At 33.3% G+C, this 72,089-nt stretch overlaps 2 protein-coding genes across 3 annotated transcripts; one reads left to right on the top strand and one right to left on the bottom strand.

Annotated features, from left to right (window-relative positions):
* Nucleotides 1-5,470: 5,470 nt before the first annotated feature.
* LOC143242527 (anoctamin-2-like) lies at nt 5,471-18,812 on the bottom strand. Of its 2 annotated transcripts, none has more exons than XM_076485956.1 (4): nt 18,592-18,812; nt 18,153-18,287; nt 17,582-17,710; nt 5,471-7,072 (listed from the first exon to the last, which is right to left on the bottom strand). In XM_076485956.1, the coding sequence occupies exons 2-4, from the start codon at nt 18,227-18,229 to the stop codon at nt 7,063-7,065; spliced, it is 216 nt and encodes a 71-aa protein (XP_076342071.1). In that variant the 5' UTR covers nt 18,230-18,287; nt 18,592-18,812; the 3' UTR covers nt 5,471-7,062. The 2 variants fall into 2 exon arrangements, with proteins under 2 accessions (XP_076342071.1, XP_076342070.1); XM_076485955.1 differs by lacking the exon at nt 5,471-7,072 and adding an exon at nt 16,085-16,364.
* A 22,708-nt stretch (nt 18,813-41,520) lies between these two features.
* LOC143243310 (uncharacterized) lies at nt 41,521-43,485 on the top strand. The gene is made up of 3 exons (XM_076487160.1): nt 41,521-41,630; nt 42,074-42,342; nt 43,222-43,485. Exons 1-3 carry the CDS (start codon nt 41,585-41,587, stop codon nt 43,483-43,485), a joined length of 579 nt encoding a protein of 192 aa, XP_076343275.1. The 5' UTR covers nt 41,521-41,584.
* The last annotated feature ends 28,604 nt before the right edge of the window (nt 43,486-72,089 follow it).

A 72,089-nucleotide genomic window follows, 5' to 3' on the forward strand; every position in this document is an offset into this window, starting at 1 on the left:
AAGTTTTTTGCACACCAAAGATATTTTTAATGGAGTATTTTTTACTAAAAATGTATCTATGAATACTTACATATGTATAGATAAATAAAGAGAATTTCTCTTTGCTAGTCTGAATGTTGATTTCCATGTTTAGCTTAAAAATACTTTTCTTAGTCTCAAAAATTCCAAACCTTTTTCTGTAATATCTAAACCTAAATCCTTGTTGCTGGTGTAACCCCTGAAGCAGTGAAGAATGACTGTCTGGAATGACTTTAAATTGTGATATTAAACTACTTATATTTATACTAAATAGTTTTATGATCATAATAGTATGTGAATGTACATACATTGTTAAATTTTATTGTTTTAGTGCCTTTGTAACCCCTGACTAATTACTATTCATGCCTTAATAAGTGGTAAATCATGTGACAAATATGTAGCTCTTGTTATGCTTTTGAATTCCATTATGCATGAGCTACTCATGAACATTTTTAAAAATATTATTAATAGTTTTTGTTTGTTTGTGTGTTTTTGGTATTTTTTAAAATTTTGTTTACAGTATTATTTCAGTTCTTTGCATCACAATACTACCTTTTTTATGTTTATTTTTGTTTAGAATTTCATGCAAAGCTATACAAGGGCTATCTGCACTAGCTGTTCCTAATTTAGCAGAGCAAGACAAGAGGGAAGGCAGCTAGTCATCATCATCCACTGCCAGCTCTTGGACTACTTTTTTACAAACGAATAGTGGGATTGACCGTCACATTATAACGTCCCAACAGTTGAAAGGGCGAGCATGTTTGGTGTGACAGGGATTCAAACTCGCAACCCTCAGATTACGAGTCGAACGCTTTAACCCACCTGGCCATGCCAGGCCTATTATTAGTAGTAGTAACAGTGTTAATTATTTTACTTAATCCAACCTAACTAAACTAAAGAGATTCCTATTTTACACATTGCATTTCCCATGGCAATTAAGGTTGAATTGAAAGTAAAATATGGAATTATATTTACAGGAAATATTGCAATACGATAAATCACTTAACAGATGAAAACCATGGCTTTCTATTGGTTTTTAAGTAACACCGTATTGAGTGGCTCAAACACTTTTTGGTAATTTCTAATAAAGAGGACGTCACAGGTGGGTGTGGCAAGATGGATTTGATTTCATGTCTCTGGAACCAAGTAATATTAAACGCTATGAAAAATTATAGTATGCCTAAGCGAAATTATATCATAATAAGTGATTTACATTAAATTTTATTTTTTACTTCTAGGAGAGGTGGTAAATAAATTAAAGAAGAAAAGGCTGTGAGAGAAAATGTTGAAATTCTTACACAAGAAAATTCTAGTTTTTCTATTTTAAATATTGCTTTCTGAAAGTAAAATCTTTAAACTTGCATACTATTAAAATATGGATTATGAGCTATGTATATTTATTAATATATCTTAAAATTAAAATAGTTTAATCAACTTTTATATGTAACTCACTAAAACCTTGAGTTAGATGCACAGAAAAATATGTCTATGGAGAAAGGGTTAATAATGCTATTTTTTCCAAGAGGAAGTGTACTTTGAATAAAAATCAAGATTTCATGTTTTGTTACCATGACTACAGGTCCCAAATACCAGTGTAAATAGAGGACTTCTTATAGTTATTTGGTTGATTACTATTATGTTATTGAACAAAACATTGTCTAACCAGGTTTCAGATTGAACATATACATATTGATAAAGTAGGTTATTGTTGTCTGTGTTAAGTAGATTACCTCAAACAGTGCAGGTCATGTGGGAGCTTATGTACATGTATTAAAATGTAGCTTATTAGAACAAGTAATTTAGGTAGGTTACTTTCTAATCTAATCTACATTTGTGTGTGTATAAATAATAATTACTGACCTTGGATCTTATTTAAGCCCAGATCTCTACTACTGTTAGTAGCAATAAAACAATGCAGGTGTCCTAATAATACTCAGACCTAAACACAGGTCGTAGCAACACTGTTTGAGATGTGCAAATTGGAGATAGTTTTACAATGCTTTATGTTTAGTGTCATTTCTACAACATAGTGACAATGTTGGATATTTATAATTTCCTGGGAGAAAATTTCAAAAGCCAAAAATTCTTATGAATACGTCTAAGAGACAACTCAAAAAAAAGAACATTGGAAAAGAAAATCACTAAAGTCCTTAATTATAGAACATATTTAGTTTTATAAATACAGTATAAAATCAAATTTTAAACTAAGAACAAACAACACAATTATTAGTAAAATATTCCCTTCAATGATTCAGTTACTTTTTAACTTATTATTTAAATTCTGAAATCATAATATCCTTATGTATTTAGAAGTTAATTAAGTTGATGGCCATTTTGGCCAACTGACACCATTTTGCATACAATCTTCACATGACTATATCAACTTCAAAGACATTTTACAACATTCATGTTTCAATATTACCAGGAGATATAAATGAAAATGACAAGTTGTCTTAATTATTTTAGAAGTGCAAAAGTAAATAAAAAACTAGGATTTTATAAGTAATAAAACTACAAATAAAGTAAACAGCAACATGTTATTTATTATGACATAAAGAACAGAAAAGTGGTAATTACATTCCAGATTTAGTTTCTTACAAATTACAAGATTACTGAAAAATTAGAAGTCTCTAAAATCCTTATTTTGTAAAGTTATCTGAAGTTAACATTTTTCTTATAATGAAAATGGTTTCCAATAATACTTACGATCCACCAACACTATAGCTAGAATCTCACATTGATAAAAGTGTAGGCATGATCCATACAGAAAGCACTTGTACTGAACAGGAATGTACCAAGAGAAAAAATGGTACAAGAGTGCGGAAACTACACCCCACCTCCCAAACACATATGCTCTTCACTAGGAGCTTAGTTCCTATATCAAAGGCAGAACAGAATATGAGTAATCATCAGGTAGGCTATCTCTGACCAGACAGCCAAGATTCTATGACTCAGGTTGGAATTAAGGGGTTGTAGTACCTATATCCTATGTTGCTGGCTATGGCTATAAGACCACAATATTATATATATACTGTAACCACAAAATGTTGAATTTGGCACCATCAGAATAACAACAAGAAAGTAAGCAACACTTAAGTGGACAGATTCTCTTCTCCACCTGAACGAGTCCAAAAGGTAACACCTGAGGCTTGGAATGATGGGATCCCATATGCCATACTCAACAAAGGAACAGAATTCATCTGGTTTGGAATTATGAACATTCATTCTCAGTCCCTAACCATGTAGGTAAGGTGTATTCTACTTAACCCTGGAATTATATGGAACCTACACTCCACCAAGGACTTAGGATGGAACTGCTTTGGTTTTAGAATTACGATATAGTGAACCAACTTCCATGAATGATAACTGAAACTGGTACTGATCAAATAGAAGGGTTTTGCACTCCCCAACTAGATAACTGTATGCAAAATATGAACCAAAATTATGAGTAGGCTCCCAGGAAGGCTGGAGCCACTCTTACTGAAATATAAAAAAAAACATCCAGGAACCCAAAAAGGAGGACCCCTGACTATGCCCTCTTCTCAAAGAATGATTGAACACACTCAAAAACTTTGGTTGAAAAGCCTCTTGTCTGCCACAGATTCTCAAGCTTCACTAATACAGCCTGGTGTGCTAAAATGCACTGGGGAGACCTGAAAAACAGAGCTCTGGAAACTGTGCAATAGGGGAATCAAGTTCCCTACATTTTTTTCAAAGCAAATCAATCACAATTTATTCAATTTGAAGATTAGCAAGATCCTTTTTAGCTGTATTCATGAATGTCCATGAGTGGCAATCCACAATAAGATAATATCATCTGGTAGGTGCCTAAATGATCTTACAGGGCACCTCATTTTGACAGAACCTGTTGCATACTGGTGGTAGTAATTATAGTGAAAGTAGTTGCTAGTATGAAGTCAAAAAGAGAAAACATACTTGCCTCAGAAGCACTCACCCCAGAATGAGATACCATGAAAATAAAGGGACCCTGAAAAAATAAAAGAGTATATGATTGAGGAAAATACTCATTTCTGGTAAAAGCCTAGCAGATGTGGTAAACAAATCTACAGGAAGTACTGGGACACCATCAGAAGAGAAATTGGCCAGATCATGTAACCAACAAGATAGGAGAGTAACAGAAGTATTCCACATACTGACACAATGTCTTCAAAGAACCACTGAACCGGGCAGCTAATGACACTGGAGATTGAGAAATAGCTACAGTGTCAACAGATGTTAAGTATGTTTTGGAATTATTCTACAGTACTATGAATAAACTGTGTACAAAAAAAAAAAACATTTTAAAGAACATTTTAACAGCTGAACTTTTATATAACAAAAAAACTGACAATGTTATACATACTTCCTCTTGTTGATATCCAAACAATGAATTGTAATGTCCTGGATACCCAACAAACCTGTTGCATCAAAAGATAAATTTTAACATAAACAGCTGTCTTCACATATAACTTAAAAATAAAAGAGTCAATTCTGTATTGATGAACTATTGACAATTACTTGATTGTCCTTTTTCATTTTTATATCTCTCAAAATTTCAAAAGTAAAATCACGAGTTTGTGGGAAATTAAGCCCAAAGCTACACATTGGGTTATCTGTGCTCTGCCCACCACCAGTATCAAAATACACAATGGGTTATCTGTGCTCTGCCCACCACCAGTATCAAAATACACAATGGGCTATCTGTGCTCTGCCCACCACCAGTATCAAAATACATAATGGGTTATCTGTGTTCTGCCCACCACCAGTATCAAAATACACAATGGGGTATCTGTGCTCTGCCCACCACCAGTATCAAAACCTAGTTTCTAGCAATGTAAGTTTGCAGGCATACTGCTGTGTCATTGGGGGAAGAAGTACAAGTTTAGGACATTTTGAAAAAATAAAGAATTCTATGGCATTTCAATAAGTTATTATTAAATTTTCCATGACCATTTAATTCACTGTGAACACAATCAATAGAAAAAAACATTTTAGCTTTGTCAAAATAGCATGTAAGTTTGTTTTCTCACCTAGATATTACGTGCTAACCAATACATTGTTTAGAGGTTAAGGGATCATCTGAAAATTCATTTCCAGCATTTTCTGTTATGCTGCACTAGACCTTAAGTGTCAATCAGCACAGTTCACCAAGTACGTATGTGCCATTAAGGAAAATGTTTCATCTAAACAACTGATTACCATCTAAGGGCTGGGACTAACTTTGGCCAAAACTGTAAAGTGGCTGGTTAATTATAATTTGTGAAATAAGCATTGTTACACAATATGTCAACTATATAAAAGTAACATGTTTTAATCAGCTCATTGAATAACTTGGAAAACAACACAAAATCATTTCACATTCTATTTTACAATCACAATTAAAAGAATAACAACAACTAAACATCTATAAGAAACTAATTTCCACACTACCACAGTCTGAACTACCCACTGCTACATAACTACAAAACACTGAGTGTTAAGAATAACATTCAGACTTCAGGAAATATCACATGATCTTATGCTATAATTATACAACATGCACTTTCTGAAAGAAGCTTGTCCTCCATTTGAAATTCATGAAAATTGTCTGATTTTTCAAGTTCTATAAAACATTTTTTCTTGACTCTCCACAAATTTCATGACACATACAGAACATGTACAAACTTTATTTTTTATTTAAAATGAAAACTTGTTATATTTAGACTGGTACATCAATAAATTATATTATTCAGCTAAAACATTAATTTTATCTGCAATATTTATAAATAAAGGGCCCTCATAATGCTAAGTTTATTTTTAATGAACAAAAAATAATGTGCTTCAATATTTGATTAGTTACCTATAATCTGAATTTGAAAGGGAATACCCTTTATTATGGTGTTACAAGTTTGTTTTTATTGCTTAAAACATTTTTCTTACATATGAATTGTAATAATATCTTTGTATTAAAAACTAAAAACCAACAAAAGTAGAAAAAAATGAACACATAAAGGTAAATACAACAGTTTAGCTTCAACAACTTAATCTACTTCAACCTACACATGCAGACATTAAAATGTTTCAAAAATCATGTTACATGTGATTTTTAAACACTTCTATGAACAGTAATAAGTTAGTCTACAAAACAACTTGAAAGATTAGTTTTTATAACTATGTATTATCAGCTGTCTTTTAGTACCATTTATTTTGAGTTCACTGTTTCTTTTTTGTAAACAACTTCATTTCATATTTTAACACAAATTACTCACCTTCCTTTAAAAAATGCAATGTAAAAAACTGATGAATAGTAGTTGACAAACTTTAACATGTACATCTTCAAAGTCAAACTATTTTCATAATCACTTTGAGTGCGATGTATTTCTATATACAATATTTCAGAACAGTATTTACTATTTTACAAAAAGAATATTAACATACAGAAAAAGGTTGACATAAATAAAAAATGTTTGATAAACTACCTTAACACTAATGACAACCAACTGATAATACTATTAAACTCATCATTTCATGTCAGAGGTTTTTAGAACTCTTAGGTGAAACATTAAGTTCTATTCTTCAAATCAAATCTTTAGAGTATAAATATCTTTCTGTCTGAAAGTGAATTATTTCTTATTTACAAAATTCATTATTTTCCATAGTTATAAATATCATTCTACGTCTGGTTCAGGTCCAGCTTTTAGGTGACTCTGCTGCTGTCACACGGAGCAAAGATATTTCTGCAACGTAGTTTTGAGTAATTAGAAATACTACGGTCAAATATTTTTGTACTGAGGGAGAGGAAGTCATAATAAAATTCAAATCATAGGAACTGAAGACGAATTTTCCATATTCTTCTTAATTTGTCCATGATCTAAATAAATGTTAAGCCTTATCTTAGCTTCCACCATTTTTTTGTTGTTGTTGTCAGAAGTAGGATACCAATGACTGTTGATCAAGACAGTTGTGGTCTAGATACACTAGTTTCCATGAATTAGCAAACACGAACTACTTCTCAAGCCAAATCATTAGGAAACACAAGTTAATTTTAAATCAAAATGATTGACTTCATTCCATACTGTAACAGAAAAAAAGAGCTTTACATTCTAGTTTTACAGTGGAAATATCTTTTTATGGTAGTTTTTATACACATTTTTAGTAATCTTTGACAATTTTAAAATATATAACGTGCAGTACTGAAGCAAATTTATGTAATATCTCTACATAAATTGACTGCATTAACAAGAGATGTTTTACTATTAATTGTAACATGATTTTATCTCAAAATAAAATTCCATATTTTAAAATTTATTTTATTAGTAGCCTTCATACACAAGTTTATAAAAAATTATGTTGAAACACACATATATCCTTAATATAAAATGCATGGGGTCGGTTTATTGGACGAATGTCATATTACAGATGGAATGTTCACTATATTTCTGAATTTATTGTGCATATTGACACAAGATGTTGCAAGCTGTTAGTAAAATGTACAAGTCTGTTGTATGCTAAATATCAAATACACTGCAGAAGTATTTCTAATCAAGAAAGGATGGTAAAAATGAAGATGACAATATGAGTTACATATTAACATGTTAATGTTTATGAAAAGACTTAAAATACTATATCCATGGCACTGTTTGCATATTGTGCTTGCATTGCCTTTAGAGCCTCTGAAATGTATATTTACAAGTTTTCCTTTTCAGTATCCCTGTACACTGTATATGATATTTTATCCCTGTACACTGTATGTGATATTTTATCCCTGCACACTGTATATGATATTTTATCCCTGCACACTGTATATGATATTTTATCCCTGCACACTGTATATGATATTTTATCCCTGTACACTGTATATGATATTTTATCCCTGTACACTGTATATGATATTTTATCCCTGTACACTGTATATGATATTTTATCCCTGTACACTGTATATGATATTTACTCTTCTTCACCATGAACTGTCACTAAATCAAATACATAAACCAAATTAAAAGTTACAAATAACCATCTAAATATCATAAGTATACTTAAATTTTGAACAATTTTCATGTATTTCTGTATATATTTGTTAGCAATGTGAACAGTTTCACTACTTTGATCACAAGACTATATGGTATTACAACTAAATATACTTTACAGTGTTTCACACTGATCCACAAGTTTATTTAACAAAACACTCAGATTTGAACAATAATAAAACTAAGACCGGTAAAGTGATAAAGTGTGCTGTTAGTGATGTTCAATATACTTTTACATAATTACTTTCTAATGTTATTTTAATACATTCTGTACAAACAGAAAAGTTAATTAAAAATTCAGATAACATGCATAATGTGGCATAAATTAATTTTTTAAAGAAATAAGTTCTATTTTGAAAAGTGTGCATAATTTGGATTTATTCACCAATAAAATGTATATGTTTTTTCAAGATGTATAAATTATTCTGATAAACTTTGTGTGACTGTAACAGTATTTATCTGGCACTAAAATAAATAGGGATAAAAACTTTTGCAGTCAGATTCTGGTTAAAGTTTGTTATTCTAAATGATGAACAAAATAACCTATGTCCATTTTGGAAATGCCAAAATTAGAAACAGGTAAAACTTACACAATTCAGTAAGGAAGGTGGCTATTCTTCTATAAATCTAGAGAAGGTTAACAGTAAGTCAGTTGTTTCTACAATTTTATTCAACAATGTAGAAAAGAACAACTAACCCCTAATTTTGTAAAGGTAAAACTTTCAAAAAAATTTAATAAATACACAAACATTATTCAAAATTTAATACAGAAAAAACAATTTAAAGCCATGTTGAAAACAAAATACAAAGAACTACATGACTTACAAAAACAAAAAAGGAACCCAGACCATCAGCTGGCATGCTGCATTAAACCAGAGATTTACGGACTTATACAACAAAACATAAACCAAATCAATACTAAGAATGGCAGAGACAAAAAGATCTGCCACAACAAAAAACTAGAAAACTAAGATGCAAACAACAGAAAAGACACCAAAACAACAAACTGTCGACTAACCTCATAATTAATAGATCTGACTGACAATTAAACACAGACGAGATACATCTACTTAACAAAGGACTCAACTTTGCAATAGCACCTAGGAACATTCCAACCATAGAAATCAAAACGTGTTTAGAAATTCTATGCAGGAGACTTGTGATAATTTCTACAGAGAACAAAAACAAGGAAACAACCAACAAAAAGAAGATAACTTAGATAATTTTATTGACATCCAACAGTCAAACTTCCCAGGTAAAATTAAAAATTTATATTTTCCAGAAACACCTAAAAACAACATCTTAAACGATTTTTTCAAAGAATTCTTCACAAAACCATCAACATAATTTCACAAAACAGAAAACTAAAAAACAACCTTACAAAAAGAGACATTAATTCCATTAAAAACCTAAAACAAGACAAAACCATAAAAATTCTAAAAGCAGATAAAGGTAACGCTATAGTCATAATGAACACGAATGAATACATCCAAAAAATGAATAACATCCTATCAGACACGAACAAATTTAAACAAATAAACACAAATCCAACAAAGACACACGAGACACAACTGAACAAATTACTACTACAAATGAAAAAAGCCAACACAATTTCACAAACACTTTATTCCTATCTACGTAAAACCGACTCATGCACACCGCAAATATACAGCATCCCCAAACCTCATAAACCAGATTGTCCATTACGACCAATAATGTCCACATATGAATCGTTTAATTACAATCTTGGTAAATACATAGCATGGGCATTCTCCAAATATGTAACATCAGCCAGCTCATTCATCAAAGATTCTTTTAATTTCAAGTCTAATCTAAATCAACTTAATCATAAAGCCTTAATGGCCAGTTTCGATGTTATATCCCTCTTTACAGAAGTTCCAACCACTGAAGCCTGCAAGATAGCCTTAGAACTCTATATCCGAGACCCTAACCCAACTATAGAAATTCCCAGTAACCAGTTAGCAACCCTCATAGAATTCACCACGATAAAGACAAACTTCATGTTCAACAACCAAAACTATATACAAACAAATGGCCTAAGCATGGGCAACCCAGTATCACCAGTCCTAGCCAATATTTTTATGACACAAGTTGAAACACAAGCAATTAACACAGCATTACATCCACCACTATACTGGTACAGATATGTAGATGACACGGTTGCGGGATTCAAATCTACAGAACACATACTTAATTTTTTCAATCACATTAACTTTATACATCCCAACATTAACTTCACATGTGAACAGGAAGAAAGCAATCAAATATCATTTCTTAACCTCAAAATTACAAGAACTGACACACAATTCAAAACAGAAATCCACCGAAAAATCACCCATACTGGACTATACATTCCTTGGGACTCAGCACATGAAACAAAACAAAAACTCAACATACTAAGAAACCAAATAAACACAGCCATAAAACTATGCTCACCAGATAAAATTAACGATGAATTAGACAAAATAAAACAATACTTCATCAACATCACTAAGTTTCCTCCACAAACCGTAGAAAACATTATAAGCACACACCTACACAGAAAGCAAAATCAACCAACTAAAGTAAATACAGCTCACGAATAAAAAAAACCACGAAACCATATACTGCTGTATACCATATATTCCTGACATCAGCAGACAAATAACCAACATTTGGCAGAAACTAGTAACAAAATATGACATTCCAGTTAATACCAAAAGTATTCAAAAACCAGGAACAAAACTGAAGTCTATTCTATGTAAAAACTACTCTGACAAACACCACACCAACATTATTTATAAAATACAATGTGATAACTGCCACGACTTCTATATTGGAGAAACAAGTAGAAAAATGGAAACCAGATTCAAAGAACATAAAAATCATCTACACACGTTTTCGAACACTGCAAGTCAAATAAACACAAAACAACCATAGAAAACACTCAAATACTAAATAAAGAAACAAACATAAATAAATGCAAAATTAAATAAGCCTTACTTATACAACAACTTAAACACAAAATAAACCAATATAAAGAAACGCCTTAATACCTATATTAATATAATAAAATAAATAAATTATATTGGATCAAAGTATGACCCTACCAAGTTTCAAGATAATCTACCAAGATATGTAGGTATGGTAGTCGATTGAAAAGGGTTTGGAAGAAGATGAAACAACAGAAAAACTGTATCTCTCTTATGATGATGAGGAACCCAAGTGAAGTAAAAATGTATCTCAAGATGGCTGCTATGGGTATTAAAACTCTTTTTGTTATCCTGAAGGCCTAAGAGACCTAAGAAGGTTGAAACATTGTTCTCTAATTTATTGTAATAAAAGTTTTAATACCCATACCAGTCATCTTAAAATACAGTACACCTCTCTGTGGAGACATAATTATGAGAAATAACTGTCTCGAATGCTATACTACAGAAAATTGGAAACTGGATTCACTGAAAATAATAAAAAATCCTCCCAAGTTTACAAAGTGCATCTTTTAAAAACAATTTTACTTTAAACATAGGACCAAAAATCAATGACCATGAAGTTATAAAAATCATCTTAATTTTAAAATGCAGCCTTACTCTAAAACAGTACCATCTGTGGTACTAGGATATCTCTATTAAGCCTTTTTGTGATCTCTAATCATTTGGGTAAAAAAACCTTTAAAAGTAGACTTATTCTTGAAACACCACTGAAAACCTTTCTTGTAAATAGATTGGACCACCAAAAGATTGATAATAAGCAAAATACATAATTTCATGATTGTTGAGACAAAATTAAAATTTGCCTACTTAATCATATTATTTTTTATTCATGTTATTGTTACACAAAACTACAACAAAATCGACTGAGCATTTTGAACCACAACATTGACAGATATGCTATATGGAATACTGTGAATGTCCATGACTTACTTAAAAATTAATTATTTTTCAGTAAAAGATGCGTTATGTGGTTATAAGTACATAACAGATGCAAAATTGTTCTGAGTGGACTTACGTTAAACAACTTTACACAAAACCTTGATAAATAATTACTTCAAAAAACACAACTCGTTATTTAAGGAGATGTTTTAAACACTTGTTTTATTTGAAAGAGCTGTTTTTCTACTGGAATAATTTTATACGTGCCTAGTGGGGGTCATGTCTCACTCTAAACACATATTTTCTCATTGCTGTGCATTAAAAAAGTCAACATAGGAGATAATTAAAAACTACATATTTAAAATCCACAAATAGAGAAAATAAAAAAATGTAAGCAAATAAAACTGTAGATCTATTGCTGACAGTTTACACAAGCAACAACTCACTATTTTGATTCCACTATAAAATTATTTCAAATGATATTTATTGTGTTACAGGACTCCACTGAGATTTCTGCAAGAAACTGACAGTACTTTTGAACTTACTTCCTCATCCTTAATTATGTCATGCTGTGAAATTTTCTGAGTCCTTCATTTTTAGCCATCAAAAAATCCAGTGTTTTACTAGTATGTGCATTAGTTGGAAACTACAGCTTGTGCATTTTCTAGTGTTTTTATTGGAAACAGATACAACAAAATTAGGCGATTCTGATGATGGATATTGTTATTCAAGCCACTGTTGTTCATCATTACTCAAATTTATTTCCCTGGCAACATTTCAACAGCTGTTTGACACTGGATGATTACCATAACAGATGCTACTATTCAATATCACATCGGTAATTCTTTCTACTGTTTTATGTACTGAGCAAAAGTCACAAGTTCATATTCAGTATTTATTACCACTGCATATATTACTCTTTCATATAGCTATTGCAATTTTAAACAGGTAGTGGTAGTAAAAGTTATTGATAATTAGCAATTTAGCAAAGTGTGCCACTGAGAGAATTATTTGTGTTGCCTTATTCTAACAAACACTTGTACACAGCAGGCTGTTGAAGAACAAACATATTGTTATGTATCAAAGTAAGCATGTGACTGTGTATGTTTATGTTGTACTAAACTTTGTTGTATTTTTTTAAAAGAAACATTATTCCATTCTGATGAGATTCCTTTGTTACTGTTCATCTTTTGTTATATAATAGTACAAGCTGATGGAAGCTACTCATTAAATTTGTGATCATACAATCTTTGCCTTCACAATGGTCCTTTGAGAACAATTTTACAGTTTGTATGTTACAGGTGTATACCAGTAAATATGTTTATTTTATCTTGAACATTTGTTATTTATTTTTAATATGTGGTGGATGAGTGGAACATAAAGCAGAAGTAACAGTAAACTGTTAAGAAATATGTAACATTCAACTGAATTCACATACACTTGTGTAGTTTAGAATGTATTCTGTATAAATGAATATAAAAATCAACTTAAGTAACAATATAATTAAAACTCATTCTAGACTGTCAGAAAAATAAAGAAACAACATGAATCAAAATACAGAGACTGTATTGTCAAGCCTGTAGCTAAAGTCTCTAAAAAAATAAATAATTACAGCTGGAAGTAATGTCTGTATTATTTTCTTAAGCTATAAACCCCTCTTTTAGCTCCATGCTTACAGTACTTATCAAAATAGTTTGTTTATTTTTTTAAGAGTCCCAAGTTGTCAGCTTGAAAATACAATTTTTATATTTTGATTCAAATTTTCCGACGATCCCTACATCGCTTCCTGAATTAATAATTTTTGATAATAATGTACACATACACATACATACATACATATTACTGTATACAGATAAGTTTCTCATTCCCACTGAAGACCAAACACTGTTACTGTGTTAAATAAAGTCTTCATTACCTGTTGAACCTGTTTCTAAACTTCATTGTTCTCATAATTGGTTCTTCTTTAAATTTGAAATCTTAAATGTTTACATAACTTTAGTGTACACACCTACATACTCAAATTAACTCATAAATAAATACTCTCAAGTAGTAACATCACAGACCAGGAAAATATGGTGTGTGGTACTCATCTCTTTCAAAAGGAAATACATGGTTCATTTACATGTTACAGTGTACATCACAGAAGCATTTAGAAAAACACATCAGTAAAAAACTAAGTAATAAATTTTCATAACTTGTAAGAAATAAAGTTCAAATATGTGGCCTTAGAAAAAGAACCAGAACTGATAAAAAACTGCTGTAATATTCCTTCTGAAGTTCAATTTACATTATTTTTGAAGGAGATAATAAAACCACAACTTAGGTATTGGAACATCTAACCTGTTTTTTGTTTTGTTTAAAAAAAGGGATAAAATTTAATGAGCTTTAAATGATTTGCTTTGTTTTGAATTTCACACAAAACCACACGAGGGCTATCTGTGCTAGTTGTCCCTAATTTAGCAGTATAAGACAAAAGGGAAGGCAACTAGTCATCACCACCCACTGCCAACTCTTGGGACACTCTTTTACAAACAAATAATGGGATTGACCATCACATAATAATTACGAGTCAAGTGCCTCAACCACCTGGCAGCCAGGCCAGGAACTTTAAATAAGAACATTTCAAACAAGCACAAAAGTTCACATTTTAAACTTTCAATCTCAAACAATGTTCTATCAAGATCTTTTAAACTTTTATTATTAACATTAATTTTTTATACTTTGTTATCTTTTAAACTATATGTGGTGCATTTATACTAAATTACTTTAAAAAAAGTGTTTTATCACCTTCTTTAAATTATACCTTTGAAGACCATTTACCCAAAATAACTGTATTTTCAAGAAGAATAAGGCATTTTTTTAAATTTAATAATTTTCAATACTTTTAAGAAAAAATTCATACAAAAGATACACAGCTTGTTAATTTTGTTTGATAGAGTATATTTAGTTACAGTTTTGTTGTAAAACCAACACCAAACACTTCTACTGTCATCATAAAAGTTAAAGGTCCTGAACACCCAATCAAGGCAGGAAAACAAGGTCATTTACCCATCAGGAACGTCAAACTGCATATGTCACAACCTTTTACAGAGTTAAATTCAAAATGTAATTAAGCTAGTTTATTATCGATGTATACAAGTAAACTTTACATCACAATGTAATTACTGAATCAAATTTTAATTGTATTTAAGTTCTTAGATTCTCCCTTCTTCTATAATTTACTTATTGAATGATTTTATGTAAATTACAGTGAAATCCTTCTAAAGCAGCCACTTTCGGAACTGAGACAAACTGGCTTGATCAGAGGGGTTCCACTGTACATAATTAAGGATTATGTAAACAAAAATGGACTGTGATTGAATGACCACTTTCAAGGGATGACCAAACCTGGTGGATGGCCACTTAGAAGGGTTCCACTGTAGTTATTACTCAGACAAGGCAAAAATGTTACAGCTTTCTATTTTATTTATTTATGATGTCATACACTAGGAAATTAGAGTCATTTGGCATGCACACCTATCACAGCTTCTCTTTTACAAGCTGCCAATAGTTCTCTCAGATGTTGTATATCCATAGACTTACTGCTGTACTAACAGGGGGCATATAGTGTGGTAGTGCCATGAGTAAAGAACAAAAAAAGATGCTGGTAAACAGTACATTTTATGTTTTTCATGAATATTCTTTATTTATTACTATAAAAGTAACTAAAATGAAAAAACAAGAAAGTTGTTAGGTTAGATTAGCTAAAATAATGAATAGTAATAAGAAATATTCTTCATATTGTTTAATGTAATTCAATAGGGTAACATGAGCTGAATGTTCACCAAGTGATTTAAAACTTGTGATGAAGTATTAATAGTTACATGTGGTTCAAAAGTCGATAAAACTATGAGATTAAGAATAAACAGATGTCACAAGTTTTTAGTTATTTAGGATAAACTATCACAGTTTAGGGTCACAATTTGCTGTCATTCTAGCACAATAAAAATGTAATTTACAATTATTTCATAATTTTTATGATGGTTATGAGGGTGTTTAAATTGACTGATCATTTAGAGTTATAGTTTGTAAAATAACAGATAAAATAAACTTTTTACTGACAGCAAACATCTGATATTTATTAAGGAGGTTTAAAGAACTACATAAGTGAAATTTGAAAATTTTTAAATGAAGTATTTTTAATTTTAACATAAAAAATCACTTTGTAATCAGAACAGTCAACACTATGACAACATATAATTAAAATATTTTTATGATTACTGTCAAAGTTTGTGATGACACAACTAGTACCTTCAGAATCACAGTAGGTATACTGCCATGGTTAAAAGTTCATCTTAAATACACAAGCCCATTGTGATAAAGTTAGTTACTAAGGTACACATTACCTCTAAAGTATCAAAACTAGTCATATCCCAGTGGTGGGTAATTATTTCCAAATACTTTTTCCACAATTCAAGAAATATTACAGCTGAAAGTAAATAAAAACAAAGTGAAAGGTTTATCATCAGTAAAGACAGAAATTGTAACAGAATATAAATCACTCTTTAAACTGATGTGACTTGTGACAATTAATTCAACTATTTTTGTTCACCAAAGTGTTAGTAATTAAAAACTTTGTAAAGTGTTTTCTTTTTTCCTTGAAAAGTTCCAAATTACAGATAAAGAAATCTCAAAGTAATAACATGTTTTTGGAAATATTTTGAAGTCTTTGATGGGAGATTTTAGTTATAGAAGTTTGAAGTCTTGGATGTGAAGCAAATTTGATGTGCTTTATGTTGGTTTGAAATTAAGACCATTTCAAGTATTGCAGGTATACAATGTTGGACGTTTTTATGTTGAAGTAACCCTTTTGCTATGGGTGTCCATTACTACACATCTCATGAGGATTTTCTTAGTGAGTTACTTTCCCAAAATTCAGGTCCTTTGTAAAGGTCAGTTTTATATTACTGTACATAGTAATATGAGCACACATGCACCATGTCATTGTAACTTCTACACTGTTATCCAGACACAGTTGAAAGATCAATATAATAAATTTATATATGTACATGGTGTGGACAAGAAAAGTGGCCCCCCTTAAAAATGCTGTTAATTTGTTATATATTTTATTAGATAGTAGAAAAATGTGTAAAATGCACTTCATGAGATCTGTTCAAAAATGATATCAAATAAATTAACAACATTTTTCAAGAGAGGGGCACTTTTCTGTCCTCCCCTTGTACATAAATGTTTAATGTTATCAAATTTAAGCTATTTTATATGAATTATAATTTGTAGTTATTTCAGAATGAAAAAAAAAGCATTCTTTATATTAATTTCGTAATTGTTTATAGTGGTCAAATCTATCAAGCCCATATAGAGTTTCATTAGTAAAAATAACAGACAAAATATTAAGTTTTTTTCTGTACAAAAATGTTTGATAATTATCTGGAGGTTATAAAAATTGTGTATGTGAAATTTGAACATTTTCTGATGCATACAAGTATTTTTAATCATAAAATCAAAATTACTATGCATGTTGGATAGTCAACATGCAAAAAAAAATAGTCACAAGAAAAGCATTACTTAAAAAAAGTATTAAAACTAAATAACAATTTGATATTTTGTGTATGAAAGTTCTAACAGAGTCTGAAGTAGAGAATAATATTTATTCAACTTTAACATGTAAATCTATATAATACTTACCCCAGAGTGACATAAAAACAGCAAAAAATACAGCAGCACCAATGTCGAAAAGATGAGTTATATCTGTCCTGATATTCCATATCTACATCACATAAAATGGTGTTCTTGTAGTCTTCACAAATGTCCTTACTGTAAAAAAATGCAATTTTGTTTCAAGTTTATATAATAAACACAGTACAGCTGTACATTTATATCAATCATAATATACAACTATCAATTTCAATGATAATGACACATAAAATAACTGACTAATTGAAATTATGTTTAAATCAATTTATCACAAATATTATTTAAAATATTTTAGTGGTTCAAAACACATCAACCAATAAAAATTAATGGTTCCAATTATTATTCTTTACAATTATTCCAGCTACAAATAGCTTGTGTGAAAATAATTAATTAGCTAAACAGTGATTAATTACATCCAGTGATTAATCACTTACCACATTCCATCAATCACATAGCTCTAAGTAACTGATTTATCTGAGGTATAATTTAGAAAATGATCAAACATGAGTTATAAAAATAATAAACTGTTTGGTAACTCTTTTTTTCTCCCCCTTATTCAAACCTGTGAGCATCACCCATCAAGGTGAAGCACCCATACAGAAAACACAACACTCCTCCTTCTGAAGCTGGAATCAGCATACAGATGTAATATCCAAGCCAAACAAAGTACAGGCTTATCTTAATTCCAAAATACTCCCTGAAAAAATTGAAAGGAACAAACACTGAAGTGATTCTTATCAAACAAAATATAGTGCATACAATAACTAATGAGAAACTCAAAAATATCCATAATAATTTTTTTTTTATAAAGAGTTGTCTCAATTGTAAACTTTGACTGGTATAAGAGCAAGGTGATTTTCATGCTAAAATTAATACAATTTATATATTTTTAATATTACAGTTTCCAAATTTCATTTGCAAAGCTTCTACAATCTTCTAATTGAATATCAACTTATTTTTTGGTAAAAATGTATGTTATGTATTATTTTCTCTACACTTACACTACATGAGGTTAGGCCATTTGTTTAACCTTGTAACAAAAAAAAAATGTGAAATAATATTTTCCCTTTCTAAAATCCCTGCAGATTACAATAAAAGCTTATCATTATTTATCCCGACTATCATCAGGCTTGCATCAGTTAAATATGACAACTTCCTTTATACTAAGCCTATGTAACAAGTTAGGAATAACCTTATGTACACTTAGTTCAAATTACAGCATAAAATTATGTAATACACACGATCTTCGCAAAAAAATTAATCTATTTCTTCATTTATATTTTCGTATGTTACCTAATAAGTATTTTTTTCATTTATAACAAACCAAATTTGTACATAAAAATAACAAAAATCTAGTACTTAATTGTGAATGCTGTAATTCTTTTTGTTGTCAAAGGTTTAAAGTGTTGTGAGATGCTAACCCAAATTTTCAATGGTGATGTTTTTTATTTTTTTCCAAAATTATTTATTAATTTCAAACACAATTTAGAGCACAATCAATAATAAACACAAAGCATACAATGTCCTATAATTATTACAATTTAACTGTTTTTCTAACCAAACATTGTGGATCAAAACAATTTCCTTAAGCTAGTTAAAGTAAACTGAGTGACAGCCGATTTAAATCTATGTTCCGAAAAACTTCAAAGCCATCCTGCGAACGAGATGGCATTATACATAAAACAGAAGATTAAATGTTTATTTTCTGATGGTTATCAATAATGTAATATCAAATGTCAAAGACAGAAAGATATTTTGTTTCTTGTGGCGAAATATTATCATGAAATGTATGTGTATAAAGAAGGGGACACAAAGAAATTAAGTCAGCCTTCAAAAACATAGTTGTAAAGTGTCGTCTAAAGAAAATACAGAAATATCCAAATTATCTTTGTTAACCTGAAGATGACATAAGAAGTTTGAAGCCTTTTTGTCTACTTTATTTTAATAAAAGTTTTAATACCCACACTGGCCGTATTGAAATACATTGTTACATCAAGTAGGTTTCTCGTGATCACGAAGTACATTCTGTTGAAGACTCCAAAAAAAGAAAAAAAAAAAACCCTTAACTTTATATGACAGTCTGATGGCAGAATTAGTAGCTTTCCCTATGAGGTTTGTAGCGATTAGAGGAGCTGGATATCTAACAACCAAATTATCATTCTGAATGATGCTTCTTTCTTCAAACAGATAAAGTAAAACATAACATAAGTTATGTAGACGTCACTCTACGAACCTAGAACACGTTTCAAAGACGAAGTTCTATGATGATATTTATTAAACATTTATAGAAATATAAAAGAACATTTCAAAAACTGAAATGTCACAGTAACAAAAAATAATAGATTAACGAAAGCTTACATTACTTATATTACTAGTTTGTTAAATGTTTTATGCTTAAGTTTTGGATGCTTTTGTTCTCGGTTTATTGGTAGTTTAATTGAGAAATGGACATTTTAAGATGCTGGGTGCAAAAGTACCTTAACAGCAAATAAAGAGATAGACATGCGTAAAATGGGAACATGTAGTCGGTTTAGGTTCGAATTTCCGTCACACCAAACGTGCTAGCCGTTTCAGAGATGGTGGAGTTATAATGTGACGTGCAATATCACTATTCGTTAGCAAGTTGGCACTGGGAGGTGAGAACTAACTACCCTCCCTCCACTCTTATACTACTGAAGAAGGGACGGCTATCGCAGGTAGCCCTTCTGTAACTTTACGAAAAACTGAAAACAAAACAAACATATCACGATATACTTACCCAGTGTAAAAGTACTTTTTTATATAATTGTTTAATTATGCTGATGGTATGAGATGCTAAAGTCTTGGATATTTTTTTTATTGCGTATGACCGGACAAAAAGAATTAAGAAACTATAATAACTACACGATATTTTAAACAGATCTGGATTTTTGTAATAAGTATTTACAAACTTGAATAACTCTGGTAATCAATTAATTTTTAACAATTATTTTTATTTTGTAGTGCAGATTTCTGAATTAAGTACAATTCTATAGTGGGCTAACTGCGCTTTGCCGTCTGCGAGAGTACAGTTGAGAAAAGATCTTTCGGTAATGAAATCCAGCTATTATTACATAGTCTACAGAGTACGTCTAGAACGTATTGACAATAAGTAGTATTAGTAAAATTAGAACACTAGTGTGATTAACAGCAATAAGAACTTTTTTATGTTAACGAATCGCATCAACTGCTATATACCAATAATAATGAGAGACAAAATATTTCTGAAAACGCCATTTGTATGTCCAGTCTGATACTATATGTAGTTTACGCGATTTTTATCAAAACGACAAAGTAAGTTGCTTCAGACTAATTAAGACAACAATACTTTTTTCAGGTCCGGCATGGCCAGATAGTTAAAACGTTCGAATCGTAATCACAGGGTTATGGGATCGAATTTTTGTCCCTCTAAACATGCTCGCCTTTTCGCCCTTGGGAGCGTTATAATGATACGGTCAATCCCACTATTCTTTAGTAATGGTATAGCCCAACAGTGGGCGGTGGGTGGTGATGACTAGCTGCCTTCCCTCTACTCTTACACTGCTACATTAGGGATGGCTAGCATGGATACTTCTCGTATAGCTTTGCATTAAATTAATGAAATCAACAAACAATATTTATGTCACTATTGTCAATCAAGCTATTCACTAAACAATACTACATCACATCAGTTCATGACGTCACTCAAACAAGAACATTTTATGCGCATAGCAACAGCGATATTTCACTTAGAAACAGAAAAGAATGTTAAATATAAGGCCTTACAGTGAAAATAAGAATAATTATATCTATGGCTATTTTAAGTGAATTAATGTACATTTACGTTAGTTTACTGCTTGCTTCAGGGTCTACAGTAGACCACGAAATTATACATGGTTCTACTGTTACAATAATCTGTTCAAAAGATGTTCATAATAAAGAAGGAAAACTGATAAATTGGTACACACCTCTGAATGAAGTAGTGATTAGTAGGGAGAGAATACAAAGGAAAGATGGCGGCGAATTATTGTTGACTGATGTGGAATTTGAAAACGCGGGAATTTACACATGTGGAAATGGTGAAGGTGATTACAAACATAATGTCATAGGTAAATAAAATTATTTTATTTTATTTTAGGTCTTATTTTCGTTTATTAAACCTTATTAATTTAACACAAATAACATTTAAATCGAAATCACCCTTCTCGATATTGAATGTACTTCAGCCGTTACCTATGAATTTAATGTCACCCACAATGTGTATTGATTAAAAATGGATTCCCTCTATATTTACTGTCAGGAAAGCATTTGAATTAACTGACAATATTGATTATTAATGTAACCATATGTTTGCGATATTTTTGTTTAAGCTCATTTGAATGCGTTGGTCAGTTATACAAAATGTGATTCTTCTGTTTTAGCAGTTAACAATGTTAAAAGTAAATATGATGCTCTTCGTAAAATCAACCTCACGAATACAATGTTTTCTTTAAACTTTCTAAACCTAAAAATGTAAGGTATCTCACTTATACAGACCACGCTCGATCTGTCTTTAGATTGTATAATATGGTTCCAGATTAATACAATTGCCGTACGACTCTTATTTTCTGAATTAGCTCTACACTTATATTTACATATACAAATTAGATATTTTTAACACAAATGTTTGTTATTTTAATACTATAAAGAATTGATGGAGAGTTAGAAGTCAATGAAACCAAATATTTATTCTTAAAATCAGATATGTTTGCAGATATTTATCCCACATTTTACTTAATTTGTTCATTACGGATTTTAAATTAGTATGCAAAAATCGAATTTTACATCTAACATATTCTTTAATCTTAGAACCCATTTGTAGGGTTTGACAATAGTAACGGAATTATTTTTATTCATTATAAAATATGTCTAGCATGGGTATTAAATACTTAGGTTTGTGAAGCAAAGAAGATATTCCGATAATAAAAGAGTTGAACAACCACTTCAAGCGAAAATATCCTTTGGGCTTATTCCTTTCTAAATGATTTTACACTTCTTATGATTTAGTGATTCTTATGATTTTAACCAGTAGTTAAAAGGGATTTAAATTGAAACTTTTAATTTTAATCTCATTTGTTAAAACAACACATTACCGACCATATTATTACTGACGAGGCCTATTGTTATCACTAGAGATCGTGAAGACAGCAATATTCGTAATGTTGTTTATGAACACAAACGACAGTAAGGAGTGTAGCTTAGTGGTAAAGCGTTCGCTCTACACGTGAAAGGTTCTGGATACGATCCCCGACACATCTACGGGTACATTTTTAAGGCCCGGCATGGCCAGGTTGATTAAGGCGTGCGTAATCTGAGGGTCGCGGGTTCACATCCCCGTCGCGCTAAACAAGCTCACCCTTTCAGCCGTGGGGACTTTACAATGTGACGGCCAATCCCACTATTCGTTGGTAAAAGAGTAGCCCAAGAGTTGGCGGTGGGTGGTGAGGACTAGCTGCCTGACCTCTAGTCTTACACTGCAAAATTAGGGACGGCTAGCGCAGATAACCGTCGAGTAGCTTTGCGCGAAATTCAAAAACAAAAACAAATAATAGTACATAAAGCTACGTCAGAGAAACAGGGAAAAAAGCACCCACATAAACGAGCACAATCATCAACCTTGCGTAATTGAATATAAATACGACTCTGGTCATAACATCCCCTTTCATTTATTTTACATTACATTTACAAGACGTAAAATTCCTCTATAAACAAATAAGCTGGTTCTTTACTACATCTCTTCATGAATGGTATTTCAACTCATTTATTATTGGCACGCTTAAACTTTTATATATCAAATGCAGCTCTCAAACCCTAACTCGTACATTGTAAATAATAATTTTTGTTTTTTCTCTATTTTTTTTCCGTACAAATCCTTCAAAACGTTCTTAAAAGTTTAATTTGCTTTGGTTCAGACTGGAGAATATTGTGTACATTTAACTACCACAAACACCACAGGAATTAAATAATAATCTTATTAACATTTCTTTTTCTACAAGTTTTTCAGGTAACCTAAATATCACTTAATAGAATATTCAATAACAAGTGAAAGATACATTTATGTTAAAGCGATTCATTGATAACTGTTGTTTATGGTAAATCATGTTATTTTTGCTGGTATTATTAAGACAAGGCTGATTTGGTAAGAATTAGCATAATTCGTTATAATCCAAAGAAAGACTTCGAATCCCCATCACATAAATATGTTTGCCCATTCAGTAGCCGGGGCGTTGTAAAGTGACAGATAACCCCAGTATTCATTGGTAAAAGAATAGCTAAAGAGTTGGCGGTGGGTGGTGATGACTAGCTGCCTTTCTTCCAATCTTACACTGCTAAATTAATTAGAGCCTACGCAGATAGCCCTCGTGTAACTTTTCGCGAAATTCAACAGACAAATGTACGTAATATAAGTTAAATGTTTTTCAATAAGTACAAAGTATATAAATTCATCTCAAAATATAAAAATTTGAAGACTTCCAATTTTGGATCAAAAGTGTTGAAGTAATATACTTTATTAGGAATTTACAGACAGTATAAAGTATTTCACCAATAGTTTCTTTCATCTCACAGAAATTAAAAACGTCATTCTAAAGAAAAAGAAAACAGTTTTTATGGCTTGAACGGTAATATCGATACATATCAGGAAACGATACGTTTTGTTTCATATCATGTAATTCTAATAAGATATGAACTATCACATTTTGATATGATAGAGTTTAACAACTTTAATAAAATTTCTTATCACTACTATTTGTCTATTTCTTAGTACTTAAATTCTCTGATTCGTTAAGGTTATTACTCCATCACTTTTATCTGGTTTCAGAATCTTTCACTGGTCTGTTTTATTAAATGATTAGGCCTGGCATGGCCAAGCGCGTAAGGCGTACGACTCGTAATCCGAGGGTCGCGGGTTCGCGCCCGCGTCGCGCCAAACATGCTCGCCCTCGCAGCCGTGGGGGCGTTATAATGTGATGGTTAATCCCACTATTCGTTAATTAAAGAGTAGCCCAAGAGTTGGCGGTGGGTGGTGATGGCTAGCTGCCTTCCCTCTTGTCTTACACTGCTAAATTAGGGACGGCTAGCACAGATAGCCCTCGAGTAGCTTTGTGCGAAATTCCAAAACAATTCATTGCGTTGAAATGTGTTCTATCGTTGGGCAGATTTTGCGTAATACAGGAAGTTTTCAGATTCTATAGTAGCCAAAACGTTCATGACATTTCTAGAATTCACCTATCACTGTTCATGTATAAAGAAGAAAAAACAACCTTTTATGGACAAAAATTAAAATATTAAAAAATAAAGTTATAATTCACAGTAATTGATTAGTTGTCATCGTACTTTTAGTTTTCATAAATTTTGGTGGTAAAGTAAGGAAACAAGTGTCAAAAGTCACTTGTTGCTTTGTTGTTCTAGTACAAGTAACCACCTGTTCCTGTATTATTCTAATCACTCTTGGACTTCAGTAAAGAGAGGGTTCAGTAAGAAAAACACTTGGTGTTCTTTAACTTACCGTGAGAGTGGGAGAGGTCGAAATATCTAGTTTTATTTTTCGATCTCAGTTCAGGCTTAGTTGTTGGACCTGTTTTAACGTTCACTACTGTCTTGGCTTTTCTCCAGTCACAATCATGTCAGTGCAGATTTATTAGCTAATCTTACTGGTTTGGGGATCCTTATTATATTTATTTGTTCTTTGAACGTGTTTTAAACCAACCAATTGAAATTTCCAGAGGATCAAATTGTTCTATAAAACTTTTCCTTGTGATTGAAAGATTAGTCAATGTATTTAAACTTTTGATACTTTTAAATGCAAGTGAGCTTACAATAAAAAGTAAAGGAGCTGCGTAACGTTGGTAAAATGGGAGTCGGTGTGAAGGTCTTACATCCATATATGTACAAAACATATCTTTGTGATGTCTCTGGTACAACCAAACAGCACCATTTTAACCATTCTGAAGAAACATGTCTCTGCTAGTGCTGTATTGCTTTGGCATTTCTTTCCTTTTCTGGTGCTCTAGTTTTCGAAATAAGGAATAATACATTTTATTTATAACTTCTCCATTATCGGTTCCAAATCCAGTTGGGTAAAGATGGTGTTTGTCATCAAAACTGGCAACTTGGACACAAAAACACTATAAAACAAATATGGATAAGAATCACGTGGTATGTCAGAGAGTTAGGATATCCCCCTCTAGTCGACGCTGCCCCCTATTCCCCAGGCGGGTTTTTAAAATAAACGGATACCGCTGAACCGAAAGTGGTTAAAGAAGAGATCTGGAAACTAAAAATAGTAGCATTGAATGTCGACAGAATGACTGATAGAAGCAAAGAACCAACAGATGTACTAGAAAGAAGAAAGGTAAAGATTACGTCTATTAAAGACACGAAGTGGAAAGGAGAGAGTACAAAAAACATAAGTGAAAGCTAAGAGCTGTTACACTCGGGATGATCAAAAGGTAAGAGCAATTTTGGAATTGAACTAGATAGTAATTTAAGATGGAAGTGGTCGAGTTGAGAAAACGTCGGATTGATTCATGCGCGTGAAGGTGGCAACTGAGAATTGGTTGAAGAACTTAGTGTCTGGTTATGGTCTGCAGATAGAATGCTCCGTCGATAAGTTGAAGAAAAACTACAGGATATAATTGTAGGGATGCCAGAAAGTGGAATGTTGATGGTGGGAGCATACCTGGATAAGATAACAAGTGGAACACACGAGAAGAGAATATATGGAATAAAAAACGTGTAAGGAGAGATATGACTAAAAATGACAGGAAATGAAATGTATTCCTGACAAATACCGGATTCCGAATGAGAGTGATACCTTATCACTTACAGAAGGTACCAGTACCAGACTCAGATTGGTTACATCATAGTCCGAATGGAGGACAGAAAAAAAACGTTGAATGTTAATTGATACCAGGAGTAACAGTATCCTACCAACATTGAATGTACATAATGAAGAATAAGAATTAGGAAAAGAGGAAAGAAGTCGAGAATATTAAGGTGAGTAATGAAGAGATACACAGAAAGAGCTGAAAAAACTGAACCAAACAGCTTGATGTATGGTGGTGGAACTAAAATGAACAGCAAACTATCAAGTAGAAAAAAAGCCTTCAAGGAACACAAGATGACGAATGATGGCTATTCAAGAATGGCGTACAAAAGGTAAAATGGAGGGAAGAGGCCGGTGGTAATGGCGAAGAATGAGATAATTAAAAGTTTGTATGACAACATAGATATCAAAATGGGAAGGAAATTATAATGGATTTAACTTTATATTTTTAATTTAATACCTACGCTTGTTTCACTATAGTTTTCTTTTTTGCATGTGACGTATATTGATGGGTGTGGATTGTCCTGGATGTTCATTAATTTTTTACAATATTCTTTAGAATAAGCATCAACGATATTTGTTTCACGAAAACACTAGCTCATTTTCAAACATTCAGGAATCTCGTGTTAATCGTATAATAGCAGCTAACCGAGAGATAGCAGAAAATTATTCTTGGTCAGCTACAGTCAGTATACAATAAGCCTCGGCAGCTATAATTGTGATTAACGCTTGTTAACTGGAAAACTACAGAAACTAACCAGGAACGTTTACAGATTTCGAACCTTAGAAACTGTTTAACTTCAGTAAATTTCGCACGTTAGAATTTCTAAAAGTACGTTAAATATTGTCACTGATGAAACATACGTGTGCTTCAAACTTCGAATCCCCGTCGCATCAAACACGCTCGCCCTTTCAGCTGTGAGGACGTTATGACGTGGCCCACAGTCCCACTACTTATTGGTGAAAAGTAGTCCAAGAGTTGACGACGGGTGGTGATGACTATTTGCCTTCCTTCTCGTCTTACACTGCTAAATTAGGGACGGTTAGTGCAGATATTCCTGGTGTAGCTATGTGCAAAATTAAAACAAAACCAACAAAAACAACCAGCTTCAATCTCAGCTTGCCGTCAAGAGAAGTGTACAGGTGTATCAACAAAGAGTTTATTCGTTCTCTATGAACGTCGATAAAAGATTCAGTTCTAGACCAGATACAAAACTCAGTATTCTTTATAAGTTTGTAAAACTATTGTATGTAAATCATCATTTGTAATTACTATTAATAATAACCGTGCAGTTTTGTGCGAAATTCATAAACAAACAATACATCATAATTTTGAAGAAATAGCCAACGGATAGTAATTATGCACGTGAAATCATGGTATACATAAGCAAAAAAACACACAAAAAAACAACTTCGTCTAACGGTGTTAACATAAACGTTTATACTGTATTTTGTTTACCATATATGGATTACCAATAATTTATTTTCATTTTCTAAATGAAATCTGTAGTAGAAATATTTTTTCTCTGTTCACTGTTCCACCTTCTAAGTTAACAAAAGTGTCATAGAACGACCCTGATTTATTTGTCCGAGCATCGGTGTCAAGTATTTGTAATCGAACAGCTGCTTTGACCCCATTCCTGCACAGTTGACCAGAACATCAAACTGCTCAGCTTGCTGTAATTAAAAGTAATTAATTTCGTCAACTAGTAAAACATTATTCATCCATAAATGTACAGAGTTAAAAGTAGCTTAGGATGATAATACAGTTAATCCTAGGATTAAAAAAACAACTCACCGAATTATCATGGTGACATTTAGAAGCTGAATATTGAGTAGCATATCGTTGGTTGGTTGGTTTAATCCAACATTTGTCGCTTGTAAGGTGTCTTAATTATTTGCTATTTAATCTCTATTCAGAGGAAGTTTCGCAACATCCGAGGCAGCATGGACAAGAAGGACTATCGCCTGATTTTCCTTTACAACTTGGACGAAAAGCTACCGAAACTACATAGGAGCATCAATCAGACATTCAGCCATGGATCTGTTACTGAATGCACAATTCGGCATTGGTTCCAAAGGCTTCGACACTGAGATAAAAGTCTTGAAGACCACGAAGGTTGTGGAAGGAAGCCATTCTTAGATAAAAACACATTAAGGGAAGCAGTTGAGACAGACCCTTGCACAACAGTACGTGAGCTTGCAGAAAAGCTAGACACAAGCAAATCAAACATTGTCAACTATCTTAGCACGATTGGAAAGACGAAATGTTGGATAAGTGGGTTACGCACAAACTAACTGAAAGCCAACAAAATCAGTATTATAAGACCTGTTGAGAATGACGTTCCAAAAATTGAACGAATTGGTAATCGAGGTTCTGCCTCATCCACCTTAATCCCCAGACCTTCACCTTACAGAATTTAATTTTTTCAAGCACTTTGACAATTTTTGAACAATAAATGCTTTCAAAACCAAACAGCTGCAGAAGAAGCTTTCAGGAAGTTCATTGGCCATAGAGACTCTGAATTGTACAGCAGGGACATAAACAACATCGTTACACGTTGACAAAAATGTGTTGAAGCAAATCGCTGTCACTTTGATTAAAGCATGTTTTACAACAATGGTTTATACTTTTTAAAACTTCGCAATTTAAAAGCGACATTTATTTCCGTACAACCAGATATAATACATTTATTCGTAGGATATAAAATACTAACAGTTATAATACAGTTATTCCTAGGCTGTAAAATACTTAATAGTTATTATAAGGGTTCTTGTAAAATAAAAGATAAATAATGGCGACAATCATGATGCGCTAAAAACAAGCAGATCCAAGAAGTCTTAATAAAACTGGAATAGAAACCCTTATTACCCGAGCTCTTTTGAGAGATGGACCTTTCTTCTTCAGGGGCAATCTGGAATGCCCAGTATAATTGAACAAGCATTATATAAATATTTAGTTTAGTAATATAAATAGAAACATATTGGGTTACCAAGTTAAACACTGTTCAACGTTTCTAAATTAATCTAGATCCAGGAATCAGTGATCTCCATTAGTTTTATCTCTGTCAGAAAAATAACTTTATTCTGCACTTACTTTTTAATGAAATAATTCTTGTTTTTAAACTGATTTATATGAACATATCTTTATTAATCACTCTCCAGGTGTTATCTATACTTGATTTATATAACATATCTTTATAAATCACTCTCCAGGTGTTATCTATACTTGATTTATATAACATATCTTTATTAATCACTCTCCAGATGTTATCTATACTTGATTTATATAACATATCTTTATTAATCACTCTCCAGGTGTTATCTATACTTGATTTATATAACATATCTTTATTAATCACTCTCCAGGTGTTATCTATACTTTTCTTTACTTAAACACCTAAACACAGTTTATAACAACACACACATATTTTATCCAAAGTTAAAATACCACCAACACCTTTTCATATACAGATAAGACATCTGCCACACAGCACGGGAAGTGGGACGCTTACAACACTACACAGTGAAATAAACACTTCCCGGAAAGTTCAATGACCTGTATGACGTTACTAAACTAAATCTTTATATATAACTCGTTCAATTATACAAGCCTTTCCCAGATTAACCGAGAAAAAATAAGGTCCACCTCTCGTGAACGCTCGGGTTATACAGGTTTCTATTTCAGTTTTACTGGCTATAATAAGTTATCCCCATGATAAAAAAAATAACTAATAGTTATAACACAGATATTCCTGAGATAAAAATACAGTAAACTCTCGTTGTAACGAAGTCGTAGGGACCAAAGAGAATTGTTCGTTACAAAAGAAGTTCGTTACAAAGGATTTTTTTTTTCATTCACTAGCCAAGTCTGGTAATGGTAGGCCCTAAAACTGACGGCTGGTGCAGTACCGGTAATTGGATTAAAGACTCAGAAGTCACACGTGTGTAAACACTTAAAACACATTTAATGAATTTCAAAAGGACAATTAACAGCACTTGTAAAAAAAATAACATTCATAATATAGACATATGTAATTATAATGTACAGGATACAAACACCAGCAAGAACGTCTAACTGGAGTCACTTGAAATATTGCACAATGCTTTTTTGCGAACTGCTGTCCCTCTGGCACTTGGTTACAAAACGCTCCATCATGTTTAATTGAGAGATAAACTGTCCTGCGTTAGCCTGGTGTTCAAGATATCTCTGAAGTTGCAGGCACATCTCACGAGCTGCAGAATGTGTTGGGATTGGGGGTTCCTCATTGTCGTCATCTTCACTGTCATTTTCTGGTGTCTGTTTATTTTGCACCATGGCCACAATATCACTGTCTGTCAGGGGCGCTCTAGTGATCAGATCATTATCAGCAGTCTCGTAGTCCTCTGCTGTGCCATCCACCGTAAACCCAGTGTCATTCAGCCGTGTCAAGAGCTGGTCCAATGGTATGTCATCCTTGGGGGTCCTCACTGTTTTCTGCTGGCTCTGGAGAGGAGAAGCCACAAGTTCTGAAGCAATTGGCTATGGTTGATTGCTTTACCAATGACCAGGCAGAGCGTAGCAGTCGCATGGCTTCAAGCACAGTCACAGTGAAAACACTTTTATTGTCTATTGAATTAATAAGACGCTGTAGCAGTAGGGTGCGGTAATGATGTTTTAGATTGGCGATGATGCCTTGGTCCATGGGCTGTGTCTTGCTTGTGGTATTGGGAGGCAGGAACACCAGCTTGATGGCCTTAAATCCAGTGGGGTTGGAGTGGGCGGGGGAGTTGTCAATTATCATAAGGACCTTTCTTTTCTGCAGCACAAACTTTCGGTCAAGTTCTCTCAGCCACTCGGTGAATAGATCTTAGGTCATCCAAGCTCGCTTGTTGGCTTTGTATGGTGTTGGCAGGATTTTGACGTCTTTGAAGCAACGCGGTTTTGCTGCCTTTCCTAAAAAAAAAAAAAAAAAAAAATGTACATGGTTAATGTCTTGAAATTAAAAATGAAACATTTACACGTCAATAATCTGAAGAAAATCATAAAATAACAACTTCTAAAGAAAACACAGGAAAATATTTTTACCTGCTTTTGACACTCACCTATGACAAGTAAAGGAAGCTTCTCGGTGCCGTCCATATTGGCGCATACCAAAACAGACAGCCGCTCCTTCGCTCGCTTCCCGCCGTGACAGGAGTCTCCCTTGATAACAAGGGACTTGTCTGGCAGAAGTTTAAAGAATAAGCCAGACTCATCTGCGTTGAAGACATCCCGTGGGCTGTAGTTTTCTAGCAGGCGTGGCAGTGTTGTTGATGTCCACTGGTTTGTTTGCTCTGGTTCTACATTACCAGACTCACCACAGATCGTACGAAATTGAATGTCGTGTCTTTTTTGAATCGGGTTAACCACCCATCACTCATGCAAAAGTCAGTGATTCCCATTTGATCAGCAAGTTTTTTTGCCTTTGCTTGCATAACAGGCCCAGAGATAAAAACATTCTCTGATCTAGCATTTTTGAACAACAGAAGCAATGCCGCTTCTAGGTCAGAATGTTTTGCAGTTCGCGTGCGTTTTCTATTGGGACAAAAGTTGTCTCGAGAAGACAATATGGCCTCTTTATTTTTCAACCATGTTGACAAAGTGTTCAGAGGCACATCAAATGCTTTTGCTATTTCTGTTTTTGTTTTAACTTTTTTTTCAACTTCTTCTATTGCTGTAATTTTAGTTTCTATCGATACAAGCTTGCGCTTCGCCATGATCAATGATTAATGATCTGTTTAATTTGACTGTGATTAGCCTTTTATAGGCCACAGCATGCAGGCTGCCCAGGCATAATATACTCAAGCCATAATCTGAAAATTTTATATCTAAGCTAATTTTTGCTGGGAGGGCGGGTGAGTTGGGGCGGGCAGGGGTTTAAAGTGTTACTGACCATAATTGTTGTAAAAACATTGCTAGGCTAATCTACTACCCCATCTGCAGTCCGCTATTTCTCAAGTGTAAGATTTTGATGGTGGCACCACACATTGTTGCGCGGAGACTGACTAATTGCACTTGCTAGCGGCGTAGCGGGTGGTCGGCAGCGGTGACAATTAATTTAGGGAAGAAGAGAAAAATAAATATCTTCGTACCTGGTTCGATACAAAGGATGTAATATTGATGCTTTTCACACCCTAGGGACTATAATTATACATCGTTACAAGCCGACACTTCGATACATGCAGTTCGGTTCTAGCGACTTCGAAACAATGAGAGTTTACTGCAGTTAAAATACAGCAATTCCTCATATAAAAAATAATTATCTATTGTACAGTTATTGTTAGGATAAAAATAATTAATAGTTCTAATTTTGAAGAATGCCTTAAAGTATAATATGTAAAAGAATGGAACAGTTTTTAATAGTAACATTCATCTAATTAATGTGATTAATTATTCTGTTTTTGTAGCTTTTGTGTTAAGATTTAAAAAAATATATTTTTCTCGTTCTTGCTATAGTGATAAGTCAGTGGTAATAATTCTAAATATTCTGAAGTGGATTGGGAGAGTGTTTATAATCTAGTTTTGTAGGTGTCTGCAACTTTCTAAAATACAATCTATTTCCATTTTCTATTATGAATTATAAGTCGAATAGCGATGATTGACATTACACGTAAGTTACTTTAATTGATGTCTTCTAAAAACATCTTCAGTTTTTTGCTTGAATTAGTAAGTATAACTGCACTCACCTGTGTGCTCGTTGATCATAGTGTTGTAATGTATTTCTATTTTCTGAGTGCTTCTGTTGAAGCCGTCTGGCGGTGGGACAAATGCAATCAAGTTTGAAACTTACACGAGCATAACGAATAGAAATACACTAAAATAACAATATAAAAATGAAATTAAAAAACTTTAAAGAAATTATCCACAGGCACAGCTTAACGTAACCTTTAAAACCACAAAGCAAACTAAGATTCATATTTTCTCTTAAAGTTTTCCTCCAGAGAGAACTATTACTAATTTACACCAATAGATGGCATTAAAGCATGAATATGTCATATTTCAATCAGTCGGATGATCCAGTTTAAAGGCGGAGCCTATGTACAGTACTATCTCTATTGCATTGATAAAATATCACGTGACACGCATATAACTAACTCTTCCTATAAGAACTCGCTTGCTATTTCGAATTCTACTCAACAATTGGTCAAGCTAATATTTAGGAATGCATACAAGCCAATTATAGTATCCCATAACAAGTAAACTAATTTTCTGGAATGGAAACAAGCCAATCATAATACCCACGGAAATGTAAAAGTAGTAACAATAAAAGTAATTGCCACTAATAAACAACACAGTCAGATTGCTGATCTTCATGTTTATTAGTGATCTACAGAGAACTGTCCAGTAATATGTTCTTGTATTCTTGGTTTCATAACGTTATGATCTGTATTATCTGAAGTATGAGTTTCGGTTTTATGTATTTTGTAGTTTGTGTTGTTCTTTACAATAGATATACTTTATCTGCAAAATAAATATTATATCGTCAAGCTAAAGTTATGTTATTGAATTACAAATTATCTTAGCTGAGTACATAAAAAGAGAAACTAACGCCTCATATTATTTTCTGATATTTAGTTCAGCGATACATGAGCCTACATAACTTCATCAACACACAAGATACTGTACAGTCAGTCACTTTGAATATAATAAACTTATATTTTTAGATGGACCTTATAACATAAATTGAAAACGCTTCAAATAAAGAAAGTTAGTGTAAAATTCTTTGCTCATAAAAGGTATGTTGCCCGGTAAGCAATTATCAACAGAGTTTGTTACCATGCAGAAAACGAAGCCTATTTTTAATTCCTTCTTAGTTGTATTCACACACGCTTTTTAGCTTTAGAGTTATTGTGCAATAAAAACTATTATTTTTATTATTGCATATATATTTACGTATGTAAAAATATCAACTTTGTATGCATAGTGAGAACACGGTGATTGGTGATATCAGTTTCATTTTACATATTCAAGAAATACTATCACCTTTAGGAAAGGCCACATTCTACACAGAATTAAGTAAACTAACGTGCCATAATATACTTACAGATCACTGGAAACTAACACTATTATAGATAAACGTGAAAAAGTTCAATTTTCAAGAGAAATATAAATCTGGACTTGACAAACAATACATAATTAGGCATGTAATAAGTTGTTTTATAAACGATAACTTTAACTATAGCAGTCATGTGTCCCTACCCTAACAACCTAAGAAACGCTCCAGGAGACACGAAACAATTACATGCATGTCTTATTTAGAACATTTAGTTGGTAAATAAGGTTTCTTGGTGTGGCATGGCTAGGTGGTTAAGGCGTTCGGCTCGTAATCTGAAGGTCGCGGGTTCGAATACCCGTTACACCAAACATGCTGATACGTATTAAACTTCGATTTTACGGCCCGGCATGGCCAAGCGCGTTAAGGCGTGCGCTTCGTAATCTGTGGGTCGCGGGTTCGCGCCCGAGTCGCGCCAAAACATGCTCGCCCTTTCAGCCGTGGGGACGTTAAAATGTTATGGTCAATCCCACTATTCGTTGGTAAAAGAGTAGCCCAAGAGTTGGCGGTGGGTGATGATGACTAGCTGCCTTCCCTCTAGTCTTACACTGCTAAATTAGTGACGGCTAGCACAGATAGCCCTCGAGTAGCTTTGTGCGAAATTCAAAAACAAACAAACAAACCAAACATGCTCGCCCTTTAAACCATGGAGGCGTTATAAAATTACGGTCAATCCCACTATCTGTTGGTAATAGAGTAATCCACTAAATTGGCAGTGGGTGATGATGACTAGCTGCCTTCTATATAGTCTTAGACTGCTACATTAGGGACGACAAGCACAGGTAGATTGCGCGAAGGTCAGAAACAAACAAGCCAAGTTTCCAGGAAAAGCTCCGCTGACGTCACTGAACCAAATAAGTTCAAAACGGATCGAAATTTGCAATTTTTTGTGATTATTTTTAATTAAAAATATTATTATTTATAATAATACAACGAAATAACTACAGGATATTGAAAGTATTTATAAACTATTTTCTTAATGTATTTTTTTATAATTTTTATATTACATGATGAAAACTAACATAAATCCAAACTGTTTGTGAGGTTAAACTGTGTAACTTTGTAAAATATATCAGAGTAAACAATACAGCCATTTGTGTTGTGATGCAATATTGTAAACTCTGATAAAGTAAAAAAGCAATTATTTTTAAAATTATATTTACACTAAAAATACTTGCATTTATAAACAACAACAAACATTCGTAACGTAAAGATTGATTCATAATATAAACATATAAAAATATAACTTGTTTGAAGACATGCACAACAACAAAAGGAAATCACAAGGCCGGTGATGCTTTACATCTTAAATAAAACAAGACATATATATCGAAACGCAGTTTAAGAACACCTTCTAGAATCTGTTTGTCACCGATAAAACTTGCCACAAGAAGCATATAAGTCTCTGCTAAATTACTTGTTCAATTACTTATCAGACGGTGAGCCTTTCTGACTAATGCATCACCAGCAGTCATTATTCAGAATATCGTTTCATAAGGTATGTTATTCAAATAGCTTGTTTTGATGTCAGATATGTCTTCATGGGAAGAGTAATAGGATTTGCACTTCCTATGATTTCCAAATATATGGTAGGGTGCATTCTTTAAATATTCCTTCAGCTCCTCTAAAGAATTACTATTTTGTGCATTATGGCGAACAGCTCTATGAGCACATTTTTAAAATCTCAATATTCTGTTTTTGCTCAAGTGTTTGCAGTTTTTTGCACTTTTTCCTGCTATTTGGAATAAAGTGTTTCTATATAGTCTTACAGCATGATTTGTGTACTCTATTTTATCTACACTCCTGTCATAAGACATACAGTCCATATTTTTTCTATGTACTACACTCCTGTCATAAGACATACAGTCCATATTTTTCTATGTACTACACTCCTGTCATAAGACATACAGTCCATATTTTTTCTATGTACTACACTCCTGTCATAAGACATACAGTCCATATTTTTTCTATGTACTACACTCCTGTCATAAGACATACAGTCCATATTTTTTCTATGTACAGATGAATCACCACCATTAATCATTTTCTTATATCGGAGCTTATGCATCTCTTCTGACTTTTGAAATCCTTTTACAATTATGTCAGATTTCATTGTACTAGAAGACTTCTTCCAGTTTCTGTAACAAGAATGCTTGATCTCACCTCCTTTCCTTGCTTGTACATACACAATAAAATTTATTTCTTACATCTGAGAACAATAGTTTTTTTATTATAATTTCTCAGTTCAAGCGTCTTTCGCACCACAGAAAACAATAAACTTTGTAATCATTATTGATAGTAAAACGTTTTTCTACCTCACAATGTTACTTCAGTTCATGACGTCATTCAAACAAGAATACTTTATGCGCATAGTAACACTGATATTTCACTTAGAAACAATATAGAAAGTGACTTACAAAGAGTACAGTGCAGAGAGATTTCAATGGCTAATTACACTCAATTATTTTATATTTTCGGTAGTTTCCTGCTTGCTTCAGTTATTAAATTCATCTACGAAACTGAACGTGGTTCTACTCTTACATTAATATGTTCAAACCAAGCTCATAAAAGAGAGAGAGAAGAACCAGTTATTTGGTACTCAAATCACAATGAACGAGTTATTTAATAGTGAGAGAACGCAAATAAAATGCGGTGGCAAATTAGTGCTAACCAACATCCAGTTTGAAGACGCGGGAATTTACACATGCAAAAATCGTGAAGGTGATTACAAACATGATGTCAGAGGTAAACTCAAAGTTTTTTGTAGACCATACTTTCATTTATTAAACGACACTTATTTAACCGAAATAACATCTAAATTGATATCGTCCATCTTGCTTTTAAATGTCTTTCAGCCATAACCTTTTCGTTTGATATTTCACCATGTGTATTGATTATAAAAATAATTACCTGTGTATATGTAATATCACACTATGTAAGAAAATTTTTACCCTTTCTTGTTCCTGGGCACAAGATGTTTTTTCCTAATTGCTTATGCCTAAAGTAAATGGAAAAGGCCTATTGTCTTCAAACTTTGCTTATGTGACTTGGAAGCGTATGACGAAAACACGATGTGAGAATATATTTGGGGGCTGATAAGTGAAAGGGATTTACAGTCGCAAATCTCGAAAAAATACTAATTTCTAAATATTTTTATAGCTTTAGTATAAATACATATAAATCTTGATTCATATGTTGTTTTATTCAGACCTTATGTTAGTGAAAATGTGCAAATTTGCTCGTTTCAATATGTGTATTGACTGCAAAATTATTTATATTGCTCATGTATACGTAAGATTAAGATGACAATAGTATCATTTTTAACTTAATTATTTCACAATGAAAAGTTTATATCAACGTATTATGTTTTAATAAACAACCAAGCCGGATGTTCATACAAATAAAAATGAAAATTAATTCTGTCATTAATTATCGTTTGTAAAACATTTGAAATATAGTTTAACTACCACTAAAAATTCGATAATGAATGATAATGATAATTTAATGATAATTGAACTGTCTTATTTTGATATGATAGTTTTAACAACCTTCGTGTAATTTCCTATTAATACTAGCTGCGTTACTCTTTGTGCTCTCAGAATATTTTATAAATTATAAAATCTTGTAAATTAAAAGTATCATCTTCAAATTATAATACATCGAACAAGATTTACTGAAGTTTATTAATATAGATATAAAAGTGTTTCTTTATATTGGTTTAACGTGTGTTTGCTCTTGTATTACAAGGAATTATTTGGTTTATCGTCTAATGATGTTGGATTCTCTGTTTGGAATTTAAATGTTACATGTAGTATATATATTTGAGTTGCACTGTTAAATTTAAAAACGTGAGATTGTATTTCTTTGTGTTACATGAATGTTGTTTTGAGTTTCGGGCTTGTTTCTCTGACGTAAAATACGTGGAAGTTGCCATAAAGTATTTTATAAATGACATTAGTATTGTATTTGCTTTATTTTTTACAAGAATTTAAGTAAAACTCACAACTGGGTGAGTATCGTGTTGTTGACTGAGGTTTCTCTATATCACCGTTATCTCAAATCTCCTTCCTCATTGCTTTATAACCTAGAAACGTCGAACTATATATGAATTCTGTAATAAAAAGGTTTAAATTGCCCATTGTAGAATGTATGCAAAATTTATTAGCTTCAAGTGGGTTCCTCAGAAATATAAATGCATAAAAGAGATTATTACAATAATGTTAAAAGTACTGACGAGGAATTATTACTTTAGAGATAACATGAAATCAGTTTTTCTTAATTTTAATGAGAGGAAATGTTGATGTTGAAGTGTGGTATGAATAAGTATTGGTAAACATATCCACATATAATTACTTTAAATGTTATCATCAATACTACACTCTTTGTTCGTCCATATACTAATACATCTAATCAGGACTCCAGTAATGGGTGATATTGCCCAACTCCAAGATGCTAAGTGGGTCGACATATTATTTGAAGATGTTGATATTGACAGCCATAATATACTCTTAGAAGATGCATCACATTCCATTAGTTGATGCTAAAGATGCCCTAAAAGAGCTATTTTAGGGCAGTGATGAAGACGAACTCGTAATCTTATCGGTACTCCTGTAATAAACACACAGTATTAATGAAAGACTGCCACTGATGTTCATAGCAATAATACTTTACAGTTTATAGGGATTAGTAAGCCATACCAAAACAGTTTTGAATAAGCAACCTGGCATATAATGTGACTCAATCTGATATAAAGTCATGGTAGAACAGAATTTATCAGAACAAGTTTATGACATAGCTTAACATTTCTTAAATGGTGTGATGTAACCGAAAATTGGTTACTTTTGGGAAAGGTATGTAACAGACCTTTCCAATGTAAATCTTTGTATGCCCACATAATGAAAATATATTCAAATGAGAATTTTAATTTTAGAAACAAAGATATTTATTGTACTTAAGATCATCGAAAAATAATTTTGGTTCGAAGACCTGCAACAAGTCGTACGAACACAAACGCCAGAGATAAAAACCGCTTAAGTGTCCCAGGCGACAGTACGCAGAAAAAAAAAAATCTCAACCTGGGAACGAGATCACCCGCTGAATAATTCAATAGATATGCATGTTATTGTACACACAGATATACCAGTCACGTGACTGATGTAGTAACTGTGGATTTCTTTGTGATCAGAGACGAGATGGATTATAGAAAATCTGTAGAGAGAAGTGGTGAGGCTCCAAAGTTATTTTGATATGATGAACTCAACTTCTGCATACTGAAGAAAAATCTTATAAACTGTAAAGACACAAACCATATCTACAAACTGTTTTTTGAGAACGTATTCTGAATAAACAATACTTTAAATTTACAGCGAGGGGTGTTAGATCCAAATATTGTTTATCTTGATAAATCCACAAAAAATTAAGTATTTGCTTTATTATTAGCTTCAAATGAAAAATTTACTCGGAATGCATTTCATTGAACTTCTGCATTATAAGGATATTATTTGATATTTTGTTGCTTGCAAGACACCTCAAAATCATATACTGATGCATTTTACCAACGTAATGTTCCTAAAAGAACCTGTATCTTCATAAACAATGACAACCCTTTTACGTTTAACTGTGACAAATAAGAATTTTACAAGGGAAACACCAACAGAAATCAAATGTACCAATAAAAAAAAGATCGTGTGTAATTTCATAAACTTCCAAGTTTGTGTGATTGGTTTCATAAGTGAACTCCATTAGGAAGTACATGAAGAAACAAAAGTATACTGTTAAGAAACTGTTTTGACACGTTTTATTTTTCTCACGAAAAGTAACATTAATGTTGTTATTTTACAACATTATTTATTTTTAATATTATAACTAGTGCGTCGTGCTCATTGTGAAAAACCTTAAAATTCAAACGGTGACACAAAACGTGCTAATAAAAATATTAACTCTCTGTTGTTTTCCCCAGTGTATGTTCCAGCCGAGAATCTCAACTGTACTCGAGGATACCGTAGAGATGCTGACAGGTGCTGTAAGTATATGTGATACTCAATTACTTTAAACTGTTCACATTAAACACAAATAGATGAAAGACTTTTAATATAATGTAGTTTTGATACAATAAATTTGTTTTTTGATAATAAACTCGTTGATAAGACAATAAAAATTAACACTGAGTAAATAAATGTCTAAAACACATTGTTATAATAAGACACTTCTTCATTACTTCCATGGTTTTTAGTGTATTAAACAGTTTTCCTTTTTTTCGGAAAAGCTTTTCCAGGAGGTGGCAACAGTTGTTGTAACGACATAGTATGTTAATATTTCTTTCTCAAAATCTTATATTTACATAGAAACATATATATGATAAAGTGGTATTGTTTTGGTAAAATAGTTAACAATTACATTTATATATATTGCTACACGAGGGTTATCTGCGCTAGCCATACATAATTTAGCAGTGTAAGATTAGAGGTAAGACACCTACCGCCAACTCTTGGGCTACTCTTTTATGAACGAATACTGGATTTGACCGTCAAATAATAACGCTCCCTCAGCTGAAAGAGCGAGCATGTTTGGTGCGACGGAGATACGAACCCGCGACCCTCACATTACGAGACGAATGCATTAACCTTCCTGGCCATTCCTGGCGCTGTTTAATATGAAAATACATTATAAATGCAAGAAATATCGTATTTATATCTCACAACGACTGGTACATGTATAAACGTTTTAAAACGTTATTCTATGCTTATAAATAAAAGTGTTAATACCCATACCAGCCATTCTGAGATACATTTTCATTTCAAGTGGATTTCTCGTCATGAATAAATATCGTATTTATTGAATTTAAATTTTAAATATGTTAAATAAAGATTATTGTTGGGCTTAAAGAATTATGCACATTACTATTATTGTTAACTTACATTTGAAGATTTTTTTCTGTTTAACGAAATCGGTAGAGTAAGTAAACTGATTTTAAATACGACTCTCTGTCTTGAGATCCAACTGAAGTGGTTCTGAAGGCTACGCTCCCCTCGGTTTCAAAATCTACAGTTACAAGATATGCTTGGTGGACAGCACTCATTTCGATATGTCTTATTGCTTTGTGGTAAGTTACATGTTATTTTCAATTTCTTTATAATTAAAGTATGTGGAACACAGGGAATAATCATTTGAAGATATTGGTTTCTGTATTCACACTGCTGTTAGAAACATCTGCTTTCATGTGAGGTACTATATTCATGTATCTGTCTTCTTACGACACACTATGTTGATAGATCTAATTTCAAGCAAGGTATTAATTTGAGATCTCCACCTTTATATGACGTATTATTTTGGTTCATGTGAAGTACTACGTTCCATGGGTCGAAACATTACAACTGAATACACTTGTCTAAAGAATCCATACAATTATTTGTTGGTTAAGCATGAAACACATTTATAGTTATATCTGTAACCCATTATCCATAGCTTATTTAATAATAATATGTATTTTAATGGTCTTGAAACACGTGATTCTTATTTATTTACTTTTTTGTAATGATCGTGCAGCGTTCTTTGTTGTTTCTACAACTGGAAAGAAAAAACTCGGGAATGTTTTGAAAAACCGTGTTTTACACAAACAGCCTCATGCTGAAAAGATAACCACTAATGAATTGGATATATTGGAGGCTATGCCACTGATCACTGAATGTGAGAAGAAGGTCCCTACAAAGAACGTTAAGAAGACAAAAACTAATATACTAAGAAAGCAAAAAGTGACCAAACGAACAACCCTGGAGACGATATATGAAAACGACCTTGAAGAAAGGAATACTTTGGTTCGAAATTCAATTAATTTCTTATTCATCTTACGTTATAATTAATATTTGGTTCAAGTAATTTTACATTTTTACAGTTAAAAACATTCCATTTTAATATAATGAACACTACGTCAAACTACGTGTACAATATCAAACAGATGTTGCATGTTTAAAATCAATGTTGTTAGTACCTTGGGTTACCCTCAACTACTGAAAAAAGATGCGTTCAGAGAATCTTTAATGTTCAGAGTCGTTTGAATGAATGAGATCTTTTTTCCAAAATAGACCTACACACACGTATTCGATACCATTGATGTCTGATAAGTCTGATTATCTTTACTAATGTTCATAGCATTAATAACATCTGGAAAACATAAAGATCAGAATGTCCTTTCGTAATTTTTCATTCACATACATACTACTACTACTGATAATGAATTATTGAATATTTTAAAGCACCATTAAGTGCGTGATTTACTCCAAAGTTGCAAAAAATAAGACAGTTTGAAAACTACTTCTCTTTGTAACATGAAGTAAATAACCAGTCATTTGGAGTTCAGATAACATAACTTTTTATGTTTAATTTATATAACAATAAATTGAGTGGAACACTTGACATTTAATTATAACTGTACTTTCATCGTGTCTAGGTAATAATATAAACAATCTAGTTATCCTTTGTAAACGTGTAAAATATAAATGGAAAACAGTATTTAAGCTATTGTCTGCTGTATATCATTCTTTATTTACTACATGAAACAATGGTTGAGATAGTTTTCCTAGTTTCAAGAAAACATTTATGAGATAACTAAAACCAATTTCACAATTTATAGTTTTCATAGAAATATTTATTTGTTTTTATGCATGCTATAGTAAAATTATTGCTCAAATTTTGAGTGTTGCGCCACTAAACATAACTATATTCTACATCTTCAAAGAGGAACACCAGAGTTAAAACAAACAAAAGCCATTGAAGAATATATACAGCGACCTCTGTCTGATAGACATGTGAAAAATTATGATGAACTTATTATCGTTAAATCTCACACTAAACAAGGACATCTCAAGGAAAACGTTGTTATTCTTATTGAAAATTCTGACAGCCAAAACACGTTTATCATTGGAAAATCTCGAAACCAACCTGATTTTTCTTCAAAATAGAATTAATAAACGAATTTAAAACCGCCATTGTTAATGTTCTCTCTAGAGTAAAGAGAAATAAAGATGGATTTTATCTCCACACTATACAGTTACACAAATGTGATTGATACTTACAAAATTGCACAAAATATTTAAATTCAGTATCATTGATATTATTGGGTTGTCAGAAACTTACATGGTAATTTAAATATTTACGTTTATGTTCAAGTAAATTAAATATAAACTCTAAAAACTTAGTCTTAACATATTATCGGATCATTCATAACTATTATTGAAATTTAAGAGACTGTGGCTTTAGTTCAACAATTCACAAGCGTTTTCTTCATGTTTTTATTATTTCCTTCATTGCAGTATATATTTATTACGACATATTATGTTAAACCTTGTATAAAATATTAAACCAAAAGTAATGAAATGTTTGTTTACATATTTTACGCCCATTTAAATGTAACAGCTATTGTACATTAAATGTTTATTTCAGTAATAATTGTGTTTGTTTATATTGTTTGTAATATAGCTCTGAGTATATTAACTGTCACAATATAGTCCAACAATTCACAGTTGTTACACTAAGATTTACATGGTTGTTTGTTTTTAATTAATTTGTCCTGACAGAAAATGTAGGACAAAAACTTAATAAATTCATTATACGATATTTTATTAGTTTAAGAAATAAATGTTAAAACTAAACCGTCCTTTTAAATCCGATGCAGAATATCCACAATCAGGAAAACTTCAGATTTTTACTCTCTCATGAATTAGATTTTTCAGGAAAACAATTTTCAACTCGCAGCAGTACTGATGCATAGTGCAGAATAATTTTAATATTTTAACTACCAAAGATTGCCATCGTGCTATTAAACAGAGAAGGATAGATTTAGAAAATGAGATGTTTCATTATAAAGTGGTTATTTCTAATAATTTTTATATTTGATTAAATATTAATTTCACTATTTTTAAGAGAATTGTTAGGAATATTGGACAAATCTAATAACTGTAAAAGAGGGAACTTCTATTTTATTGATCAACTGCTTGATCAGAAAATGTCAGTTGATAAATAATTTTTTGTTTGAATTTCGCGCTATGCTTTACGAGGGCTATTTCCGTTAGTCGTCCTTAATATAGCAGTTAAAGACCCACCGACGATTGTTGGGTACTATTTTAAGAATAAATAGTGGGATTTACCATGACTTTATAACACCCCTACCGACGAAAGGGCGAGTATGTGTGACGTTGATTCGACCATGCAACCCTCAAATTATGGGACGAGCGTCATAACCACATTGCCAATTAATAAATTATGCAAATTTTGAAAAGTATCGTCCAATTTAATAACACAAAAATATATTATTGTATTTACAACAAAAAATCATGTAATCCACTATCTTAGAAACGTTTATCATTTATACTTAAATAATTAGGTTGCTCCCTTACCTTCAGTCAAAACATAATCATATTCAAATAATGACGTATTCCACTTACCTTGAACAAAATTATCTTCCTATTATGCTTGAAAATTTGAATTGTATTTTATATTTTGTATTTATGAGTTGTACCTTTAACAAAATTAAATTCCATAAAGCTTCTTTATTTTGTATTTCACATGATTATTTTGCTTTTAGATTTTATTTTGCACGTCTAGTTATATCAAAGACTGTTGACAAAGAATAATATTAATAAGTTTCAGATATTTAAAGTACAGTAGATCCTGGTATTTAAGACCACCCTTTCTGCAAAGCAATAGTGGTCTTAAACAGCAGGTGGTCTGTTATTGCAGGAGCCCATTTTTTGCATGTTATTTTATTTGTACATATTTTGAAGTTAACAAAGAAAACAAAGAAAGGCTTTTCATTTGTTTCTTCTTATATTTTTTTCTTAGCAAAAAAAAAAACAAAACAAAACAAACTAACAGCAATATGTACAAAAACAATTTTACAATACATATAGACTTTATTAACTTTATTTACAGTTTGAAAAAGTCCTGAATGCACAACTGTTTTTACTGGTCTGCTGAGCCAACACGGTCACTGACTTCTGTCCACTCTGAACAATATTCAAAAGTTCTGCGTTGTTCTGGGCCACTGCGCACTTTCGAAGATATTCCAGGCATCTAGCCATCTCCTTGTTGTCTGGAACAAAGTCGTCTCCAGTTTCCTGGTCTTGTTGCTCCTCCTCTGGCTCCTGGTGCTCACCAGCAGCTGCTTCATCGAGCTCCTTCTGCCAGTTGTCTCCAAACTGGAAGGTGCTGACTACGTCACTGTCGAAGTCGGTGAAATCCTCCCAGGATGTACCACCCAGGACACGCTCAAAGTCTGGATCTGCTGTGGGTAGCTCCAGTTGTGGTGTGTCCTCTGTGGCTGGAGCAAAAGCTACAAAACCACACTTCCGAAAACAGTTGATCACTGTCTCTGCGGTAACACAATCCCATGCTTGTTTACACCAGTACACCATGTCCAGAATGTTCACAGATCGCGCGATGTCTGTTGCAAGGTCTGTTTCATTCATTTGGAACAGCACATGCCTCACAAGCCGCTTCCTGTAATGCACCTTGAAAGCACGGATGATTCCTGCGTCGCATGGCTGTAGCTTTGATGTCGTGTTTGGAGGCAGGAAATGCAGCTTGACATTTGACAGGGTGATGGCGGGGTGAGCGGGGCAGTTGTCCACAAACATAAGGATTTTCCTCTTCTGCAGCTTCATTTTATTGTTGATAGTTGTGAGCCAATCCCTGAAGATAGTGCTGGTCATCCACGCCTTCTTATTATGTTTATATATTACGGGAAGCGATGATGTTGACAGGCTGCCAAAACAGCGGGCTTGGCAGATTTCCCGATCACTAATGGGGTCAGCTTCTCGCCGGAGGCACTGCACGCGAGTAAAATGGTGAGCCGCTCCTTGGAATTTTTGGCCCCACTGCAAGTGTCCCCCTTCTTGACAAGTGAACGAGTGGGTAGGGCTCTATAGAACAGCTCCGTCTCATCTGCGTTGAAGATATCCTTCAACTCGTAGCCCTCGGTAATAGCTGCCAGGCGCTTGTTCCAGTCATCGACTGCTGCAGGATTCACGTCTGCTGCTTCTCCATTCAACACTTTCATGGACAGATTGTTGCGTTTTTGGAAAGCCTCTAGCCAGCCTGTAATATAGAAAACAAAACACGCGTTAAAATTTGCAAAAGTAACTTTAACTTATTCAAGTCAAGTAAAACAAAAGTGAATGCATATTAAAACATTTTGGGTTATCAAGCTGGAAATTTATAGGCCTAAATAATTACCATTGAGGCAGTGAAGTCATCCAGATTCATTTCTGTGGCTTTCATCAGTGCATATTCCTTCAAGGCTACGCCAGTAACAAGGTGGTTTTTGGCACGTGCGGCACAAAACCAGTCCCACACTCTTTCGTTCAGCTCCGTGTAGACTGTTTTCCGTGCTTTCTGATATTTTTGGCCAGTGTTAGCACCATTTTGCCACAGTGACATTATTTTTTCTTTGTCATTTACTATGCTCTGTATTTGTGTGTTTCCAACGTTCATGGATTCTGCAACTTTTCTGCAGCTTTTGCCGCCTTCAAACAACTTTACAACTTTCACACGATCTTCTAGTGAAAGCACTTTGCGTTTTCGACAATCAGCCATGACTTCAGAATGAAGATAAAGACGTTTTGAATATGTGTAGAGCAAAAGAATCAAATTGAAACTGATTTTTAATAAATATATGCCTCCTATTTATACCTTAACCGAACTGATCATTTTTGGTATGATTTGGTCTACTAATCTACTAATTGGATGCGACATGTTTGTTCAGCAATTATCAATGAAAAGCTGGCGTGTGGTGTGGTTTTGTTTGTTTAGCAATATTTTACATCAGTACATTGGACAAAACTGTCAATTATCAGACGTGAGGTATTATGAAATGACCGTTAAGACCAGCATTTAAGCGACCAAACGACCGGTTTTTGATCACACACGGGCGGTCTCTGGTCGCGTCCAGCGGGTGGTCGGTCACTACGGGGAAAATAACATTGAAAGCCGTCCGTTGACAGAAATACGGTCGGAAACACCGGGTGGTCGGCGACAGCGAAGGTCGTCCAAACCAGGATCTACTGTACTAATTTATTTTAATACTCGAGTCATCATTCAAAAGTATCATCTATACTATTCAGTACATGCTATACATATATCTAGGTATTTATGTAAATTATACAACATATTGTAGAAGAAAATCATTTTTCAGAGTAAAAAAACTAATCAAACAAGAACTTAGAAATGAAGTTTTTTTTCCTTTTTATTTTTTTACCTTAGATACTTTTTTATCATTCATCATTCAAACTTTTTATCATCACTTTCGTAAAGCGCATTTTGTAGTTGACTGATACAAAACCGGAGTTCGATTATTTAATTTATCGTTTCATTCTTCACTAAGAGAGCACGTGTTAACGTAACTGGAGGGTTCATTATTCGCGTCTCGCTGTCAAAATATTTCTAACACACTTTAGGAAAATAGATCTACTACAAGAGGGACAGTAAAATTCCAATACAGTTGACAATGAATACCTTTTTCTAGCTGTCTTTTCTCTAGTTCAGAATAAACGACTGCTGAGCTCACAAAGTCTTTGCTTAGCTTCACGCTAAAATTATGAAAGAAACAAAAAATTCCTTCACTACGTTTTTATGATCCTTCAAACACACACATGAGGTTATTTATTATACTTTTCGTGATGACACCTTTGTATTTTATATTTCATCAACCACTTTATTGTAACCTTGGCTTTGCAAAAGGAAACATTCGAGGTTATTTCACTTCATTTATAAAAGAGTTTATTTTTCATTAAGCACGATTTTCATAAATAAAATTATGACGGAGGTATATTATTAAGGAGTGTCTTTGAGGTCTTATGAACATGATAATCCATGTTAAAAACTGTGTCTAACAATCTATTCTGAACATTAAGCTCTAATCTAACTGTAATTAATATATTCATAAACGTAAATAACAATAAATATCTATTTTCCTTAACTTCTTCAGCTCCTTTATTTTATAGAATGTGTAGCCAAAGTCCATCGTTTTTCTATCTTCTTAATGACGAGAAAATCCACTTGTAGAAAACAATATATACACTGCTGGCCAAAATCTTAAGGCCAATCAACATAAAGAAAAAAATATGCATTTTGCGTTGTTAGACTCAACCACATATTTGAGAAGAGCTTCGAAAGATGGAAATAAGAAAAGGGAGAAAAAACATTTTTAACATTTAATAGGCAAAATGTGAACACTATGTTTAAGACCATACCAAGAAGAAGTCATGCGTTTGCAGAAGGCTGACTGGAATGTTATTCCAAGTGGTGTAGATGGCTTCACGAAGATCATGCACTGTTTAAAATTGACGTTCATTTCTATAGACTTCACTTGCATCCATCCCCAAACATTTTCCATTGGGTTCACTTCGGGTGAACATGCTGGATAGTCCAAAAGAATCGCGTTATTTGCCATGATAAAGTCCTTTGTTCTGAGGTCATTGTGGATTTCAACGTTGTTCTGCTGAAAAATCTAGTCATTTCTACACAAGCGAGGGCATTCAGTCAATAAGGATGCTCTCTCCAACATGCCAATGTAGCCGCTGCTGTTTCACACCCCTGTATAACCTAAAGCTCCATTGTTCTATGGAAGGAGTAAGCACACCAGATCATAATGGAACCTCCTCCACTGTGTCGTGTAGAAAATGTCTCCGGTGGGATATTCTTATCGTGCCAGTAACGTTTGAAGCTATTTGGATTTTCCAGGTTAAATTTTTTTCTCATTAGAGAACAAAACGTTTGTCCACTTTTCTACGTCCCATGTTTGGTGCTTCTCAGCAAAGTTTAACCGAGCTGGAAGGAGGCGTGGCCTTTGAAGACGTTTACGGTTTTTAAAGTCTTTTTCTCGTAAATGCCGTCTTATTGTTTTTGAGCTGCATTATGCGTCCGTAAGGGCCTTAATCTTGTTCAACGATTGGCTGTTGTCTTGCCGGACAACCTGTCGAATCCTCCTACTCAACGTTGGCGAAAGTTTCTTTGGCCGACCACTTGTAATTCTCGTTCCGTATCCCTCAAGGTTGTTTAAGAAATTTGCAACAGCAGTTTTACTACGCTCAACTATGTCAACTTTTCAGCCTTTGCCATGTTTGTTTCTCCCAAAGTAACACAAGAGATGTTAGTGGGAGATGTTAACAACGCTAATGCTTGAACACAAATGACTAAATTTCGTTACGTGTTTACCGATTAACGCTTCGTTTCAGTATGGTCTTAAACTTTTGACCAGCTAGTATTTTAGGAAATTTCATAGTGTTCACATTTTCCCCATTAAATGGTAAAAAAGTTGTGTTTTTTATTTTCATCTTTCGAAGCTCTACTCAAATAAGTGGTTGAGTCTAACAACGTAAAGTGTATATTTTGTCTTTACGTTCATTGGCTTTAAGATTTTGGCCAGCAGTGTATTTGAAAAAGAACACAAAAAGTCACCTTCACACGTTTTCGAACACTGCAAATCAAATAAAAACAACATAACCATAAAAACACTCAATTACTAAATAAAGAAACCAACATAAACAAACTCAAAATTAAAGAAGTCTTACTTATACAACAACTCAAGTCCAAAATAAACATGAAACATCTAAGCACGCCCTCTACATTCCTACACTCAATTACACAACCCTCTTCAAACATGTGGTCAGCTATCAGTCACTTACCTCATTCTCTCTTTGTGAATCTGACGATGACCTAAGAAGGTCGAAACGTTGTTCGCTCCCCTTCATAAAAACATTTCCTAACACATACAAGCAGTTTTTAAATATGTACGTTTTTCTACCAGATCTCTAGAACATGGCGTGAATAAAATTCAACTTGTTACGTATTATTTTTTATCCTTGACGAGTCTCCTCTTTGTTTTGTTACTTACATTACGTATTAAATTTATGATATTTTGCAACGAGATTGAAACAAACAATATTCTTTTTTTAAGACAAATATATTTTAATACAAAAATTACAATTTATGAAAACTGTTATCACTAAGAGTTGGCCCGGCATGGCCTAGCGCGTAAGGCGTGCGACTCGTAATCCGAGGGTCGCGGGTTCGCGCCCGCGTCGCGCTAAACATGCTCGCCCTCCCAGCCGTGGGGGTGTATAATGTGACGGTCAATCCCACTATTCGTTGGTAAAGAGTAGCCCAAGAGTTGGCGGTGGGTGGTGATGACTAGCTGCCTTCCCTCTAGTCTTACACTGCTAAATTAGGGAGGGTTAGCACAGATAGCCCTCGAGTAGCTTTGTGCGAAATTTCCAAACAAAAAAACCACTAAGAGTTATTACAAATGATTGTATACAACAGTTTTATAAACTTACAAACGTTGATACTGTCCCTCCTTGTTTAAGTCAGCTAGTTTGATAGACTGCACATCCTTACAAGCTGAAATTTTCCGCCGAGTATATTTAATATTTTCGAAGTAATAATAACGTAAAAGTTGATTAACTGAGGTTGAACGGTTTAAAATGTTAAAATTCTATAAATGTTGCTTGTCAAATTGGGTTGTTTTCCGTTTAGTTAGAGCTAATGACAGTTGTAACATAGCATTCTGATTGTAGATGACTCACAATATTCTTCGGCCTTACATGGCCAAGCGTGTTAAGGTGTGCGACCTGTTATTTGAAAGTCGCGGGTTCGCATCCTCGTCGCGCCAAACATGCTTCTCCTCCCAGCAGTTGGGGAGTTATAATGTCAGTCCCACTATTCGTTGGTAAAAGAGTAACCCAAGAGTTGGCGGTGGGTGGTGATGACTAGCTGCCTTCCCTCTAGTCTTACACTGCTAAATTAGGGACGGCTAGCACAGATAGCCCTCGAGTAGCTTTGTGCGAAATTAAAAAGAAAAAACTGTATTCTTCATGTATTACTGTCTCTCGGTTTTTATATGAATCAAGCGCGTCATTCGAAATTTCAAGAATTTTCTTGCGCATATTCGTAAAAGAAATATTGTGTACTACTCTCAAGAATCTTCTACAAATTTCTAGAAAAGGCTGGACTAGAAAAAATGCAAATACCAATCAAATTAAAGTAATTTTGTTTTTAAAATTTCGTCGTTTCCATTATTTTATGACTGGTCATGTTAAAATGGTATCAAAATAGAGACGAAGTTTCTACTTTTGCTACCATTACGACCAAAATAAATAAGATCATAGTTGTTTTTAAAAATGACTTCACTCACACAATTTCATGAACATATAATTTGATGTGCTTTTCTTCTATTTAATACAAAGTCGATTTTCAGCTATAAGTGAAATGTGGGTGTACTGTGAAAATTCCATTACCATTTGACATTCTTTCAAGCCTTCTTTTGTTGATCATTTCATCTGTGATTCTTAAAAACTATGGTAACAATTATTTAGTGCTTTTTAAAAACAAAACTGATCTTATCATCCATTGCACAGATATTTGTGTGTTCAACTTGTTTTATACGTTTTTACAGCAGTTTCTTAACTTTACATATGTGATTAAGATACAAAAAAAAAAAGGATTGGTACAGTTTTCCATAATGATAATCGCTTCCTGTAAGCGGACTATTTGTGTGACTTCTAAAATTAACAACATTTACGAGTTTAAAAACACCTGTTAGCAACAAATATTTTAGATCTTCCGTACTAAAAAAAGTTCTATCCATCTTAATAGAAAAAAAACTGTTTTCCTGCCTCGTTATAACAACGGTAACCTAAGTCACCTAGGAGGTAAAATACAGAGTAATGGACTAATAAAATTGTCAATTTTGTCAAAGAGTTCACATTGATGGTGTCTGTTTGCTATATAACACATTCACACAGCTGAACAGGACAGATATCCATTGGCATCTTATGGATTTACCTTTAGTAATTTCGAAAGGGCTTATATCCTACAAAGCTATGTGTAGCAAGAGATGTAAGACCTGTGGGTATCTCCAATAATATTACTATTTCCTGAGGTGTTCAGATTTGTATGCTCAACTCATGTATATATTTGTATGACTCTTATAATTGTAGTAAACTTTATATCCACAGATAAAGTATTTATACATCTTTTTAAAACAGATACGATCTGGCAGACACCTAGAGATTTTTGGAAGAAAACAGTAGCGTTGGTTTTTTATTTGCACTTTGTTTTCTATTGGATTTTTTTTTAATTTCGCTCAAACTACTCGATTGCTATCTGCGCTAAACATCCCTAATTTAGCAGTGTAAGACTAGAAGGAAGTCAGCTAGTCATCACCGCTCACCGCCAACTTTTGAGTTATTCTTTTACCAACGAATAGTGAGATTGACCATCACATTATAATGCTCCCACGACTGACAGGTTGAGCATGTTTGGTGTGACCGGGATTCGAACCTTAGATTACGAGTCGAACGCCTTAACCCACCTGGCCATGACGGACCTTTTCTATTGAAAAACGAATAACTACTTTAAAAATATCGTGAAACTTTCACGTTCCTTTGTGTTTTCAGCGTTTTACAGGGTTTTCTTTCATTTTCTTTAAAAGTGTGATTAAGTTTTCTCTTATATATCCTCTAATTAAATTTAAATCAGTTTTATCTTTACTAACTTTAATTGACCTGTACTCTTTATTTTTATAATTTTAATCACCAAAGTATAAGTTTTTATAATTATATATCTTCTTGCTGTAGTGCACATTCGAATTTTGTCTCTATCATCTCACTGGCAAGGACTCGAATGCACTTTTATCCTTTCACTAACAAACACTGACATCTGTACAGTTTATCAAAGTACATGTATCGTCTGTAATAAAGGTTAAAATATTGGATATACTTACTTCTTTATTGATTAGTTTACTGTTTCTTACTTCTCATCCGTCTTATGTTTCTGATGATAAAAGTAATTATAATTTAAATTACAATTATTTTCAAAATGAAGTGTAGTTATTTCTCAAGACCGTTAATAGTGTCGCATATCTTACTGTACACATTATTAACAACACATAGACAATTTAATTTGTTCATATAAGATTTATGAAATTATTGCGAATGTCTCAAGACAGTGAATTTTTTCCGACGACTTTACTAGGAAATGACAAAACTTTATAATAAACTTATCTTTTCTAAAAAGCGGGGTTTTTTATGAAACCTCTCGGGGATATTCCGTGATGTGTTTCTTAGTTAATTAACTGCTACATTTCAGTCTACATTTTTATGAAAACTCTAGTTTAAGCAGAAGATGGTGATAAGGATCCAAAGGACGATGAAGACCTTAAAAGAAGAATATTTTGCTTTCCGTAATTAAAATAATGTTCAAAATTACTAGAATTACTTCTGTAAGGTCCCCGAAAGTGTTCTTCAGAAGTAAATGTAACCCAAATTAAGGGTGTGAAATATCTTTATTTCTTGAAATTCATATGTCACTTTGGGTTAAAGTGTAGAGAGTATAGAGTACTTCTCGTACGTTTTAATGACGTCACGACAGTACAAATTGCAACGTGAAAGCTTCTCTTATGTGACGTCACTTTAGTGTCTGATGATTACCTGCCGGACAACTCCACTGTACCGTGGTGCGAGTAATTAAAATACAAGAGTCCTCCAGGTTACCTTCGGTTTCTTTTCGGGGAAATAGCATACTTCAAATAAAATCAAGTTTCCGATTGTGGTTGAGTCGTGGAGAACCTAAAGATTTCACAGGTGGGAATTTCAAATTGAGAAAACGAAAACGTGATCGAACAAACCAGTTCTGTAATGTTTTTTAAAATTTGTATGTGTTAAAAATTAGGATCAGCTAGCAAAAATAGCGCTTTATAGCTTTACTCGAATGTTCTAAACAAACTATAGGAAGTGAGACTAAATGTATTAATTTTATACATATCATAAGTTATATTACGAGTTTGAATTAAATTCAACTTATTTGCATATTACTGCAGACTGTTGTAACTGTATGGGAAACATATTCTGATTCAATACGATATCTGAAGTTCACATTTTAAAAGTTACCGTTTCGAGAATACCATTCAGTATCAGTACTGCTGGTTAGAGGAATAACGTAGTATATAGTTTGATTCGAAATTTTGCATAAAAGGCAACTGTATTTTTTATCTGCACATTTTGTGTTTCATATTTTAACTGTTTGAAAGAAGGCACATGCCAGTAGTTACATAGTAAGGCTGAGCTTTGTTTGTGTGGAATTTTATCCGTTCAGGTTGTGGTGACTTTCGATTTTGCCTTGCTATAGTTTTTTAACGATGTAGTTATTACTGTGTGTTTTCTTTGTCAAGTGGATTATTTTCATTTTTCTACAATCGATATTGCGAGAAACAGATGTAGATTTGGTTTGTTTTGTGTTACACAGTTGCCATGACAACTACAGACGAAACGTTAAAATTCTGATGTCTGTCATACCTCATCTTCTTCTCACATACTGTATACCGCAGTATATTTAGAATCTGAGAAAATCAAAGTAATTTTATTTTCTAAATAAGTTATTCACACGCGTGCAGAATTAAACATTGAATAGCTCTGTATATATTATGCTTTAATTAAGATAATTTTGAATCTGTGAAGGATTGTTGCGTGTAAGCACAGTGGGATGCCTTGATCCAGAGACCAAATAACTCTTAACTTAAATACCCTTGGTTGATTTTTGTGTAGGCTTAGAATAAGTGTAAGAAATACAGAAGGACAAGTTTCATATGAAGTTGATCTCCCAATAATATCTACAAATAAGGAAAACATAATTTAGATTTTATCATGAGAAAACTGTTTGAATTATCTTTAAATTAATCAAGAACTTAGAAAAGGATATAATCTGTATTTTGTAAAAGACAATATTATAAATCATGTACATTCATTTGTCAGTAAGACGATGGTGACTGATAGCTTTATTAATGTATTTATTTAAAAACAGTCAACAGATGTTCATGAAAACACATAACTATGATTAAAGTGTTAACTGATACAAGTAGAAATAAGCAATTCGTCTTAGAGCGAGAATATGAAGTTTATTAATCATACCTACTAATATATTTTATATTTACTGTTTTTATTATGTCAAACCTGAGATTTTTTTTGTAAATAATGAAACCAATTTAGACGAGAAATTTATTGACTGTGCAGAATTTTGTAGAGTTTGTGTTGTTGTTGTTGTTGTTGTTTTTAACATTGTCTGGAGAAGTACTCTGATCTATATATTATGTTTATAATTAATCGCAAAGCTACAAAATTCGGTATTTGTTCTCAGCCCACCATGGATATCAAACCCTGCTCACTATAGTTGTAAATCCCGAATGCATACCGCTGTGTCACAGAGGGGTCTGCTCGATCTACCCAATTTGTATCACTTATTTATTTCATCTTCAACTTAAGTTAAATTTAAAAATATTCAAAACCACAGTGCAGTGACATGTTCTCAATTGCACGTTAGATCTTTACGTCATGTGTTTCTTTGAATTTCAATTTTTAAAACAATAGTTTAAATTATTAAACATGTAGATTTATAAATTACTAAGTAACATATCCGTGGCAATAGATATTTATAACAACCCACATTTTCCCTTATTCTACAATATTAAAAGTAAATACTGAATTGAAATACTGTTTTGATCTTCTGCAAAAGCGGTGACGAAAGCAGTTTTAATTGTGAAAACTACCTTCGAATAATAAAACCAGTTATATTCTTGTTATGTAGTCTAGTGAGGTGTATCCTTAGGAAAACCTAACTGAAACCCTAATACATACTATATAGCCATTGTTATTACATAACAAAATACTTATGTTATATAACTGAGATATACCTTATGAAACTAACTGTGTCTAGGTGATTTATTTAATTAATAAAGTGTGTTGTTAAAGCGAGTTAATAGAAGTTAAAGATACAAGCTGGTTTACTTCTGTATAGTTTATAAAGATTTGTATCGGTTGAATTAACTAGTTTGATTCTTGTTTTGTTGTTTAAAAAGGTGAGTAACGATCTTTTAAACTAAGTAACTTTGGGACTAAATAAAATAACTTAATTTTCTTAAGTGGAATAAGTCAGATTTTATACTTTATTGTCAGTGTCTAATGTGAAAATGTATTATAAATGCAAGAAATATCGTACTTACTTAATTAAAAATTTTAAGACATTAAATCAAGATATCGTTAGGCTTAAAGAATTATACATATTTCTGTTATTAATAACTTATATTTTCAGTTTTTTCTCGGCTTCACGTAATCGATACATCACGTAAATCGGATTTAAATACGACTCTCTCTTAAGATTCAACTGGTTTTTAAGCACCATTCATCTGGGCTTCAAAACCTGCAGCTGTGAGGTATCCTTGATGGACCGTAGAGCTAGCTCTTATTTCGATGTTTTATTGCATTGTGGAAATACACATGTTATGTTTCAGTTCTTGATATTTAAAGTATGTGGAACACAAGAATTAATCATTTTATCATACAGTTGTGGGAGAGTATCTGACTTCAATACCGACTATCTTTTAATTGAATAGTAGGGTTAGGTGTTCAGTTGTAGCGCTCTCACATTTCAAAATATTAAGTGTGTTCAATGTCCCTTTTGGAAGTTCAAAAGTCAGTACATTTAATTAACCTTACGAATAAAACCAAAAAAAGGTTTTCAGTTATAGCTAATACTACTTACCGAAATTCTGTATAATTATTAAACATGTTTTTCGTCATAGTTGCTATTATTTACTAAATTTTTGTGTAATGATTTTTCAAGTATTTCTCATAAGTAAATAAAATGATACAAAATACATTGTTTTAAATTTAATATATAATAAACTAAAAGAAAAACACACTTTTTTGTTTCTCATTTTATTGAACAGCAGTGTTATTTATATTACTTATCTAAATGCTTCAGTAAAGTTTGGTTTGTGTGCCCAAACTGCTGTTAGAAATATCTTCCTTCATGTGAGATACTATATTCATGTATCTTCTTTCATACGAGATATTATGTTGATACATCTGATTTCAGGCTAGGTATTAATTTAAGACCTCCGACTTTATATGAGGTACTATGTTGATACATCCGCCTTCATGTGAGATACTATATTTGATGGTGTGAAATAATGAAATATTATGACTGAATACACTTAGCTAAGGAATAGTGGCAATTATTTATTGCTTAAGCATGAGAGTACTGTTAAACTTATATCTGTAGGTAGATTCAGTTTAAATAAATAAAGGCGCAACCCAATATCTCTAACTTATGTAATAACGTGAGAGAAAGACCTCGACAGAGAATAAAGAGAGAAACTTATTTCCTGTTAAAGGAAAAATGTTAGGCTCGGTGTGATTTAATGATTAGGATGTTATATTTTGTATCAGAGGGTCTATGTTGGGATCTGATGACAAACAAGCAAACAATTTATTACACATCACATTTAAGAGCTACGAGTGTATTATTGTGTGTGATTCTTTTTCCTTTTTTTTTAATTTCGCGTAAAAGTACATGAGAACTATCTGTGCTAGTCGTCCCAAATTTAGTAGTATACGACTACAGGGAAGGCAGCTACTCATCACCTCCCACCGCCAACACTTGTGCCAACGAATAGTTGGCCACATATTATAACGCTTCAAGATTGAAAGGGCGGGCATGTTTGGTGGAACGAGGATTCGAACCCGCGATACTTAGATTACGATTCGATCGCCTTAACCACCTAGCCAGACCAGGCCCACTTGGGGCAACCAAAATGATAGTGGAGGAAGCTATATACTGACTGTCTGCCTTCCCTCGTGGGAATTTTCAATTTTAAGGTAACGTAAATTAAACACTAATTTCTGCAATCTAATCTTGATTGAAATATATGTTTGACTCTTGAACTACTATTGTTTGACTGTCACTCTTATAACATGCCATCACAGCACCAAAGTGCAGGGCATTATATCGTTCAGTAGTAACTGGATTCAGGCAAGGACCTTCAGTCCCATAACCTGGATCACTGGTTACGGTTGTCTTCTTCTTTTTTTGTGGTTGTAAAAGTGGAAGTTTGCTTAAAGAGGTGAACAATAGGCCGCAAATGCTTTCGTTGTTTAGGCCCGTATTCCTCGGATTCATGGGGTAAGCTAGTTGTTTTTCGGCACGGTTCTCACTCTTTTTGTATGGATGACATACAAGTTAGTTCTTCGAAGAGGCCCATCAAGATGGATTCACTGTACACTTGAAGAGCTATGACGTCGAGCTCTGAAATCGCAGGTCAGTCTTGAAGTCCTGAGCTATGGGTACGTCACTCCCTAAGTTTTCTTGCATTTCGTTTTATACAGTATGACGTCTTCGGTATGATGGGTCTGTAATGAAGCGAAAATCCATATCGGGTACTAAGACCTGAGGGACTGATTGCTTGTTTTAATTTTGTGATGACTATCTGTGTCAGCAGTCCCTGACTTTGAAGTGATAGAGTAGAGGGAAAACAACTAATCAACATCAAACACCGCCAACATTTGGAATATTTGTGACGAACAAAATGTTATATTCTTATGTCCTTATGACCATGTTTTTATTCTGTTTGGGTCTTGTGTTTGAGAAGTGGTACTACTGACCACGCTTCGTTCTTTCAGCTGTGTGTGCGTCATACTAATAACAGCCAATTGCACTTTTTCTCCAAGAAAACTCTTCAGACGGTAAATGGTATGGACTGATTACCTTTCCAATGGTTTTTGGTTCAAAATTACGGTCTGTTAAGCCTGAATCACTGGGTATCTCCGACATGGCAACTTATCGCATAATGCGCATAATATATCATTTAATTGTACAAAAAACTTATAAAACGTGTATTGTTTTAATAATAATTTCATTCCTATTGTGTATGACAATTTTAATTGAGTTAAACAATCAACTCGTCTAACCGCTACAAACTTTACAAGAACAACAACTTGAACGAGAAACCCCAAATTTTGTCAGTGGATGATGTTGACTAGCTGCTTTCCAGTGATGTGTCACTATTACATTAGCGACGTCTATGACAGATAGCTCTGGACTATCTTTGCACGAATTTCCAATCACACAGAATCTTAGGTTTTGGAGTGAATTGCATGATCCTTAAGTCATGTATGCTCAAATAACAATAGGAATTCAATAATCAAAAGTATATACACTCAGCTTCATTGTTATGACGAAATTTAAAGTCCAGTCTCAATTTCTCAGGTACAACTTATCAGAGTGATGTTTTTTGTTGAATGAAATGATCGACAGGTTCGATAAACAGAAAAGTACAAAAAGAAGACTGAAAACAGGGAATGTTAAAACCTTGGTGATGTCTAAATATCATGTATTTATAGAAGGTGATAGTACTAGTAACTTGTGTAGCTTTATTATTTTGTTTCTTGTGGTGAAATATTATTATGAAATGTATATGAATAAAGAAGGGGACACGGATAGAAATTAATTCAGCCTTCAAAAACATAGTTGTAAAGTGTCATCTAAAGAAAATGCACAAGTGTGCAAACTCTCTTTGTTTACCTAAAGGTGACCTAAGAAGTTTGGAACGTTGTTTTTAATAAAAGTTTTAATACCCATACTAGCCGTAATGAAATTCAGTGTTTCTTCAAGTAGGTTTCTCGTGATCATGAAGTACATTCTGTTGAAGACTCCAAAGAAAAAATCTTAAACTTACATAACAGTCTGATGGAAGTAGTAGTAGCTTGGTCAAATTGTTGCTCTATGAAGTTTGAAGCGATTAGAGAAGCTGGATATCTAACACCCAAACTCTCATTCCAAATGATGCTTCTTTCCTCAAACAGATAATTAAAGTAAAACAATACATAAGGTGCTGAACAATTAAATTTAAATAGAAGAAATAAAAATGTATTGTCCCTTGCTGATACAGCGATAAGTCTAAGGACTTGTAACGCTAAAATCAGTGGTTTGATTCCCTTCGGTGGACTCAGTAGATAGCCTGATGTGGCTTTACTGTAAGGAAAACAAATAAACATTATCTGCCGTGTTTGACTTTACTCTGCATTGTTAAAAATGTTTACTTTGGCTCCATTAGTGACTAAAGTTTCGAGAAATTTCTAGTCTGTGTACCTGAAGTAAGAAGTAATTGATTTGCGAAAGATTATTGTTAAGGGTGAAACAGAATATCGATAAAACTTCAAGTGAAAGTATGTTATAATGTCTGACCTACAAGATGAAATATTTTTTAAATCACTCCTTCTGCTGTGGCTATTTATAAGAAATTGAAGGTAGTGGAACTGCTTTTTTATCTTTTACTGCTTTATTCAGTTACATCTACAGTAAAATAAGAAAATAGTACCACAGAAACATAAGTCAAACGAAATGGTGACAAACGTGTACAGAGAGGTGGCTAGTTTAATGTTTTTACGCCTTCTGTTTTCGTGCCTTATACTTGGGTTATTGTCTCCTTTGTTTCAGTTTTATTTGCTTTAGTACTGCATTATTTGTATGTTTTGTAATATTTTTATAAGTGTTTCTCACGGAACCTTTTCTGAGCAGTAATTTGTTTGGCTTCAAATAACTTGCTGTTAAAAAACGTCTTTTGTATGTGAGTACGTTTTGAAATTTATCATACCAAAGAAAAAGTTTAGAAAGGAATGCCACTGTAGCAATACCACCGTTTACAGATTACATGCAACCTATAAGAGTTATTGGACATGTATGTATAGCCTTGTGATTATGTAATAATATGAATAGATCTGAAGCTGAGATTACTTAGGGATAAAACAAAGGTGCCTGGTCTTAAATGTGATTTGAGACCGGACACCCTTATTTTATCCCCATAACCAGCAAAAAAAAAATTCAAATATGCCATTTTAGACTCAACAATGCAGATCACAGTTGTATTCTTCTTATGTTTTCATTAATCCTATCCTGACGTCATAATGCCCCTACCCGGCTCGGCCAACTGGCGATATTTGTTTATGAGACGAACGAGCAATCCGAGACAGAAACACAGAGACAACGACGACAAACTTTTAGGTGTAATTCAGCTATTTTGTAACTATAAATTAAGATCAGTATGTGTTCTATTCTTCTTCTTCATGTGTCAACTCTGCGGCAGACATCGACAACCATGGCATGCCAGACCTCTCTGTTGTCAGTCCTCCTTATCAACTCGGCGTTGCTCATTGAGTTCTTGGTGACATAGTTATTGAGGCTGTCGATATATTTAGTTCTTTGACACCCTCTGCTTTTCCTCCCTTCTATTTTTCCACATAGCATCTGTTTCTCTATCCCATTCTTCCTGCAGATGTGTCCTAGAAATTCCATTTGTCTCTTTCTTATAGTTTTCATGAGGGGCCTTTTGTATCCTGCCAATTCCATGACTTCCACATTTGTTTTTTTTTTAGTCCATGATATTTTTAGCATTCTTCTGAGAAACCACATTTCAGCAGCTTCTAATCTCTTCTCTGTATCTTTGTTCAGTGTCCAGCTCTCACAGCCATATAAGAGAACAGACCATACATATGATTTTAAGGTGTTAATTTTAGTAACATTTGTTATGTTCCTGTTTGTGAATATGGACTTCATTTTTTTGAAAGTATCCTTGAACATTGCAATTCTTTTCTTTATTTCTCTGTCACTCTTTGCATTTGATGTTATGGTATATCCAAGATATTTGAAGCTTTCGACTTGTTTTATTCCCACGTCCTTGCCGGTTATGCTACATGTGGGTGTAATTGATTGTTTTGAGATAACCATGCACTCTGTTTTCTTTGCATTTAACTGCAAGCCTTTTTCTTCACTCTCGTCTACTGTTGTTGTGAGGAGAGTCTGTAGATTTCGTTCGGAGTCCGCAATGAGGACTATGTCATCAGCGTAGCGCAAGTTGTTGATATTGCATCCGCCTACTTTGACTCCCTGATGTTCATTGATGTTTCGTAGGATTATTTCGCTGTATAAGTTAAAAGATCTGGTGAAAATACACAACCCTGCCTCACTCCTCTTTCAGTTGGTCTATATTCACTCAATTCATTTTCAATTTTGATAGCTGCCATTTGCTGCCAGTAAAGGTTTCTAAGGATTCTTAGATCTTTAGCATCGATGTTCAGGTCTGACAACATGTCGAATAGGTCACCATGTCTCACTTTGTCAAAGGCTTTAGAATAATCAATAAAACATAGATATAAATCATTTTGTACTTCCAGTGATCTTTCCATGAGCATGTTTAGAGCGAAAATTGCATTTCGAGTGCCTTTGTGTTCTATTACATTTCTAAAAAGCTGGGAAAACAATCGAATGATCGGAGCAGTCTAAAGGCGACAATTCGACTTTTTAGCTAAATTACGTAAGACTTCGACATGTACGACAACAAGTCTTAACATTGTTATGTATACACCATACTACTAGTAGCAGTACAATACTGTGGTACCGTGGTCGTACGAAGATATTGTAAAGAACTGACAAATCAACAAAATTAATTTAGGGTTGTCTGGAAAGGTGCATGAATTGAGCAAGTTCATGTGAGCAAGGTTAATACTGAGTATTAGGTTTAACGTTAGTGGTCTTAGTTGCAATGTCTTAATATTAGGCCTAACAATAGCGTTGTTATCTGAGAAATGAGTGACAATAACGTTAGGCTTAAATATTGTAACTAGCAAAAGATTTTAGAAGAAAATAAGTTTGACACACATGTGCCCTGTACAGCCCATTCACTAAATCTGATAGGCCGAGGTTTTGTTGACTGCTGTCAAGTCGCAGCTAATTTTTTTTCTCTATGATGCATTTGCTTTATACATTTTTGTCAGCCTCAACCAGCCAGTGGAAAATTCTTAAAACTTGTCTTGGAAATAAAAGTGTGTTAAAATTCCTCTGATACCAGATGGGAGACACATGCTATGGCAACAACAGCAATTTTGAAGTATTTCTTTCAGATTTTGGAAGCTTTATAATGTCTAGTTGAAAACCAGTCACCAAAGTAGTATTTTATAATTATTCTACTTCAAAATATACCTGAAATGTAACATTTAAAATATTGTGTTCCTGATTACGTTTTACCGATTTGTATTACAAATATATCACAGTTTAAATACCTTATAGTTTTACCAGCAGTATTTCTATACTATTGTACACGTACTTTAAGTTGTATTATCAACAGGACAACAGAGATAGTGTTTATTATTGTAATAATCAATTTTGTCTGTCTTGAAAATGCGTGTTTTAAATCGTACTCTTTAAATATGCGCGCACGCACTTGACTGATGCAAGCAAAAGGCGAGTGTAAATATAATTTCGTATACATTTTGTACGATGTATTAACATTTTTTGAAAAGGTCTAACGTAAGATAGTAAAATAACATAAGTTTACCTGTTGATAGCATTACGAACGGTAAACTTTGACCTCAGTAAACGAAAGTAAAAAACGAACAAAACTTAGTGTTAACTTATCCAACAAATATAGGCCGTATTTATTAAATAAAGGCTTAAGTCCTATCACACGAAACACAAGCAGACGTGCATTTTTTAGGTATGTGCAATTAGAAATATTTTGTATTATTCTAAAAATCCAGTATTTTTAAATTATTCATATTAATATTTAATGTGATGTTAACAAAAGTACCGTTTTACTATTAGGGTGAAACAATGTTGGGAAAGTGTTAAAATATATTTAAATAAAACCTCCTAGATTTAAAAATATATTAACGGGTGAAAGATACTAGACCTAAAGAATAGGCTAAGCATGACCAGGTGGTTAGGGCGCTCGACTCTAAATGTGAGTATCCCCGGGTTCGAATCCCCGTCGCATCAAACATGCTCGCCCTTTCAGTCAGAATGTCATTATAATGTGACGGTCAATCCCACTATTCGTTGGTGAAATAGTAGTCCAAGAGTTGGCGATGGGTGGTGGTGACTAGCTGTCCCCCCTAGTCTTACATTGGTAAATTAAGGATGATTATGGCAGATAGCCCTCGTGTAGCTTTGCGCGAACTTTGAAAATAAACTTAAAAAATAGTAAACCTAGTTTTAAGTACTGAAACAAGACTTCGAAAATTTTCTGTTTCAAGAGTAAATAAATTCAGGTTTGGGAGTAACAAATATTTTTATTTGCTTTTCAGGTCACATGCCACATCGTGTTCTAGTCTACAGAATGCCTAATTCTTTTCGTGATTCATGACAGTCACACGTTTTACAGTACGATTTGAAGTGTTAAGCATCCATTGTATGACGTCATTTTAGTGTCTTCTGGGTGATATATGACACGTTACTGTATTATCTGTATAGTTCGTAACCCGGATGAGATAATAAAACATTGAGTTTACTCACTGGGATGATGAAAGTTGGTGAACAAAGTTTAAAGGTTGATGGAATTAATGTTAAACAGAAACACATAAGAGAAGTAAACGACTTAGTAATAAAAAACAAAAAATAAATATAAAAAGTACGTTGATCATTGTTGACCCGCTTTCTGTTGGTGATTTGAAACGTAACAATTCTCTTTTTATCATCAGACTGAACAATACACTATCATAATAAATACTAATTGTCATTAGATACCTGATTCAAGTGTCACTAGAATACATTAATATCGTTGTACCGTTATACCCTTTCCTCTCTGACACGTTTACGTTCCACCTTTCATGTTCTCCTCATATTCAATTCTACTTCTATTCTTTCAGATATTAAAGATAATAGGACGAAAACGAACTGCTTTATCGACTTAGTTATTATACCTGATAAATGAATGAAAGTGTCGGAGCCCTTTGTTATTTAGCCTTACACTGCTAAATGAGGGATGGCTAGAGGGAAGGCAGCTAGTCATCACCACCCATCGCCAACTCTTGGGCTACTCTTTTACCAACAAATAGTGCGATTGACCGTAACATTATAACGCCCCACGGCTGAAAGGGCGAGCATGTTTGGTGTGATGGGGATCCGAACCCACGACCCTCGGATTACGAGTCGCACGCCTTAAGATGCTTGGTCATGCCGGGCCACATCATTCACAGCAATCGTATGCGCGTTATAACCATAAGGATAGGATTTGGACTGTATAAAATTTTGCAGCACACTTTAATGGCTGACAGCACTTTAAATAGAAGCTACTGTTGGAAATAAACGAAAACAGTAAAGACTGAACAGATTATAAGAAAAATTTTCTAAATATGTAAATTTCGTTATCCTAAAAAAGTTAGTCATAGAGAATATTGTAAGCATAAATTTTGTACCCAAATTATAGCACAAATTACTTTAAGTTTTTACAATACAACATGCAACTTGTTTATCAGTTACAAAAAAATCAACAGGCATAAATAGTTATCCCAGGTCTTGTGCAACAGGCCGTTAGATGGCGCTACATATGTGTCGGTCTGAAGTGGGAAAGGAATGTTGTCATTAAAGAGAATGACATATTTCCAAAATTTGTCACCATATGGCGTGTTCACAGCTCGGTGTGGCGTCGTTGTTCCAGAAAGTGTCACCAGAGGCTCGTTTCTCGGGCGCCATGAGTAATGTGACGACGTTATAGTTCCACAAAGAAGGACGAGCATGAATTTGGTCAGTATGAGTATAACTAATACAGTCAGCCTAAATCAACTTAATTCTTTAATTATAAATTGAGCGATTAATAATTTTTAGTAACATGATTATAGTATCTCTTTTTTGAAGAATTTGTTACTTTTCTTACAATAAAGATTTTGTGATTTGATACATAAAACGACACGGCTATTAACACAACGTTTTGGGAAAACATGTAACCTGTTGGTCCACCTCGACTGTTCCATCCCCTACATAAATTAACAAAAGTAAAAGTTTTAAAACCAACTCTTATCATTCATATACCAATGAAGCTTTCTTTTGAGCTCACTTATATTTACTGCCACTACAACATCCAAAGGCCAATCAAACGTTTTGATTTCAACCTCTCTTCACATGACAAGCCCCTCTATCCCAGGTACCGAAGTAACCCTTCTCTGAACCTTTTCAATAATTTAATATCTTCCCAAAATAAGAAACTTAAGACTAAACACAATAGGCCGGGTGGTTAAGGTGCGTAAGCGAAGGGTCGCGAGTTTGAATCTCGGTCACACCCAATATGCTTGCTCTTTCAGCCGTGAAGGCTTCATAAGTAGCGCTTAATCCCACTATTCGTTGGTAAGAGTTGACGGTGAGTGATGTTGACTATCTGCCTTCCCTTTTGTCTTACACTGCTAAATTAAGGACGGCTAACGCAGATAGCCCTCGTTTTGTTCGAAATGCAAAATAAAACTGAACACAATATTCCAAATGAAACCTCACCAGTGACATGTTTAATGAAGTTATAGCCTCGTCAGCCTGCATTCAATATTTCTGTAGGTACAACCTGAAGTCCCATTTACCCTACCACGAGCAACACTTGGATGGCTTTAGAGATTAATCACTCATTACATCACGATTCTTTTGTTTCATGACAAAAATCCCCGAGAGGCATAAATTATGTAATGTGATATCTTTGATATTTTGTAACTGTCACAACAATAACACTTTAATAGTAAGCGAAGATTACGCGTTTAAGGATTTTATTCACTATAATTCAAGCCAATCGTTTACTGTTAAACTAAACGACTGTTGCATATAGGACTCTGAATGACAGACTTGTATCAGATCAAGGACGTTTGTCTAAAATATATAAACTATAATTTCTGACGAAGTACATTTTTGTTTTTGTTTACTCTTAAGTCATGTAATATACCTGCCAGACGAGCTGTTTAAAGAATTCTCACAACAGTAATTGTGATTATCGAACAAATATTTTGTAATAAAAATCGCGTAATCTTTAGCCCTCGGTGGGCTCAGCATGTAGCCCGACGTGGCTTTGCAATAAGAAAACACACACGTAATCTTTAGATTTGTTTCCACTTCTTTTTAAATTTGTATATTTTGAATTCAAATCAAAGCTGTTTTAAAATTGAATTGTGGCTTTGTGGTGTTACCACAAATTTTTCTCCTTCTAGTTTCTGTATTTTGTCAGCTTATGGCGTTTAATCGGCAACTTTATAATACATTATTTGTCTAATATTTTTGTTGCTTCTAAGCATTATAAAAACACGTGCTTACAATAATAATAATATTAATAATGAATTAGTCTCTTAGCAACACAGAAATTAGGAAAATTTTATTACTTTGTTACATGAAACGTTTAAATTAGCAGACATTAAGTTATAATGGAGATGAAATTATTTTTACAAGCATTTATTTTTATAGCACTAGGTGCTGTAATAACCGCAATGCCCGCACAAACAAAGGTTACACGTGAAGGTATTAAACTCGACGCCTTGAACAGCTTATTTTATTAAGTAGTTAATATCTACTACTGAGTATATCTTTCACTTTGGGCCCGGCATGGCTAAGTGGGTTAAGGCGTTCGACTCGTAATCTGATGGTCGCGGATTCGAACCCAGTCGCACCAAACATGCTCGCCCTTTCAACCGTGGGGGCGTTATAACGTGTCGGTAAATCCCACTATTCGTTGGTAAAACAGTAGCCCAAAAGTTGGTGGTGGGTAGCAATGACTAATTGCCTTCCCTCTAGTCTGACACTGCTAAATTATGGACGGCTGGCGCAGATAGCCCTCATGTAGCTTTGTGCGAAATTCAAATAAATTTTTAATTTTAATCTTGGAAGATATCTTCATCTGTCGGAAGTTAATGTTAAACGTGTCAATGAAAAAGGCAAAATTCGAGAATAAATAGAGCACTGCGTATTGTTTTTTTTTTTTCTTGGGTATCATATGTACTCTGGAGGGTCAGGTGCTCTTTCACCTCTTCCGCCTTTCTTTACTTATATGATCATGCAGTGTTGGTTGGTGTTACTCACTGCTTTAGGTTCATAGTGGACTGAATTTACTCTGACCCTTTTAAGATCAATGTTTATTTACTGGTATACATATATAAATATTATTTTGCCCTATCAGTAGGAAGTCAAGTTTGATGGTGGCCCTTTTTCTAAATATATTATTATTTTATCTTTTTTTCATTTATTTATTTTTGTGTTTGAAATGTATGTTGATCTGGTAGAAGTGTTTAGGACTATCTTCACCATGTATGAGGTTCCTCTTTTGTTCGTTTAATAATTCATTTTTCATCCAATTTTATCAAAATACTTTATTGTGCTATGTAGGAGTCTGTCTGGTATGGTTAGTATGTTTTAATGTGTAAATTTGGATGATGTTGCTCTGGAAACTGTATACTGTTGAGAAGAGTGTGTTTTGGATTGTTTGTAACTTCGTTTTAATTGTTTTGTCAGTTACAGTTATCCACGCTGGAGCTGCATAGTCATTTACTGGTCTAATGTGTGTTTTGTAAATGTTTAATATGTTATCTGTTGATGCTCTACTGTTCTTGCCAGTTAGACTCAAGCATAGTTGGTTCTTCGCCAGAATTTTATTTCATTTACATGGTTAATCCATGTTAATTGTGTCATAGGATAGACCTAGAAATTTTGCCGATGTGATAGGCGGAAGTAGTATTACATTCACATATATTTCAGGCTGTAGTTTGTTTGTTTTTTTGTATTTTATCAATTTTGTAAAGACGACAAGTTGTGTTTTTGCTGTATTTATTTTTATTCTGTATTTTTGACAGTATTCGCTTATTCTGTTTAATTGTGGTTGTATGTTTATGGCTGCTACTATTGGTGTTGTGGCACTTTTCCAGACTGCCACATCATCAGTAAACTGTGAGGAGAATCCATGCTTAGCACCCTTCAATGGTAAATTGTTTACACACATGATGAAGAGTATAGGGTTAACTATCCCTCCCTGAGGGACGCCAGTTTCTGGAGTAAAGTACTCAGAAAAGGTTCATTTACTCTACATTTTCTATTTTTCAAAAAGTTAGATAACCAGCGAATAATTCAACGCGGTAATCCCACTTCATTCACGTGGAACCGTAGACCATTGTGCCATACAGAGTCACATGCTCTCTCAATGTCAAGAAAGTAGTCGACAGCGCATTGGTTTTGTTAAAACTGTCGACTTATTATATGGTTTAAAGTTGCGCTTGTACAATAAACATTATAGGTTTTCTAGATGTTTAAGTACAACAACTCATATATTTGGTTTTTGTTGAATTTCGCAGCATATGTGTGTCGTGTTTATCGGGCACTTATTAAATTTACTATCCTCTTGTTTTAAAGTTGTCAAATTTTGAATGTGGTTTCAAATTTACCTCAGTTTAGATAATAACACAAGTGCAGTAGGAGTATACGAGTATATATTTGTGTTGACCTACAAAAGTATACCACATGTACCATATACATTTCGTTACATGTGTGTAGAAATATACAAATAACTATTTATTCATAAATGTTTAAATTTGAGTCGTATTTCTTAATACATAGAAAGTAAATGAGAAATACTTTGAAAAACACCAATTTCGAGTACGAACTTGTGCACTCGTACATGTGTACGATCATTAAGCTTTCTTTACACTTGTGTGTGTGCTTCAAATATTAACTTTTGATAAATAAAAACACACACATCAAATTACTGTGTTTGTATCCTCAAAATCCCTGTAATTTAGTCGGGTCTCTAAGTAAAATATATGTGGGTTGAAAAATCCCATTCCTTTCCAGAGAAACGTCTTATTGATCACATATTTACAAACAATTGTCAGAATTACGTACCCGGTAAAATACTCTTTCTATTGGTCATAGTAGTCGGTGGTACTACTTAAGAACTTTCAAATGATTGGTTTGAAGGGCGTAGTTACTCATGTTGATTTGCTAAATATATTGCTATCTCGACAAATCATAAAAGAGGGAGGTTCTTATTTTATATTTATCATGTCCGTAGCTCAAATTCGAGTTTCTATTTCTTTAAGTATTTGTACATGTTGAATAGTGGGCGTGATGAAACAGAAACTGAGTAATAAGACAGCTGGAGGTATTATGTTACATACAGTAACAGATACTTAACTTTTGTCTTTACATTTCCTCTTAAATTAGGAAATTAAAACATATATAATTTTAAAATTTAGATTATGAACTACGTTTTGATGCTAATCTCATTGACGTAAGTGGTTAAAATGTAAGTTAATAAAATTTTGAAAATAACGCTCCAAACGTCGTGACACGTGCAATTTAACCTACATGGGTGAAACAAAGGGATTTTGTTTGTTTTGAATTTCGTGCAAAGCTACTCGAGGGCTATCTGCGCTAGCCGTCCCTAATTTTGCAGTGTAAGACTAGAGGGAAGGCAGCTAGTCATCACCACCCACCGCCAACTATTTGGCTACTCTTTTACCAACAAATAGTGAGATTGACTGTAACATAATAACGCTCCCACCGCTGAAAAAGCGAGCATGTTTCGTGCGACCGGGACTCGAATCCGCGACTCTCGGATTATGAGTCGAATGCCTTAACACACTTGGCTATGCTGGGCCAAAAAGTGTGTGTGTGTGTGTTTTTATAGTTAAGCCACATCAGGCTATTTGTTGAGTCCACCGAGGGGAATCGAACCCTTGATTTTGGCGTTGTAAATCCGTAGACTTACCGCCGCACTCGTGGGTGAAGAAAACAAAAGGATATTTGTGCTTTATTCACCACGACTATTAAAACACGGTTTTTAGCAATATAAGTATGCAGACATCTCGCTGTGCCAATGGGGCCTTTTACATATTTATCATAAATAGCAGGTTCAATTCATTTTCACCGAGTTGTTATTGACAATAATAATTCAAATACCATATAAACTATACAAGTTTAATAAAAATTATTCTTACTTCTCACAAGAAGTAGTAATAGTGTGACTCAAAACTTACACAATATTTTAATCTCTAATATATGGTTTGTTTTTGTTTTTTGAATTTCGGAACAAAACTACAAAAGGGCTATCTGCGTTAGCCGTACCTAATTTAGCAGTGTAAGGCTACAGGGAAGGCAGCTAGTCATTACCACCCATCGCCATCTCCTGGACTACTCTTTTACCAAAAAATAGAGGGAGTAACTATCGTATAATAACGCCCACACGGCTGAAAGAGCGAACATGTTTTCGAGTCGAGCGCCTGAACCAACTGGCCATGCCCGGCTTTAGTACATGTTAAGACTTAATATTAATAAATATTTTACCTTTAATATTAAGTGTATTTCAAAATAGAAAAGATACTTTTCTGAAAATATTTCTCAAATTTACTATTACCAATAATTTCATCTCTCTTTCATACTTATATATATAAAAGTTTGGACATATACAGCAAATCAAATTGTTTCTAAGCCATACTCAAATCATTGATCAGATGGCCCTAACAATTTATTCACAATATAATGCAGGCGTACAACAAATCACCGAATTAAAATTAGTTTATGTTGTACTAAAGTCATTTGAAGCATCAAAGTTTTATTAAAAACATTAATGGATCAACCAAGTTAACAAATTAAATAACTGGTTACAATTTTCTTTCTTCAGAAATTAAAATGTATTAAAATACGTTTCCAGATACATTTTTAAATTATCTGAATTGCTGACAAAACGACAGTTAATGAGTAGTGTTACCAGACTCCTCATCCATAAAACTTTAGAGTTGGCACTAAGCATTCAGGAATGTAGCGTTCTGGAGTCAGCTAAACCCAGATTCGTTCGTCAGACTGCCAGATAGTGAAGTATGATTCATTTATCCAGAGAACGCTTTTCCACTTCCACAGAGTCCAATGGCGGTATGCTTTATACCACTCAGCCGACACT

This window comes from Tachypleus tridentatus, unplaced genomic scaffold, assembly GCF_004210375.1.
Source record: "Tachypleus tridentatus isolate NWPU-2018 unplaced genomic scaffold, ASM421037v1 Hic_cluster_2, whole genome shotgun sequence".
Classification (NCBI taxonomy): domain Eukaryota; kingdom Metazoa; phylum Arthropoda; class Merostomata; order Xiphosura; family Limulidae; genus Tachypleus; species Tachypleus tridentatus.

Excerpts from the sequence above, each read along its gene's own strand:
- LOC143242527 (XM_076485955.1), bottom strand. The coding sequence starts at position 18,229 with ATGCTGATTCCAGCTTCAGAAGGAGGAGTGTTGTGTTTTCTGTATGGG. Across the intron at positions 17,711-18,152 it reads TTGATGGGTGATGCTCACAG|TAAGGACATTTGTGAAGACT; the intron begins GTTTGAATAAGG and ends ATTTTTTTACAG.
- LOC143243310 (XM_076487160.1), top strand. The coding sequence starts at position 41,585 with ATGCTTGGTGGACAGCACTCATTTCGATATGTCTTATTGCTTTGTG. Across the intron at positions 41,631-42,073 it reads ATATGTCTTATTGCTTTGTG|CGTTCTTTGTTGTTTCTACA; the intron begins GTAAGTTACATG and ends ATGATCGTGCAG. Across the intron at positions 42,343-43,221 it reads TTGAAGAAAGGAATACTTTG|TGTTGCGCCACTAAACATAA; the intron begins GTTCGAAATTCA and ends TCAAATTTTGAG.